Consider the following 72,089-nt stretch of genomic DNA (forward strand, 5'->3'; position numbering starts at 1 on the left):
GCATAGTAACAAGAGTGATTTACATTTAAAATAAAATATGACCCAGTTATACAAAGACTAAAATGAGCACTGCGTAGGAATGTAGAAAGAAAACAACAACAGCTCTCCCTGTCACTCTTCAGCATCAAAAAGGTAAAAATATTGTTATAAAAGCTGGTAAATAATTTTTTAAAGGTGAAATTGACAAAAAGGTCATTTGGATATTTAAGTATTTTGGGGTTCCTCGTGATCTGTAAGAATAACCTGGCACTTAGGGCCAGAAACCTATCTACATACAGAGGAGTCTGGAAAAGGAATAACAGCAACAACTTTGAGAGGGAATTCTTAAACAGAAAACAATGCAACCACACTACAGGCAGAACTCCCTGCTCAAATGAACATCTCTTCCCTGTCAAGATAATATTGTCAGCCCTGAGGTGCAAGATTTCTCTAGCTAGCCATCTCTCCACTTTTTGTAATAAATTGCAAACAAGCAAATTCTGCTTTTAACACAAATCGACTCCCATTCTTCTTGAATACAAGCGTGAAAAAGAAGAAAAATACTTCATACCTCCTCCTAACAGTGGACCAACCCTCATTCTTTATCACAGTGCCTATCACAACTTTTGCTAACAGCCTTCTGTTGAAATAAAGGCAACATCTCCCCAACGAGGCTGGGAAGGAGAGAAAAGAGCCTGTCTAGAATAAGAGGATGAGGGTGATGAGATGGAAAACAGAGATGTTGATCTGGACTCAGTACAGGATCAGAGATGGGAGGGAAGTATGACTCTAAGTCACCCATCTGCTCTCCTATTTCTGGAACAGCATGAAACTGTACCCAGTCTGCCCAGACACAACTCCTACACGCCTGGGTGAGGAAAGTGTGCAGCATATAGATGACTCCATTGGATTTATTCCATTTCCACCAGGAGAATTTCTGACTGCCTTGTTAGGGCAGGCCTTCGTTCCCTGAGCAGCACATGTTCCCCAAGCACGCTTTTTGCTGCTGCCCTTGCATTCTCACTGTGGCCCTGAGAAATATGGCAGCACTGGCAAAAGCAACAGTTACAAATATCTGTACGCCTTTCATACTCACTTCACCCATTTAAACAGACACGGGATGGCCAGGTTCTCCTGAGTGATGGATAGAAACTGTAGATGCCTGAGTACAGCTGCCAATGTAGAATATTTTCATCATGAACAATTCAGATAAGCTAGAGGTAAAGACTTTAAAGTCAGTTACACTACACATTGCAGTTTGTAAATGTTTTCTTGCAAAATGCCTTGCAACTCTTCAGGCCCTATTAGGTCTGAACGTATTCATTAGGTCATGCAAGTCATTCATTTAATTGCATTTCTGTATGTGTTTGCATTTTTAATTGTAGTACCACCACAGACATTCAGATCATCCCACATCTGAATTTATTCCAGTTACCAAAAGATAATTGGGATGATTTGCATATATATAACAAAACTAAAAGCTTTTGTTTCAAAAATATGTTAGAGTTGCTAAGGAATACTGGTATATCTATCTACTACATCATTATTTACCAATTCAAATACATAAAACCACAGAAATTAAGGCATTATAAATCTTAGACTGTTTACAGTCAAACAAAAATATTCTTTTCAACAAATGTTTTGGAACTGATGGCAATGGCAATATTTTTGCTATCTAGATTTCAATTAATGGAATTAAAATACACTCCTAAATGGGATTTGTCACTCAGAGAGCTTTTATGGTTTAGGGTTTTGTTCTTATCTTTCTTATTAACACATTGGTTTCTTAGTTATGCTGTCATGTATTCACTTTAGCAGAACTGGTTCCAAGGAAAGCTTTGTAAGTTGAAGTAGTGAGACTGAAACACTGGAACTTAAGGTTGGAAAAAAACTATGAAGCTATTTGCCCATATGATTAATAAAACATACAAAGGCTGCTCTGAAAGTAATGCCTCCTATTTGTTATGTTAGCCTGTGACATCAGAGGCAGATGTTGGTGGCATTATAGTAGAAGCTGAATCTTATTCCTGATACTCCATACGTTTTGTGGCCGTGTGACAGATGGCAGCAGAGAGGCAGTCTGACAAAATGATATCTGACACGGAAGTGTATGAAGCAAAGATGTGGAACTGAATTCCTCCATGCTGAAAAAGGGATCCATTGACATTCATCAATGCTTGCTGAATGTTTATGGAGATAAAGAGTAGATGTGAGCACAGTGAGGCGGTGGGTGGTGATTTTAAGCAGCAGCAAGAGTGACACCAGATCATCTCTGTTGGTGCAGATTTTTCTCAGTGTGGCATGCTGTCTTTTGTTCACTGCTGGTGAAAATGCATAGCAAATGGTGGTGACTATGCTGAAAAATACTGTTTTGTAGCTGAGAATTTGCTCTATCAAAAAGTGTTATTGTGCTCTTTGTATCTACTGCAGTTTTCTTGGAAATAAATAAGAGACATAAACGTAAGCAACCTATATACTTTAGTATTCCAAAACAGAAAAATGTTCTGCCACTAAATTCTTGCATGAAGCTAGCGTAAAAGTTCATATTTTTAATATGTGTGTGAAAATGTCCTATAATTATTTTTCATATCTTGGGAAAAAATGAACTGTTTTTGTTTTTTTTTTTTTCATATTTTCACAGTTTTTGTTGCCTTTGGCTGCTTTTCAACTGTCTTCTCTTTATTTTTTTTTTTTTACTTTTCCTAATCCTTTTTCCCCTTTATTTTGCCACTGACCAATAAGTGGAGGTAGTGACAGCGAGACCAGAAAAACTGGATTTGTAATTCTAGTGTTCTTTAAATAACAGCTAAACCTTGCATATAAATTCTATTAAATCCTTCCCTGATAAGGAAACTCGAGCACAGAGGCCTCTGTGTACTTCCAGATCCTTCTCCTAGGTACAGTAAAGATGTGATTGCTCTTCTCCACAGGAACTTCAAAGCTTCAGCAGTGTGAATGCAATTAACAGACACCACTTAGCTGCAGAAATTGCATGTGAGAGTGAATGCTGCTACCAAGAAGGCAAATACAGCCTCAAGGCAAAGAGACAAGAAAACTCAGGTGGATTTTTTCCCAGTCCATTGGCCTGCTACAACTAAATGGCTAAGGATGGAACAAGTTATTTCACCATGTTACATTTCCTCTTGCAAATCACCAGCATACAGCATGCTGCAGACTAAAAGAGTAGGTCTCCACTGGCACTGTGCAGACAGGTGTGCATCTGCTTCAGTGCAACTTCATTGGTAGGGCCTCCACCTTCTTCGTACTACCACCGAGCTCAAACCCTACAAGCATTTATTAATCCTTTCGTGATCACATTCATGTGAAAGATATTTACTGTGTCCCACAGGACAGTTCAATTTCCCAATGTGTTTTTTACAATACAGAGGCTCCCTCTTTTGCAACACAAGTACAGTACGTGCGTGGAATAGCACTAAAATGCACTATCTGTCACTCTGTTAATTGTGCATCTTTCTTCTACCCCTCACTCATTCCCTACACCACCAATTATAGTAATGCCCCAGTCATTCAGGAAAAGGATGTATGCACATGAAGAAAGAATTCCGAATGCAGTTTCTTTTGGTCTTGTTAGAAACTGCATTTCATGAGTTATGTGGCCTTCATGTTTCCATTTGGTTAGAAGTTTGCTAAAGGCAAGTCTACTGCCGCCAGTAACTTTCTATTATCCATGAAGGCATTTGTCCATATTCTCATCACCCTTTTTTCCTTCTGGAACGTACATCACCATCAGCAGAGAACCTTTCATACGGTGCATATTTCAAACAGGTCTTATTTCTGTGAATCAATTGCTGTACCTGGCTTTTGCAGAACTTCTAAGAAATTTTCCATGCTAGTCTGTGGAGAATTTTATGCTATCCTCAGAGCACTGACTGCTATGTTAAGCAGTTCAGGCATGAAAATCAGGAAGAAAGGAGAATACAAATTGAGGAATTAATTATTTGTTACACTAAATACAGCCCTTGGAACCCACTAAAATAGCTTCCTTGTATGAATTCCTATGTAACAATTCTTACAGTTGCCACTGGGACAAAAGGGAACAAAAGGGGTGGATTTTATGATCACAAATGGGAAGAAAGCAGATCCATGGCACAGTATCTGCTCTAGAAACCCTTGATCTGAAGTCTGGGATGTTATAAGTTGGCACCAAAATAGAAACACTCAAGTGATAGAGGAACGGACAAACCACAGGCCACCAGATAGGAAAAAATACGATACTCTAATGTGAGGCCCCACAGGCAGGAGAGAAGATCTGGACAATGTTACCAAAGAGAGGGAAAGAGAGAGAGAAGTAGAGGAAAGAACTACAAATATATATGCACAATACAAACAAGAGCAGAGATAAAAGAATTTATCACATTAGCGTTACATTCTCATTTTATTTCTGTTCTAAAGATATACAAGTTAATTGAATTTCTTCTCTGATACTGAAAACTTACTTATGTGCCCATCTATTTGCTTATATATATACTGCAGTGCTTTATCACTCAAATCCAGATCCAGCAGCAAAGAATGCTATTGACTGGAAGATACTTCTGTTCAAACAGTGCATGGTTGTAAATACAAATACATACTGATCTCTTAGGCTACTGATTAACTTGCACTTGTTTTGACTCCTTTCTTAACCTCATTCTATCAAATGCACTCTAATCAATTTTTTGAAAGCCTGGTCCTGTCGTTAGGGGGATGTGGTCTTCCATTAGGCTCTAGTAAAACTTAAAGTTGCTGATAGCATATTATTATTAATTTCTTCGGGGTAAAATGTTCATGGCCACCATGCAACACAACGTGTTAACTTCATACTTCATTTGGTGTTGAATTGGATGTCTCCCAAAAAACAGTTTATCTAGATAGTTGTATGGCACTCAGCACCACAGTATCTGGTGTCTTCCTGAATTTGAACCTTATTAACATATCTGCTTATCCACGCAGTCTCTTATGTCTGCAATAGAGTAATACCACTCAAAATAGCTCCTTCCCTCATTAAAAACTGCAGCCCTCCAAACCCGGCTGCTAAGATGTCATTGCTGAAACACTTGATGATGCCAGCCTAAGTGGAGAAGGGCAAAATCTTTGTGATGCTCTACAGCACTTGTAAGCAAGCCAGTGACTCAACAAAGACAAGATAGTCATGGTAGCAATCAGGGGCTACTCAACTTTACCATAAACAGAAATTTGACCTTCATTACACTGTGATGATTAAACGGGCTTACAAGAATGTTTGCCAGGAAGTCAAAATAATGCTGAATGAAAGACAGGTGGTGAAGCATCAGGTAGTTTTGATGATGAGCCCTATCTGCACCGTTTTCTCTGTTCAGCTAAAAGTTGTTCACAGACTGATGTATGACAGGACAATACATTCTAAGAGCATAGATTATAAAAATGTTGACCAAAGACTGTGATTGTTCAACCCAGCATTGGAACCAGCCGTGTCAACATTTGTTCAGCATCAGCATGGATGTTGGCAGTATGGGGTTTGATCACATTCCTTGAAAATCCTGTCTTCACTTAAGATGACTTTCCAATTACAGACAAAATCAGTGATAGCATTAAAGACAGCAGAGAAGCTAATCTTACTTTATGTGATAGACAAAACTTGACAAGAAGGTCTTCCTGTAATCATGGCTTCCACACAGCCAGTTTTGTATTTTGTAACATGGAAACTTCAGCAAAGACACCACAGATCTCTCCAGAAAACACAGAATGATTTAAGCAAAATGTTCAGGAAATGAGAAAAATCTTTTGCTTTCAATAAAGTTTTTACTTATTCATCAGAACATTTTGATAATACCAGTTAACCTGAGATTTGGAATTTCGTGAAAATACTTGGCTATATAACATGATGTTAAAACAATCCATAGCGGAATCTATGGTTGTTCACATGAGAGAGTGAAACCATGAATCCATGGTTGTTCACATGAAAGATGCCTGAAATAATTGTGGCTGACTTCTGCAACAGCAAGTACTGGTGAGCAAATTGCAATATACGGTTTCTACTACCCCATATTTTTTATTATTATTATTATTTCTTTTGAATCACAGAATCACAGAATTGTAGGGGTTGGAAGGGACCTCCAGAGATCATCGAGCAGATGATTGAAGCAGAGGACAAAACATCCTACAAGACTGGGATACATGTCTGAGTTGCATGAACACTGTCCATCCCTTCCAGACAGGATGTCAGGCCAAAGGTTGTCAGATGGAATATACTTTTCTGTATTGATGGCAGTTGCCCTGGTAGTCTGTTTCTAACAAGATCACCTCTCCTCTGCAGATCGTTTTGCTGCTTTATTCTTAAGGAATTTCGAGACTGGCTGGAGGATAATGATAGGCCAATCGGCTCTTCAATAGGATTCCAACCAGCCTAAAGGAAAGCAAAGTACGCAGTACGTACCTTTGGAAGAGCATGTTTCAGAAAAGATTCTTTTTAGATAGGGAGTATTATCAATGGCAGCAGTGATGGAAATACAGGAATGTGACAAGGAAGTTGTCCGTTAGCAATCTTACACCTGTCTGGAGTCAGCCTAGAAGAAAATTTTCCAAAGGACAAAGCAGGTTAAGGCTACTGTGTTAGCCATGCCTCTGTGCAGACACTGTTTTGAGAGAAGAAACACGGCAAAGTGACCAACAACAAAGTCTTGTTCTGTGTCAGCCACTCGTCAGCCACAATACACATGATGAAATCCACCTATGGCAGCCTTGCTATGTAGTAGAAGGGGCAGGTTGCAGTGCCAACCACCTAATTCACAGGATGGTACATGATAAAAAGTGCATGTGGACACCTGCTTATCCACCCACTTGATCCATTATTCCCCTATGGTACTCTCACTCTTAGCTTCTCTGTTAATGAACTTCTGGTAGAACCTGAAGCTTCACTGAATGTGTTCAGTTTACACATAACCACAAACATCTCTTAAGGGAGAAGAAGTGACTTTGATCTCTGAAAAGGTCAGTACACTTTACAGCTTTAAACATGACATGCAACCTCGGAATGAATCTTTGAACAGACATTTTATCCACGGTACCCACAGCTGTCCTCTATTATTGTTAATAAAAGCTTATTAGTAATGTTACACAATCATATCCTTGTAAACAAGTCAAAGGGAACAAAACCAGAGTGTTTGGCTTGTTTTTGTTTTGTTTGTTTTTGCCTCAAAAATAAAGATTTTCCAATTACATTAACTTTTGAGATTCTGTACTGTAGCATGTGTTTTAAAATCATGGAAGTTTTTCAGTAGCACTCAGCACATGTGTAATGAAGAGGACTAGAATAACTTGGAGTTTCACTATGTGCTACTGACGCAGACATGCAGGGAACAAACTCTGTAATGGATAAAGAACTTTAATTTCACAAACCTGGACCCATCTTCCAAGAAGCATTCCTTAGCAACCACACAGTAAGCCACACAACAAACAGATCTCTACTGATCAACCATTTGATTCTTTTCTGTTAAGTATGTCACATTTTTCAAATAAAATTCTGATGGCACACTGAGAAAGACTGATGTCAATAATCTCCTGACAAAAAAAGCTTACTTTGCAAATAGAGATTGCTTCATAACATGTATGCAGGCAGAACTCAGTGAATATATGGTGTCAAAAATAGCAATTGTACGTCTTTAGCTGTGGAAAAAGCTACTTGTTTAATTTGATGGTATTAAATTTGTGGAAAAAACTTCTTCCATGGTAACCACAGTGCTGTATCAGTAGGTTACAGATGTTGGAGAGGTGAAACAGGAGTGGGAGCAAAGTTTTGCAGTAGATGGCAATTAGAGTAAAATGAAAACTAACAAATTAAATACTAGAGCAGCAGGCTTGTTTGATGGAGATACATCTATCACAAAAGTACATTGGGCTTTGCTCAGGAAAATGGTGCTTGACTACATGAGAAGGTATAGTAAGCACAGTGGTAAAATCACCTGTTTTAGGCACTTTACAAGAGATGACTGGAAACACAGAAAACCTCATCTGTGACCTTTCCTAGTTCACATGCAATCTAGCCATACAATCAACCTCAGCATGTCAAAAACTGGGCTCTCCACAAATGAGCAGTTTCCCATATAAGAGCAGAAGAGAACAAATAGGAATTTTGAGCAAGACACTTATAATATATTTATATGTCTGCTAAAAATCTCAGAAAAAAAAAAAAAAGGGAGTGGAGAGATGGGAGGATACACTTTTTTCTCAAGTATATCTCTCATGATTAACCTCACTAGTGAGATCCCTACAATAGAAGCAGGATTTATTTGCTTCAAACTGCTGATGTTATAGCAAAGATATGCACTATTTGGTGCAAATAGCTGTGAACTTCCTCTATTTGCATGAAGAGAAGTGCTACAACACAATTCTTGCAACTGCTTGCCAGACCATCCAGATTACTCAAGACTAGATGGTAAGAATACGATCTACTGACCTGTAAGGACAAGAAAACTTTAGGAGAAGTAAGGAGTTCTTAAAAAACAAAAAGGCAAATGAAAAAAGTAGAAGGATGAGGATGTTTTTCAGAAGACAGAAAAACATGAATGCAAAAGATTGGATAACAGAATTAATCTCTTCAAATATCCCTTTGGCCTCTCAAATTCTGCCTTTGTTCATCAGCTGTGTTCTCTCACACTCCTGCTTCTTCAAAAACTCATCATGGTCTGCACTACGCATATGGAAACTCTTGTGCACGAAGCTATTTTTTCTGTTCTTCTTTTCCAAACCCTTTTCAAGATCTCCATCCTCCTGAGTGATGATTCCTCCTAAAATAACCACTAGTACTCTTATGAATGTCCTTTGTTATACAGGATACAGCATATAGCTGTATTTTCAGCTTTTAAGACTGAAAAGAAGTGCACTGGGGACATCCCAAGAAAACCCCCAAACTTCTTCCTTGTGCTTCAGTGTGATATCATAGAATCATAGAATGGCCTGGGTTGAAAAGAACCACAATGATCATCCAGTTCCAACCCCTTGCTGTTTGCAGGGTCGCCAACCAGCAGACCAGGCTGCCCAGAGCCACATCCAGCCTGGCCTTGAATGCCTGCAGGGATGGGGCATCCACAACCTCCTTGGGCAACCTGTTCCAGTTTCACCCTCTGTGTCCCTCTACTGAACCAATCCTTGATTTTAACCCACAAGCTCTCAGCCTGATCATGACTGTTTCTCAGACACAGCTCTTAGAAATCTATCACTTCTGAACGTAGAGGGCAATTCCCCAATCTCTCCTACCCTGTTTATCCCTTCTGAAAAGCCTGTAGACTTCAATCACAGTATTCCAAAGGTGGGATTCATCCCACCATGTTTCCATGATAGCAATTAGGTCATACTTTCCCAATTGCATCATGGTTTCTAACTCCCATTTATTTCCCATGCTGCGTGCGTTGGTATAGAGGCCCTTCAGCTTGGCTGTTGGTCTTGTTGCCTTCTTGGAGGAGCCCTCCCTAATACCACCAGAACAAGTATGGGTTTTTCCCCTACCACCTCCCAAGGTGACAGCATTTCCATGTCCTTTTCTGTCACCCAGTACACACCCTTCCCCCGTCATATCTAGTTTAAAACCCTGCTAACTAGCCCAGCCAGCTTGCTCCCTAGAATATTTGTGGCCCTTCTGGTCAGTTGCCACCCATCTGCTGTCAGCATTTCCCTTATCAGACTTATCAGACTTCTCCCTTACACCAGACTACTTACATTAAGTTTCAACATTCCTTACAAATTCAGTGTTCGCAGCTAGATCTCAGTTTTGCACCAATTCCCATATCCAGTAACTATTCTGGGAAGCCCTGGTCAGCTTGGTATAACTGACTGTTATCATAGGAAAGATCCCAAGAAATGTTGTGGTGTATTCTGAGCTGTGGCACAGATACTAATTGGTGTCCAAGACAAATCAACATTTTTATTTGATGTGACTGGATATATCATAGAATCACAGAATCAGCAAGGTTGGAAAAGACCAGGATCATCCAGTCCAACCGTCCACCCATCACCAGTAGTTCTCATTAAACCATGTCCCTCAACAAATATCTAAACGTTTCTTGAACACCTCCAGGGTTGATGGTTCCACCACCTCCCTGGGCAGCCCATTCCAGCACCTGACCACACTTTCAGAGAATAAATTTTTCCTAATGTACAACCTGAATCTCCCCTGGCGCAACTATCGGCCACTTGCTCTAGTCCTATCACTAGTTACAAGAGAGAAGAGGCCAACCCCCACCTCTCCAAAACTGCCTTTCAGGTAGTTGTAGAGAGCAATAAGATCTCCCCTGAGCCTCCTCTTCTCCAGACTAAATTTTAAATCAGTGAATGCCTTAAAGGAAAGGAAAGGATTTTTACTTTCCATCAGCGAGGACCGTGTTTTCTCAATTTCAGAATAGAGATTCAGAGAATTAAAATCTATTTTTAATTAATGATTTATTCGATGAGAATATTCCCTCTTTCTGCAGGTACAGTGATCAAGAACAGGTTCATTTTATCCAGTCCACTTAACAGAGATATTTGAAACTTCAAGAGAACAGGTTAAGTGCAGAAAGATCTTTTCCACTAGTTAAATGTACAATGTGTGTTGGATTAGTTACTCATCCTTAGCTCTGAGTGAAAAGAATGTAAAAGAAACCACTTCCATTATAACTTCTCTCATATGTAAATTCAACTACTTGTTCAAATATTTGTCAGAACCATGACCTTGCCAAAAAGAGGAAGGAGACAAACTTAAAGGCTGGCCAAAGAAAATTAATAGAAATTTTCAAACGAGAACGCACCATCTCCTACATTCAATTTCACACCGTTCCATCTGTTAACTAATAATGAATTGTGAGTTGAAAATCCTCACATTAAGTTAGAGATGGGCTCAAATCAAAGCTCTGAAAGGGAGCAACCTAAAAATCTCTAATGGTTTGAATTCAAATCTATCTGGCAGCATGAATTCAACTTTGATTTAATGGCGAAGTAACAAGTATTTGTCTGGGAGAACATGAACAAACTGCTTCCCGAACATAAAACAGAATCCCTTTGAGATTTTGGACCACACAGTCTTGCTTTTCCTTAATGGACTCCAGTAATTCAAGAAATTACATTTTATCTCACAAGTAAAATAGAAAGAAGAGTGCTTCCAACACATTGAGTTATGCTCAGATTTCTTTATTTATTTGCAGTATACAATTTTATCGACACTGTATCCATAAATCTTAGGCAGATTAATCCAATCAGATAGAACACTTCCAAGCTGTTTTCAACTTCAAATTAATTTTAGGGGGCCTCATCTCATTTGTCTTTTTACCATATCTGAGTTCTTTAAAAACTATTCTAGCTACAGGTTAATAGCTTTTCATCCTCATGAATCGTTCTTTCTATTCTCTTAACAAAACTGGACTTCCCTAGTAATAATAGATACACTGAATTCCTTTTAAGTTACTTATGCTTTGTCTAGTAAATGTCACCTCATAACATCAGTTTGTAGTTTCACACAGTTCTGTGAACAAGCAGGCAAGTGTCAAAGCAGTCTGAGTCAAAAGGGACTTGAAAGTCTCATGAAATGCAGACTCACATAGCTGTAATCAAAATTCTATGTCTTTTGTGCTTTCAAATAGAAGATTGGATGCTAATACCAGTTTATTAGACAGAAGTTCTTCTCATGAAATCAGCATAGCTTCAGCTCAGTGGGTGAAATAGACTGCCTGTGTATGATGATAAAAAATCCACTGATAATATAGTAAATAAATAAAAATAAATCACAACAAATTGTTAACATTTATCTCAATAGAAGTGTTTATTCAGTTTTGCATTTTGCCTTGTGATGATGTTCAAGTTTGTTTTTATAAAGCATCCATATTTTCCACCTTAGTTAGCTTTGGATTGTGTTTTTTTTCTCCCCCTCCCCCCGTTATTACTGCATTTAACATTTTTGATTTTTCTATTTCCTGCGCACAGTTTAGCTGATTTACAGTTTTGTTTTTATTGTTTGTTTGTATAATTTGGTTGAGGTGCAGATAGCTGTCTTTTTTTATTGGTTCATTAAATTGGTCGTTCCCATGGAAACTTTTTAGTGCATTTTTTCCTGAGGTTTGAAGGATGCTTTGGGGCTTTTCTGTGGTGGTTTGGTAATCTTCATCAACATGTCTTTATGTCTTTCCCCACAGTCCAAGTGTCTTACTTTCTTAACTCTTTGCTACTTACATGGATCTGATGACCTCTCGTACTGCAATTTTCATACTGGCATTCAAATGAAAGTAAGGGAACATAGGATGTAAAATGCATACAGTAAAAAAAGATATATGATTTAAATATTGCCTGTGCATAGTTCTAAGGAAATTTTACCCTTTCCAATTTAGACAGTCTGTCAGAACGAGCTCCTATCTCATGCTATCTCATGCAACAGTCCTAGTATGTGTTGGGCCTAATTCTGCTCTGAACATCCAGCCCAGAAAGACAACTTAAAATACAACCTTCCTGCACCCAAATGATTTCATTTACTTCAAATCTTCTTAATAACCATAGCCCTAGATCACTTCTGCAAAGCTTCCTAGACATGAACAGATCAAATTTCCTCACCAGCATTGCACTCTGCTCATGGCATGGCCAGGGATGTTTTGAGGCTGTTCTGCCTTTGTGTGAAAGCTAGGTACCTTTGCAGGCAGCCCCAGAAAGCACAGAGCTGCTCTGTGTCCCTGCTATTGTGGGTTCTGCTGAGTGAGAGCAGGGCACCAGCCCCACTGAGCAATAAAGCCATCTAAGGGCCACGTTACAAACTCTGCCACAGAGCTCCCACCTGACACATGATGACTATAACACTACCTGTGTTCTGAGGCTGAGGGCTAGAAGCCAGTTTGCTAGTTCTGTTACAAACACAGGCTGCCTAGCAGTGCAACAGCTGCATATACACCTCATACCAAGTGTGTCATGCAAGGAGAAAAACATAACTGATGGACCCTGAAAAGTGTAACACATCCATATCCAGTACAGCTCAGTGCCAAAAGATATAATTGTTCAGTACATTTGTCTAAATACAAAATATGAAGCTGCACTGAACCAAAGATGGAAACTCACCTTTATTTTGCAGGCTACTGGAATCATGTGCATGTTCACATTTATTAAGAAATTTCAGACTATTTTTGTCTTCTTCATTTCCTGTGCAGTTCAACTTGCTACATGCCAAGTAATATTTCCTCAACCTCCACAGTTCCTTTCATAATGCAGTCTTCACCAAAGCAGTCTTTGGTATAGAATAGCTATCAAAAAGGAAGGAAAAGCTGTGAAACACTTTCTGTTGGAGCTAGGTTTCTCCTTGATAATTCTATAAGATTTGATTGCAGTATTTGTTGAAATAATAATGCCTAGAGATTGTGCTGACTGAAACTTTAACATTTTATAAGGGCAAATAGGTGGATGGTTGGACTGGATGATCTCATAGGTCTTTTCCAACCTTAGTGATTCTGTGATTCTGTGATTCTGTGATTCTGTGATATGTCACCATAACTCTTCAGAGAATAAATAAATACGAAATAAATGTACCAAAGAAGTAGATACACAATAAAATTTTTGTTTTCAGAATGTGCAAAAGTGGAGGTGCTGGACAAAGGGTCTGTTTGATCAGGTAGGAGAAGGTGAGAGCTTTTTGCACTCAGAGTGATGAGATGCTTTGAATCCCTGGTGAAGTATGAAAACTTGTGGCTAAAATGACAGCTAAGTAAACAATAACAGGAGCAATGCCAAGCATATTATCATTTTTCAAAATGTCAGAGAAGTAGCTTTGAGACCTGATCCAAGCTAATTGCAGATTCAGTCAGACCTCAGTCAGTTAACACTTCATTCACATTTGAAGGTAGCATTTACAACCCAAAGAACTACAGGTGGTTTTAAGAGATTTCAAATTAGAGAAGCCTTACAGCACTCTGCAGCACAGTTCTGGAATAAAGAGGAGAGTAGCATGCAGCGACAGCTCTGCCAAGGAGTAAACCCATCTAATCCTGGGTTTTTGTGCATGTGGCTTGGTAGATTGAGCTGAGATTGCTTTAGATTAGTCCTGTTCTTTTTGCTTAATCTTTTATTTGGCAAAGATGGATTATGATAGCACAATTACCCTTGTAAAACCTCAAACTTGCAGCCTGTGCTAATTTCAGACACTGTATTTGGATGGTTTTGGAGAAATACTATAGAATTTAATGGAGAATGATACCCTCTCCTAAAAAATTCTCTAGTTTTTCTCAATCATCCCATAAAAGCAATTCTGTGTTAGTCTACAAAGCTTTTTAAAATGTAAGCACTGTAATTATGGCCAGTAAATTATATAGACGTTTTGGATGAGAGAATCCCATTACATTTCCATAGTAAAGAATTTGATTTCATTCTTACTACCATTCTGTGAGATGTTTCCACAGGGAAAACTTGAGCTAAAGCAGAATCTCTACTATCTTCCTCTTGGCCTCCAGCTACTACAGAGTGTAACAATTATAAACTGATAAATCACTTGAATGGTTATGACATCTCCCATTGACTAGGAGGGCGGTGGTACATACACACATGCTGCTGCCAACATTAAATAATGTCAGCTGAATTAAGTAAATGATGATTTAGCCTCAGCTAAACTTTTAGGGGCAAACTTTTTTTCTCTCAAATAGAGATGATGGTTGTACTTCCTATGGTCAGATCTTGTTACATTTTAAAAGTCAGGTTCTGTTGATTTCACTAGGCATTTTGCCCATGCTGAAAGAACAGGATACTGGAGCTGAGTCCTGCCATATAGATTTAGGAGGAGGAAAGGCTCTGATGAGTTTGAAAATTCTTCCATTCACACTAATCTGTGGACAAGAACAAATTTCATATGGAACGGATACACAGATGAGATTGATTCCAGAAATGTTTGCATTCTACAAGGTTGTAAATAATTCACAGCTTTTAGATCTATTATTCTTTTTGTTCTCTTCCCCCCTCCTGCTGCTCCTCCTCCTCTTCCCCCCCCTCCCCCAAAAAAAGACACAAATTGATAGTGCTCCAATAAGCGATAGGCACAGTGAGTGGCATAACAGTATTTGTTTAACTAGCAGCCTTTGACCTGAAGAGCAGTTCTCACTACTGCAAACAATGCCAACACAGTTGCAGTTATATTTGTAGAGGCCTGCTAAAATATATGGAGTTTGATCTCTTTTTTTTTTCATCTTTGAAAAGGGGAAAATACGCAAAGTGATGTGGGGTGGGAATGCAGGGGTTGTCAGGATGAACACAAGTAGTTGCTCAGACTAACTGTGCAAACTCTTGATCGATTCCTGATGAAGATGGTGTCACTTCCATTCACTAACATGATCTACAGCTATATGCAACCACTAAAACACAAACAAGCCAAGTCCTGCTGCCCTCTCCACCCCCCATTATTAAGGGTCTTTGACATACCGGCCTTGTTTTAATTTTGTATTTGACCCTTTCTGACTCTCACTGCTAAGAGCACAAATTAAACTAAATATAGGAATCCTGTTCTATTAATTACAGCTGTAAAATGACACTGTAGGAAAAGAAAAAAAAAAAAAAAAGGGGAAAGATGGAACTGAATAAAGCAGAGGGAAGGAAGAAGAAAGCGTAGCTCATGCTTCACCCATGAAGAGAGCTAAATTAAGCAAAGAATTTCATTTTTGGAATGCATTTCTTAATAATGCCATTATCATGCAGGTCTGCTCAAGAATTATAACTTCATAATGAAAAGAATGCAGAATGGATTTTGAAGCATCTGATTTTCCATGCTGGTGAGAAGAAGCAAGCCTGTTTTTCTCAGTGTGTTCACAGAGGGGCTAAATTCAGAGCAGTCTTCATCTCTCCATCTCTTCCTTTCCTGTACTACTTGTAGACTATTGGTCATCAGTCATTACCTAATGATATTATCACTAGGTAAACACATCAGAAAGAGTCTGTCACTGTAAGTTTGAGAATATTAGCATATCATTTTATTCAGTTACCAAAATATAAACCTCTGCTTGAGAATGCAGTCCTGTAGCCAAATATTTTTCATCTGAACAAAAAAATATGTGCTCATTTGAAGGCAAAAAGGCCACTTTATCTCAAAAATTTTATCTTTAATGATAAGCTAGTGCTTAGAGAATGCTCTTTTTAGTTTGCCACACACTCTGAAACTATTATTCTGTCCCAAAGTTACCTTCACTTACATTCAAATGTTAGAACTGGGGGGAGACAGTGGGTGCTGCGATGCCTGAAGAGGCTGGGGAGAGAACAGTATTTCAATTCGAAGTGATTTCCAGACAGTCTAAAACTTACTGCTAGTAACAATCATATCTTTATTCTTTATCATCTGGTGTGTTACTCTTCACAGAATTCTGAAAGCAATTCTTTAGCTGAAAGAGTAAAACGCACTAATTTTCAAGGGCATTTATCACTATTATATTCATCTTCATCTTCAAGAGGGAATAATTCACTGCACTTTCATTTAAACATGACAGATTAACCCCTCTCTTCTCCCCACATCAGTGCTTAACTTCCTTTCCCATTCCCGTACATATTTCTCTCACACACAGTTTCTTGCTCTCATAGGAAAGGAACTAGAACACATACCACACAGAAACAGAATAAACAAAAGACAAGTCCACAAGACAAAGCCACTAGGACACTGGTTAAAATATTTTCCCATGAATCTAAAAAAGATAACAGGCACTTGCTTATATGTCTCCTTTCATCCCTGAAAGCTTTAAAGTTAATTCATGGTTTCATAACTACAATAAAATAACCATGCGGAGATTAAAATCAGGGCCTCTTTTTATTTGGATATCAACAATATGAATCCCACCCAGGTCTTTCTAAAAGCAGCCTTGGCTGACACTCCAAAATGCTTCCTCAAGTCCATCTTCAGCCAAATAAGAAGTGGTCTGGAAAGGATTCATCCTTTTAGTGTACACAGAAGATCCTCGTCTTGGATCTATAAACTGAGTCTTTAAATTCCATTGTAATTACTTCGCAGTCATAAATAGAACAAACACTATTTGTGGCATCCCAGCTGGCTTTTTACACAAGGTGCACACATCTTCAAACTTAGCTTATGAGACCTGAGTGGAGACAAAATGGCCAGAATATGGTAACATATTCTCCAAAATTCTCAAAAGGCAAAGAAAAAATGAAAACCACCCCACCCCCCTCCAAAAAAAATTAATAAAATAAAAAATCACAACATGTCATAAGTAAAAAAAAAAAAAAAAAAAAAAGGATTCTTCTGTCTTCTGTATTGAGGAATATTTGCTCAGAAGCTGGATTCTCTCCTTCATTGGTTTTGTTTCCAGGAAGACAGGGTTGGTGCAAGAGAGAAAAGCTCTGCTACAGTAAAGTGCTTTAAATCATTTAACTCTTACAACTTGATGACTTAATAACAATCTTTCACAAATAACTGAACTCTTCACTCTGAATTTAGTAATCAAAGACAAAACACTATCTTCCCCATGAGACTCATTTTTGGAGAGACAGTCATGGAAATTTAAGACTACTGCTAGAGTGAATGCTTGTTAAAGATTTTTACTAAGTCATTCACAGTCCCTCTGATATCTATAAATTCTTAGCTTCCACATATGCATATGAAATGGCCACAAGTCCCTCTGTTCTAAGCTGGGATGCAATTCTTTCCACATAGACTGTCTGCCAGGGTGTTCTCCTGACCCACTGCATTAACTAGCTCTGCCAGAAAGTTATACCTGACCATCAGCGAGGCAGCCAGCACTGCGGGTTTCCGTTTATAAGCTCAGTATAAAATGAACATTCAGTAGTTTTTTTAATGTGTCCAATTCTTGTCATGATCTTTAAATCTTAGAAAAATATATCCCAGAAGTTTCGTATACTCCACAGAAAAACATTATTGATTAGATATAGTCCACATCATCCAGATTAGCATCTGATTCCCAACAGTGTCTCAACAACAACAACAACAAAATTATATCAATTATATCAATTATATCAACCTTGTTGGCTTTATCCATTTTGCAATTAAGGCCACATGCAAAGTGAGTTTTAGATGAACCAATTTTCTAGGAGAGAAGACTGCATTTGAGTTGTTTATTAGAATCTATTCTGAACACAGGGAGAGAAAAAAAAAAAAAAAGAAAATGCAGAAATTGCCTAAGAAGAATTTACAGGTATACAAGATAGCAATATGAAAACATTAATTGTAGGAAACAACTGCAAGGCCAGACTGAAAGAATAGGAGCTTTATCTGGACAAAATGCAACAGGAAAGACATAATATAATTTTTAGGCTGAAAAAATAAAAAGACTACTGCAAAGGGCAGGCTAGCAATCTGCTTCTCATATCCATAGTGACAATAAATGATGGACTTAATGGCAGAAAAGAAGGTTTTTTTTAGCATTAACAAGAAACACCCTAGAGTAAAGGCAGTGAAGCTCTGTAATGGACTGCCTGGGGTCCTTAAAGAATTACTGAAAGTTTTGGAACAGGTTAGACAAACATCTGTGAGGATTAGCTCATGCTGCCTGGGGGCAGGGAGATGGACTAGGTGATCTCTTGTTCTCCCTTTTAACCCCTAAATTCTATAATTATTAGCGAAAAAAGACACAAACCCACAGTAAGAACAAGAGCATTTGTGTTGGTCCACAAGCAAATTGAGGACAATGATAAAAAAAAGCAGTGGTCTTCCACTGGATGAAGACAGAATTTTTCTAATAATCTAAAAAATAAGGGCAAAAGTTTCAACGTGCGTTTCCAATTTGAAGAGTGAGAGCTGCTTTTATTGTGATTTCGGGTTACTTGGGTCTGAAGTAAATTCATAAGCTCCTCGGGGAGAAAAAGGTAATAAGAATAATCTTCTGAACTTCCTTTTCTTGAGAATGTAGGCTGTAAACTAAAAAAAAAGATAAAGAAGCATTCCCACAAGGTGTGGAAGCCTTATAATGAATGGACACACTGCATGTGGTGCAGCTTGGGTCATTTAGCATAGACCTTTACTGTATAATGTAGCATTTACAGAACTGCGAGATGCCATGAGTCATGCTAGATCTACAATTACAGGTAGCACCATTGCATTGTCACGGGCTGAGAAGAAAGTATTTTCATTACAGAATTTTCATCATGCTAGCTAAAGTGGGAGGGAGAATCAAAGATGGTGTTTGTGAGTGACATCATGCTGCACTGGGTGTACGTACCAGCCTTAATCAGTAGTGGTTCAGGATTCCCTATTGTCTATGGTCTTCAGAGGTATGAAAAAATAGTGATGGAAAAGGGCTTACGTTAGATTTTCTATTTTAAGATAAATATTTCTCAACCTTGTAATACATCTTCAGCTTCAGCTCATCATTAAATGGTGACACAGTTAGGGATGTCTTGAGAAAGTTCTGAGCAAGATCCAGACATAAGTTCCTTTAAAATTATATTTTTTTATGGAGTGGAATAGCTCCACCCAAGGAAAAACAAGGGTACAGTGGTGTGAGAATTCACCTGACACCTCAGTGATAAAAGATTTGAACCTCTCATCTTCTCCACACATTTCTCTCCTCTTGCACTAACTATTTCTCCCGGGTCAAAACCTGAGATGCCCTTCCAGCTCTGCATCCGTTGAAATATATGCTCCTGTTAACAGCAGCTTTGACAAATCACCATCTGTCATTCACCTTTTCATGCAAATATTTTTAGTCACATTTCTCGGAGTCTCTTCCTTTACAAAATAAAAATAACACTTGTAAGGAGATGCACTTTGTGGTCTTTCAGCAGGCCAGACTAGCTCAGCAGCTCTGTTGCTCCTCTTCCTCAGTGCCCAGTCAAAGTACCCTGACAGCATTCAAAGGCATTCCAGGGTAGGCACTAATAAAAAGCAGCAAAGCCTATGCTGGCTCCTCATCCTCCAGAAGAAGACTGGTTACAAAGAGAAAGGGAGACAGAGGACTCGTGCCAACTCAAAGGAACGGTAGGGGCTCAAGAGAAACACAGAGATGTGGCTTGTAGTTTTTTGTTTTGTCTCCTCTTCCTCTTTCGGTCTCCCTGCTCAGCCTCCAGGTTTATTTCTTGTAAAACATCATGAAGAGAGCTCAGCTAAACACTTCAGGCCAATTAAGAGTCCATTCAGATTAACACAGAATCTACCCTAAGGAATCCCCAAGGCTTTCTTTTTCTCCTTATTTCCCTCTCGGCTTGCACCACCCCTTCCTGGGGGAAACATTTGCAGTGGTTAATTCAGGATGAGCACTTGAGAGACTCTTGCCATTCCACAATTAGCAGAGGAAAACCATATTGCACACAAGACTTATTTCATATCTGTGTAATGAAACTCTTACTGTTTACAAAACATTACCTTTGCATTAGTAACACCACTTAGAACACTTTTGAACAAGGATATCTTGCAAGAATAACTAAAAGGCTGCTAACTATGTGAAATACACAGTACCAGTTAGGCTTCAGCACTGTATCAGATGTGCAGGAGGAATTAAGGTCTTTCAGCACTACAGAATAGCCTCATGATATCACAGAATCACAGAATCACAGAATGGCCAGGGTTGGAAGGGACCTCAAGGATCATGAATCTCCAACCCCCCTGCCACACGCAGGGCCACCAACCTCCACATTTAATGCTAGACCAGGCTGCCCAGGGCCCCATCCAACCTGGCCCTGAACACCTCCAGGGATGGACGGGGCATCCACAGCCTCTCTGGGCAGCTGTTCCAGCACCTCACCACTCTCTCTGTGAAGAACTTCCCCCTGACATCCAACCTAAGTCTTCCCTCCCTCAACTTAAAACCATTTCCCCTTGTCCTGCTGTTATCTACCCTTTCAAAGAGTTGATTCCCCTCCTGTTTGTAGGCTCCCTTTAGGTACTGAAAGGCTGCAGTGAGGTCACCCCGCAGCCTTCTTTTCTCCAGGCTGAACAAGCCCAGCTCCCTCAGCCTGTCTTTGTAGGAGAAGTGCTCCAGTCCCCTGATCATCCTTGTGGCCCTCCTCTGGACCCTCTCCAACAGCTCCCTGTCTTTCTAGTACTGGGGGCCCCAGACCTGGACACAGTACTCCATATGGAGCCTCACAAGAGCAGAGTAGAGAGGGACAATCACCTCCTGTTCCTGCTGGCCACCACTCTTCTGATATCATTTGCTTTCTGAGCTGCTCATGTTAAGCTTTTCATCTATCAGGACCCCCAGGTCCTTCTATATGCAGGTAGCCCTCCTAAAATATCATCACTTTAACTGTCCACCAACCTCCTGGAGCTGTGATGTGAACAAGACCGGAGAAGTGGCTCATCCTTAGGTTCATGCCTGTGCTAAGATCTCATGAATTGAAAACACAGCTGGTTACAACATGCAACTTTCACCAACTGACAAGGCTGGCATCCCTGAATGCCACAGGGAAATTTAATGAGGTTTCAATATGTCACGCTAATAGACGTAAATCAGAGCTACTATGACTGTCAATGACGTTATCCAACTAACTTCTCAGCCTGGACATATAAGTGGCTTCTGAAGAACATTATTTATCTAAGCATTAAATTGAACAGGGTTTAAATAGCATAGTTAAAGATAATATGAATCTGCTCATGTTAAATATGCTGAAAGGCCTCAGACACTAGAATAAATACAGTCTGATCCCTGGGGAAGGATTAGTGTGATAAAGATGACTACAGTTCCACTGTTTAATTTTGTTATGTAGATGCTCCCTGTAGACACCTCAGAGAGATTTTTCTAAAATAGAAAATGAGGTTCTCTTTCTGAAAGCATGCAAATCCAAAGCTTAAGAAAACAAAATGTTATTCAACCTTATGTAAACAGAAGGATAAAATTGCCAAATGTAAAATGGTATTGAATAGCATTCACACCCATCCGATTTAATAAGGTTTTGAACTCCTGATGCCAACTCTAATGCCTGAGTTGGAAATACTCAAATTATTCACTGATTTAATAAATCATGAGCTATTACTTCTGTAAGATACTTAAGTATAGGTAAAAGACTGCAGCTTTTTGAATTATGTGCATAAAACAGAAAAACACAAAGATGTCTTTACACCATTAAGTGATGTCATATGCCGTGAAGACTGATTCAAAAGCTGTCAGAATACAAGAATTAATGATAAATTTAGATTTCAGAATTTCCCTCAAATCATATCAGAGTATTTTCTTAGTAATTCTGAGAAAATGAGGCTTCTTATGACAAATACTTAGTAATTCCAACTAATGACTGAATAAACTAAATACTTGCTGGAACTTACTGTGAGAAAAATCACCAGATGGTGGTTAACTGACAAGTTTTCTAAAGAACATTAATATAAACATATCCCAAGATTAGTAGTCTTTATCGATTTTTCCATACATTGCAAATATGGCTCTACCTACACTGAAGTCAGTAGAAAGATAAACTTATAAATCAGCAAAATGGTGATGGGTTATGTATGCAATACAGAACAGTCTGGGATAGGATTTATGCTGCTGAAATTAAGTTAATCCTAAATAAAATCCTTCACTTATGCAATTGGGGAAGTAAGAGATTTAAATTTATAGAAAAAAAAATTACCAAAATATTTACAAGCGTTAAAAAAAACCCTGTGCCTAGATTATTAATTCTCCATGCCTGATCCTGCATTTCCCATCAAGATTCACTGAGGGATGTGCAAATTTTTCTTTAATTATAATAAACACTCTACACTGATGATACTGAAACATCCAAAACCAAACTCATTCACCCAAGAAATTGAGGAAAAAAAATTGAAAGTGGACAAACACCAGGCAGTAAAAATTTAGTTCAGCTGTCTGTTTCTAGAAACTCACTCAATGAACTTGTGAGGTTTTGAGAAAATTTTAACTTCAGACAGCCCCTGTCATAATATTGTAGCTGTATTATGCTAAGTTTTATATATACTGTGCTGTACAAAAAAAAAAAAAAAAAAAAAAAAAAAGAATGGTTTACATCTCATTAAGTTAGGATTATTTTTTTTCTCTAAGTCATAAAACTGATTGGAGACAAGCGCAAACAAGCCCAAATATTGAGATATGTGTATAGAATACACTCACTGCTTAAACAGTATTGAGAATATCCTTCCTACTCTGCTCACCTAAAAAACCAGTAAAACTTAATTAACGAGACCTATGTCATCATACCTTGCTGTACTTCAAGAAATTTTAACAAAATGTGGATAGGTATGAGTGACATCAAATGAATTACTACTGTATTTACGTATAAAATATGCGTATCAGTCGAAGTCAGACATCATCTTACTTATCGTCTTCATTATTAATTGTCAGACCTGACAGTTTCTTCTTATCTTATATTGACCTTATGTGGCATTTAATCTCTACTATACATTCGGCATTTAATCTGTAGTACATAATTCTACACAGCCTATATAAGAAAACGAAAACATTCCCCTGCATTTTTTTCTGGAGAACAATATGTTTTTCTAAGTGAAAACTGGCGGGGGGGGGGGATTACCAGAAATTCTATCCTATTTTTTTCTGTATGAGGGAATGGGAAAATTTTTGGTATTGTCATGAGGTCACCGGAAATAGAACAGTGGTGAATATGAATAAGTCTTTATTAGGTGACTGCTGCTTTGTGGTCATTGTTTGGGAATGGTTCTGGATTATCAACTTATTTTTTTTGGCTCTAACTTAAAGATACCTTCTTCAGTTGGTGGAAAAATAATGCTCCTTCTTTAGTTCTAAGAACAGCAGCCTAAGGCTGGAATGCTCTAAAGAAACCCAAGCTTTTGTAAAATGATGTCATATGCCAACTGTGCCAGGCAAATGTGTAGTAATAGCTAAAGCATTCTATAATTAAAACAAGTCCCTTCTTAAAAGAGACTGAAAGTGATCAAAGCTCTTTTGTCTGCTCAGACACTTGATAGATGTGAAAGGAGTTTTGCTTACAGTGAAGATGGTGCTGTGGTTTCTGTCTCCATCTTAAGTAGCAGTGGAGTGCATCCTGAACGACGCCTTTTACTAATAGAAGTAAAACAGAAAAATGAATGCAACAAAAGGGGCCTTAAACACAAAATTAGCAGGTATTACTTTGCCCTTGTAAGATAGATTGTAGCCTTAAATGTCTTAAACTATTATTTAACAGTGGCAAGGCAATAAAGCACAAAGATATTTCAGTGATACTGACAACAAAAAAATTGTCCACTCAGGCTAGGGGGAACTTTTGGTACCAGTAGTCACTTGATTACAGCATGTGGTCCATGACTGCTCAGATAAGTTGTCGTGTTTCGAGAACATTTCATATTTACCAAGAAACATTATATATGAGGAAATACTTTGGAAATAAGCTATTTCAGCTGAAAGACATTCCTCAGCTTGCCACTGACCTTGTATCTAAACTGCCATAGAAGGTGACATGGCTATCCAAGTGAATCATTTCTAAGGAAGAATCATTTCTCATCTTAGTATACCTTTATATGTCATAGTTGTTCTTCGTTCTTGGACTCTCAGAAGTAGAAATATTATAGAAGACAGACAGTTCCAGCAATAGTTCCAGTCATGTTGGCAAAAGAGACATATCTGGAAATTCAAAATTCAAGCCTCCTCTCCCAGCATTTCCTTCACACTCCCAAGCAACAAAAATCAGACACAGCACTCATCACATTTAAAAAAATAAAAAATAAAAAATTTCAGTTATCTGCCCAAATTGTCAGGGCAAAGTCACATCATACTAGTGGCTGTATGACACTGAAAAGGTAGACTATACAAAACAGACAAAAGAATGTGATCCAGCGTAATGGAGCTGTTAAAGCTAAAATCCACATTGAGCATTTGCCACTTCGATTTGAAGCTTCATCACAGAAAAGACATGAACAGAAACTTACAATGTCTGTACATTTTTTGAGCAAGTGAGGAGCTGGTGAGCCCACATTCAGTATTCACAAGCACATAATTCCTTGCAGAATTTGGGACAATCTTTCAAAGCTGGTTTTAGACACCAGTAAGTTAAAGATTTCCACCTAGTTCTTGGGCAGATTACAAGTTTTGTTGCAACAGCCAAAATTCTTGCCATCTTTCTCATCAAGTACCCTATGAAAATACAGTAGTAAGCCCATATAAGCAGTTTTTCTAATATGCAGCTTTACCTATTGCAAATTAACTTCCTAAGTAAAGTGATTTTCACAGAATCGCACAGAATCACAGAATGGCCAGGGTTGGAAGGGACCTCAAGGATCATGAATCTCCAATCCCCCTTCCACATGTAGGCCCACCAACCTCCACATTTAATGCTAGACCAGGCTGCCCAGGGCCCCATCCAGCCTGGCCTTGAACACCTCCAGGGATGGGGCATCCACAACCTCTCTGGGCAGCTGTTCCAGCACCTCACCACTCTCTCTGTAAACACTACACACACAAAAAAAAAAGTTATTTCAGGTACAAAGCTTCTAGCTCCAATGCTCTTAACATGAGAACAGCATAAAGCATGAGGAATTAATGTAACGCATTCATGTTCCTCTCTGTCTGATCCAAATAAGATTTTATTTCTATAGTCAAGCTAACTGGAGTATTCCACCACCATTTTAAAAGACACGTTCTCCCTAGCGGTAAAAAAACAGTTGATTCACAAATTTCTTTGATTAAAAAAAAAAAATATACAGTTTTCACTATCAACCTACTTACAGTCCATCTGCGTACTGTAAATTATTATTCAAGGGAAAAACCACAGTGAAGATCTTCAGAATTCTTTTTCTTTGACCTATCCACACTAGAAACTACACTAGAAATCTTTTCCCATTATAAATGAAACAGAATCAAATAAGACATCATTTCTCCCTTCAAAGCATTCTGATAGCGTTTTAGTACAATATAAAATTGACCATACTGTCAAATATCTTCTCTCCTAGTGCACAGACTACTTTGAAAAATGAAACCTAGCCAAAATGTGCTGGTGTGTGTGCACATATATAGGAAAATACCAAATCATGCTATGCAGACAAGCCTTCTCCAAAAAAAAAAAAAAAAAAAAAAAAGGGACATTCATAGACATATGATATTTTTCAGATGTTTTGTGACAATTCTAGGAGGCATTTGACCTGCTTCTAAAATGTTTCATCACTAAAGGCAAGCACAATGATACACCGCTTCCTGGATCTTTTCCAGAAAGTCTTCATAAAAGATCTTCTACGCCTCTTTTAAAGAAGAGTTAATGATCATTCCTTGGAACTATTAAAAAAAAAGCCCCACTTCTATTCATGAAATATTAAATACCCCCCACTGATGGATTAGTGAATGGTTAGATATTGCAGTTTTTAGTGTAATGTCCTTTGATTGAGTTTGTGTTTCCATCATCTCTTCTTTGATTCATCATGTGGACATGATAAGACAGGCAGCTGCACAGCTGTTTTCCTGTTAGGTAGTGTAATATACTTGGAGGTTTTAAGTGGGAATGATGTTGAGGGCCTGGTAGCAGTAGCAAACTAGCTGGTGTGAGAGGGAGCAAAAGTCTTCACTTATGCTATCTATAATGATAGAATTCACATAATATAGTGATGATTTATCAGGAAAAAAAAAATCTAATTTCAGCAAGATCACTGTTGAAATCAATACTTAGTGTGCTGTGTAAGGCTATAGTTGTCTGTAGCTTGGAACGTGGTAAAATTACCTACACAAAGGAAATATAAAATTGAAATGCTTTCTAAAGAAAAGAAAGAAATAGTTGCATTTCAATATAGATGTCAGGAAAATGCTAATTAAAAAAAAAAAACAAAAAAAAAAACTGTTGGATTCTAGTTTTGGGTGGCATAGGAAGAAACAAAGGGGCAGAGCAGCTCTTCCAAAAGTCAGTGGGGAAGTCACCAAAGGCTGAAAGACCCCCAGACAGCTGTGAGACAGGGCAGAGCTAAAGCTTGTAAGCCTCTCAAATACAGAACTTCTAGATGTCAGTACCATAGAGGTCATTTGAACATCCCAAGCATTGTCCTGCTTTCAAGACATAACAGCCTTGCCTCTCTTGTCTGAAGTTGTTATGAAATAATTGGGAATGAATTAAAAGACATTTATTCATTAGAATGAGCTCCAAGAAATAGTGATATCTAAGGAAAACCAGCAATCTGCAAAAATGGAGAATGAAAGTCTATCTGTTGGACTCCAAGTTCACATTTTTTTTCTTTTTTTTTTTTTTAATGTCACCTCGTTTCCCTAATCAAAAATACTGTGATGATACAATGGAAAATTGATACAATAACAAGCAAGCATCCAAACAATATCTTCAGGAAATGACTTCAGTAGTGATGAATGAAATTCAGAAATCCAGAAATAAATACTAGCCTCATTACACAACATGGTGTGTCCCCAACAGTACTGCATTTGGTATCGAAACAGAAACAATCATAGCATTATCAAGTACTAATAAAATTCAGCATAAGATGCTCTAGGCTAAATTCTTACTGTGTACTAACTTCATTTAGCATGCAGTTTCAGTTTGCTATGAGTTAGAATATAGATAAATCAGTACTTCAACAAAGCTGCACCAATTATTTCTGTATTATAGTTATTGAAATCTCATCTTTTCCTGAAAACAAAACATGTTGTGTCTTTTTCTTACAGGAATAAGTTATAGAGGTAAAAACACTTATTCTGGTACAAATGTCTGTTTTAAAATGGCAATGACACAACTTCTTCAGAAACAAGAGGTTCATTTTTGAGTAACGTGTTGGAGTAACATTTTCTAGTAAAAATAATCAGAGAATAAGTTGAAGAGGTTTTAAAGCTACAGCTTGATCTCTAGTCAATAAAAACATTTTGAATTCTGTAGAAATAGCAGATTCCATGTTATTGTGAACTTAATGGTATTTATGGTTCCAAGTACTTCTTCCTTGCCTTTTATGTGTCTACTAACTTGGACGTCTTTGCTTAAGGGTGAGTATGGAAATGTATGTAGTGATGTATTCATATTACTGAAGTTTTCACAAAAAAGACAACATGTTCTTATAATTCATTTTTTCGTGTTCTACAGTAAGGAGAAGGGCATCACATTAAGGACACAAATGACAAGTTATTGCTATGTCTGCTGTTGGGAAACAAAAGCTACATACAACATTAAGAGTTCCATGATGAACGTCTATTCTTTATATCCTTAAGGTATTTAAAAAAAAAAATGTATTTCTTAGGTACTCCTATTGTAGAGTGCAGAATCAAACACAAAGAAATGACTTGTTCTTACAATGGAAAAGGAAGGACAATCTCCCTATGGGAGCTGTTGTAAACACACAAGCTAGTATTTTAATTTCCCAGGGGCTATATCAGTTGCCTATGTGTTTCTATTAACTGAAGAGACATTTTCATGTTGACTGCTCAACAGAATGTTAACTACCACATTTTAACCCAGTGTGCCAGGGATAGTCTTGTTCTCCAGAGCTGGCTTGGTGCCTAGCTCAATGGGATGTTAATCCATGACTGGTTCCTAGAAACTGTAATAAACAAGTTATAAATAGTAATAAATAACAATGGATGATCCGAAACACCAGCTCACATCAGTGCCCTGTGTACTAGCATTTCTACTTTTTTTTCCACAAGTAGAGGTGAAATTGAGCCAGTAACTGTGGGAAATTTTAGGAAAATATGTTAAACATAGACAAGATAATAGTGCCCATTGCCTTTTTTTTTTTTTTTTTTTTAATAGCATTGTGGGGTTCCACTTTTATTTTCTATCAGTGACTTCCAGATTGTTCACTCCGTTCACAAATGAAAACTAAAAGGATTTTGAAAGAGAATGGTTAGGAAAAGTCATGGAAAACTTGAAAAACACCAGAGGATTTCTTCAAAATGCAAGTAGTATCAAGTCTCAACATACAAAATTGGAGTAATCCTGACAATAAATAGTCAATAAATTTATTAAAATAATCCAAAACATTATGACAATTCCCATTGTCTTTTAAAACAATAAGCATCCATCCAAGAAGAAAGCCAAAATTGTTTGTTATATAGCTTTGGGACTTTTTGTACTGTCACTTAAACTGATGGAATGTCTACAACCAAATTATTTAAAAAGAGTATGCACAGAATTACTTCAGGAATTTCAAACAATAATTTATGCTACTTACACTTTTGTGTTTACTGAAGCCCAGATGGTGTACTGTCAAAGATACTCTTAGGACAAGTTTTATGCTAAGCTTTGCAGTAATGCTGATTCAAAGCTGTAAAATACTCAACTCATCCTGAATCAAATGCAATGCTTGAATTGTGGCATAGGTAAAAAAAAAAAAGTTCTCAATTGTAAACTGGTTGTGTTTCTTTTACACAGATCACACCAAAAGTAAGGCTGCCATGGAAACTGTAACAGATACAACGAGCACAATAACAGTAATCAATAGAGCACATTCTCAGCTACAAATTTTTCAACAGTCACCACCATTAGCTTTGCATTTTTGCCAGTAATGGATAAGAGCCTGCATGCTGCACTCATAAAAATCTGCATGAGTGGAGGTGATATACTGTGTCACCACTGCTGAAATGCACCACCCACCACCTCACTGTTCTCACATCCACTGTTTGCTCTCCATAAGCATTCAGCAAGAGTTGATGACTGTCAGTGGGTGCAATTCTTTTCTGCACGGAGGAATTCAGTGACACTCCTTTGCTTCATAGGCACTTCTGTGTCAGATGCCATTCTGTCAGGCTGCCCCTCTGCTGCCATCTGTCACATCTGTCACATGGCAACAAAATGTAATTGCAGGAAGGTTCATTGTCTACTACCATACCATTAATATCCACCTCTGATGTTGTAAGCCAACAACAAATAGGAGGCATTACTTTTGGAGCAACCCTCATAAAATAACTTCTGCTGTCAACTGAGAATCGTTGAAGAGAAAAAAAAGGTAATAAAACCATGCAAAAATTATTTTGCCTGCATCAGGTACAGAATTGATGAGTTGGAACAATGAACACAGAGTATGGAATTTGGAACACAAAATGCAGAATGTACAACGTGGTATTACTCATAGCCTGGCAAGGAGAGCTTGCAGAAACTAAATACAGTTGGCATTCTTTATCATTCAAAGTGACACAACATTCTCTCAGAGTTCTGAATTCTGGAGACGTGCCTGAATCAATAGAGTATTTTCATTTCTGATCCATAACCAGAACCACCTACAGGTGTTCAAGTGTTGCAGTGGGAACCAATTACACCATAGCCTGGTGACAATTTGTCCAAGAGGTTCACAAATACAGCTGGTATCCTATTTACCCATTCAAAATGCTTTAATGCATACAATAAACAAATTGTTGTTTATTAGGATCTGGTACTAATCATTATGTCATTGGGACATACAGTGCCATGGCATCAAAACATTAATTATTGTAAGGAACTTTTAATTTCAGATTACTTCAGTGTAACCAGAACTATTATTCAGACAAGTATAATGTGGAAAAAGAGCTGACACATTCTTTTCTTCCCCCTCTGGGGCCAGTTTCTTCTTTCCTTGCACTTTGTAGAGAGTTTTACAGCTTTGGAACAGATACCTGCAACACTACCAGAACTGAATAGCAAAACTACAATGGGAAATACAAGGCAACTAGATATCTTAACATAGGTTATCTGGTGCATAACCCATCCTTGCATTTGTAAATGTTAATATGTGCCCTTTCATGCCTCTACTTATTTGGAAAATAGTGTAGCTAGTAATGTTTTTCTCACCAGCTTGTAAAGCTAAATTAAAGCCCAGAAGCTAATAGAATATCCTAAAAGGTTATGCCATAAATGCAAGAGTTATTTTTATATCCACCTTCATTCAGAATGGGTTTACTTCATGCTCTACCATGTTAGGATAGATAAGAAAGAGGGAAACATTGCCTTAACATCTTTGAACCATGAAATGTTTCATGAAAAAACAACCTTTAGATGATGCAGAGGTTGTTAGGCTTTGTAAATCAATCAATCTCACAATTATTTATTTAACCTTTTACCCTTATATTTGCAATGAGGAATCAGTATAGAGGTCATATGTACTGCTTTTCCACATCCTACAGTCTGCTAGCAGCAACTGATATCCCAAAAGGCATAAGAAAGAGTGAAGAATAAATATAGGAATTTTTCTTTTGTTTTTAAAAAGTTCTTACAGAGCACTGAGTATGGCATTTAAACAAGTTCAGGGGAAAGCTCTAACTTGGAAAATACTGGTGAAGTTTGCACCGCTGAAACTTCATAGTAGACCTTATGTTCAATGTAATGTCAAGGTAATAATTGGGATTAAACATTTAAAAGAAAAGAAAAAAATTACATGAAATTAGTAGAAGGACTAGCATACAGTGTGAGCATACAGTGTGAAAGAATACAGCGGATAATGAGATGGAGATTATTACTGCAAGCAGAGGAAAAGAAAGTCCTTATCAGATTCTGAACCTGGTTTCTCTATGGTTCGACACACCTGTTTTCATTCTTGGAGAAGAAACTTGACCACGTAGAAATGAATTCATCTTACAAAGGTATTTAACTTCCTGCTTTCTGTAAAACCTGACAGAGACCCTTCAAGATTTAGACACTTTCTGTTTGGAAGGGGAAGGAAGAATGTCACCGACTCTGCCAAATAAACCAAATTTTATTTATCCAGGAAGTAGATACTTTTTCACAGGAAGGCAACAAAATAATATCAGAGACAATAGGAGTACGTAGTCGACTACAGACAAAGACTGTTGAAGTGTTTTACTGTTCTGGGGCCAGAAATGGGACAAGACGACCTTGCAAGTGGTAGTATATAATAAACTTAAGTGACACAGAACAAACACAAAAATTAAGTCTCACCTTCTCAAAGATGCAGAACATTAAAAAACAACCAACTCTGGACCACTGTTGCAGCTGGAGACAAGAAGGCCTCTGTTAGAGATTGGACTAATATGCTGACTGGGAAAAAGAAAGGTCTTACATTTATTGTTTGACTAATTGCTCCAAAAAATTGAGATTAAACAAAAGAAATAGATATACATCTCCCAAGGAAAATATATGGAAAAATTATAGTCAAGGACAACACCAGTTTTGGACATCTCAGTTTGTGACCAAGACTCCAGATTGTATGAGTAAACCTTGATCCCAAGTCCATAGGTAGATGTCAAGGAACACAAAGAATATATGCATCAAAAACTTCCTTAAACTAGTGAGAGTACAGATAACATGGAGTAAATGCAATTCATTCATTATATATTTAGATGAAGGTAAGACAATTAAAAAATAACAATTATAAACATGAAAGATGTACTGCCAGTAGGCAAGCTAGTAGAAGCTCTTTCTTAGTATATTTGAGCACAATATAGTATTTCTTGTAGACAAGGTAATTACTGGAAAACAAGAAGACAAGAATGACTGGATTTAGGAAAAACTATCTAATTTTCATGGGAACATGTCAACACCTTATCTTGAATGTAAATTATAGTTTGGCAGTTCTGTAGTGGGCATAGCAAATTAATAATGAAAAGATTCAGAGGAGGTGGAATGTGGGGAATATAGAAAGTAGTGAGACAAAAAAACTTACAGGAAAAAAACCAAACGAACAACCATAGCACCTTAGTTTGGTCTGGAATGTAATGGTATGCATTACTACAGCACCAGTCCTCACTTATATCTCACTCCAAACTTCTCAGAACCTAATTCTTTCAGTTTTTCTGCTTTGCACATTGCAGAAGAAAATGATAGATGAGACCAGTGGTCCATGTTCACTGATACCCTGTTTTCAGCAGAGGGTAGACCTAACTAATTAAGAAACAGATGCAGCAAAAACTTCTTGGTAGGTGGCCATAGGATGAGCAGTGCCAGCCTGGAGAAGTTTCCTCCTGAACACAGTCAAGGCTGGTTTATCCTCTCAGTATAAGAAGTAATTTAGTGATACAGCGACCACTTTTAGTGCTCTTTTCCCACTTCTTATTGTAACTCTGAATACTCTTGTATAAGTATATATAATGTCTGATGGTTTCTTGATCCTTATCTTTTAATTGTACAAAATGTGAAAAAAATGTTTTGTTCTTTCTGATGCTCAGATACTTTTGCATTCCAAGCCACAATGTCCAGAAATCCCCCCAGATCATTTTAATATAATTTTCACTATAATACAGACATTCCAGCTGCATTCAGAGGATCAAGCTATGGCACCAGAAACAGTTCACTTGTTTCAGCAAAGTATGGGCTAACATACTCTGTGAGAAGTTCCTACTCAGACACTTTCCCTGTTTGTTTCAGACTGAGGAACTTAAGAGTAAAAAGTCACTGCAGTTGATATGTTAATGTGTTCCAGTGCTGATTTCAAGCTACAACAGCTACTACAACATATAGATTCGTGGCATTTGCAGATTTTGCCCTAAAAATCATTGCTTAACCCCTTTCACATTGTGTACAAATAAATGCTGGAAAAGCAGCTTTTTGAAAGTCCAAGTGGAGTCTGTTAACAAGGAGGCTTTGTTATTTCTAAGTCTTCCTGCTGATCTACTTCTCTCCTGCTCTTAAATATGAAGCATTGTAGGTATCTTTAGGACCAAAATACTTCAAAACGTCATTCTGCTAATTCCTTGGATGAAAGCCACAAAGATCAGTGCTTGTCATTCACCAAGCCTTAGATGAGATCATTAGTAAAGTCTCCTAGGCTCCAGGAGTGTGAGCCAGGCAGAAGAAGGTCTAACAGTATCCTTGGCTGCATAAGGCAGAACATTGTCAGCAGTCCAAGGGAGGTGATCCTTTCCCTCTGCTTAGTGCTGGGGAGGACACATCTGGAGTTCTGGATCCAATTCTTGGCTGCCCAGTACATGAGAAATGTGGGCATAATGGAAAGTTTACCAAAGGGCCATCAAGATGGTAAAGGGATTGGAGCACCTCTCCAGTGAGGAGAGATTGAGACAGCTGGGATTGTTCAGCCTGGAAGAGACGCAGTGGGATCTCATCAATGTCTATAAATACCTGAAGAACGAGAGCAAAGATGATGCAGTCAGGATGTTTCCAGTGGTGCCATGGGCACAAACTAGAATATAGGAGGTTCCCTCTGAAAGACAAGCAGCACTTCTGTGCTGTGTGGGTGGCAGATCCCTGGCACAGGATGCCCAGAGAAGCTATGGTCTCTCCTTGGAGATCTTCAAAGGCCGCCTGGACATGGGCCTGCGAACCAGCTGTGGTTGCCCCTGCTTGAGCAGGGTTTGCAGGAGATGACCTCCAGAGGGCCCTGACAACCTCAGCCATCCTGTGGGTCTGTGAAAACCTCAGAGCGTAGGAGTCGGTACTTCACATAACCCTGCATACAGATCTGCCACCACTGCCACAAAAAAAAAAAAAACAACAACAGAATCCTTTGATAAATTTAATAAAGAAATATGCAACATTTATTTTACCACAACAAGCACCACCTACATGTAAATTAACAATTCTCCAAAACCCAACTGCACCAACAGGTTCATTTTCCCGCCTGATAAAATGTGTTTAGCTTTCTCTCACAGTAATTGTCACAATCGTTAAAAATCCCCAGTCCATTTACAATGTGCAAACACCTATAAAATCCCCATTTAGCCGTGTCAGTTTTGACAAAAATCAATTATAATACTTTGCATTTTATGCTAGGAGCTTAGAGAACTGGAGACAGCTGTATTCCTCCATTTTGCAACAGTTTGTACAACAGCACACAGTTATGTGGCTGTTAATTTAGGAAAGCACGCTGAATTGATGACTTGAGGGACTGCCAGATCATGGAACATCTACGAGAGAAACCGAGATGCTTCTGCTGTTGGAAACCATATTAAAAGCTAAGGAAGAGAAGGGCAGAGCTTGTGAGATAGGACTAGGCAAGCACTTTCAAATGCTGTGTGGAAAAGCAATGCTGTTAGCTTGACAGACCCTGAACGGCAAGGGGACAAAAAGAGCAGAACACAAGTAGAAAATCAGAGTGAAATTACTTTCAACTACCAGGTTGAGGTGTGCTCAGCTGGTGGCAGGGCCTGCTCTGCTGCTGGGTGAAACTGCTTCCAGAGGCCCCACTGTGGAGCACAGCCAGGCCCCACAGCCACACGCAGGTGCCATGGGCAGAGTAGAGCTTGGAATTAGAGCCTAAGTGTTGAGACAACATGAACCTCAGGTAGTGTGTCCAGAGCAGTGAGCTTGGGCAAGCAAACAGCAAGCAACCTCATCACCCAAGACTTAATAGTCACTAACATCACACAGGTAAAAGGAAATTGATGTACATACAGGAAACCCGTGAGCATACTGATAGGGGCAAATGGAGATAAAACAACAACAAAAAGAAAACATACGCAAGACACTCACGCTTCTCACTAAAACTTAAAATCATACTTTTCACGTGTTTTGCAATTAAAATTCAGTAAGTAAATGAAAATAGTTTCTTTCAACATGCCACAGGTCTAATTTCTGCTGATGCAGAATATAAAGTGGCAGAACTTAGATCAGTTTTAATGAACAGAACCTCAAGAGACTGACTGTTTATGAAGCAAGCAGTGAAAGGTATAACAATATTTAATAAGTTCAGTTTAAAAATTATTATTATCGCTACCACCACCAATAGATTCTGTTGATGATTTCTCAGTGTTCTTATGAGTACAACAGAAATTAAAGAGGAAAACAATAATAAAAAAAAGTTTCATTGTTAAACTGAGGACAATAATTCAAATAGATCAAAATTTTGAAGACTGATATAAGCAGCCTAGGGATGGTAAGTTAACCTCATAAAATTACCACAAAGAACATCCACAGAATTCAACTTTATTTTCTTTTAAAGAGATTTTTTTTAAAAGAAAAAAAGAAAAAAAAAGTTAATTAAATTATGGCTATGAATTTATGACATCTATATATAGTTGCCAGTTAACAGGATTTGCATCTCCCTGAATAAATGCCAAGAAATTAAGTGATTCAGTAAACCCACTTATACACAGATTTCCTAAAGTGCCATGCAAAAAGCCTTTATTGAAAAAGATTTAAATTGCTCATATCTTAAAATAACTTCAGCGCGTGATGTAAAATATACTGTAGTCAGTCTCATTTTTTGGAATTTCAGAAGGTAATTAGGCCCTCATGCTTGGAACAAGAGCTCTGCTATTATGATTAGCAGTGAACTATAAAATTTTCTCTTCACAAATTTATACTTTGTCAAAAATTATCCAGGAAATTACCTTTAGAGAATAACTGCAAATAGGAGAACGTTTTTAGTAGTCTGATTTGGCCACCTATATAAGAAGACAGTTCTCTACATGTGTGCAGATGACAACTGAACAAGCAACATTAGGGTGCTCTTTGATCTGCACAAAGACGAAACTGCACAAAGATGTGAGCAAAACTTGCTCAAAACATATAAAATTGCCAAGACAGAGTTTCAGCATGAAACTTACAGATTCAGACTAAACTACTCAAAGAGCTTTGTCCAGAAATAGCTTCATTGTGATTTATTCTGGGCATTTCATGTGAATTACCCCTCCTCATCCATCAATACCACGCACAAAGGTGGTAGGATAACCTTTCTCAATCCAATAGCTTGTTGCAGGGGGAAAGTGGCTTTAGCCAGTCACCTGCATTGAGACACAGGCACTTTTTCTTTGCTGAAGGACACAGGAACCCACACGGCAACAATCCAGAAAATCTAATGATTACATAATGGGAATTTCAAGTTCAGCTATTCATTCTTCTGCACATAATAGAAATATGTATGCATAAGTACCAAACCAGGCACAGTAACTCACGTGATGTCAGTTCCTGCACAAAGTGTCCCAATCACCAATATTAAGTGACTTAAAAAAAAAAACAACCTCAAATTATTTGAATAATTTACAGATTTTACAACAGTTAAAACAAGACCAAAGAATAATAAGTATACAAAATAGAATAGAAGCTCTGGGTTGGGGTCTAGACTGCCTCCATTCCCAGGATTTAGGAGTAGGTTTGAATCCCATCAGAGAAGGGTTTGCCTTTGTCCAGGACTCCTATAATCACAAATAAATGGCCCCACGAGTGAGCTGTTGCATAAAAAGTAGGCTATGGTTCAGCCCCACTTTTCAACTGTCTTATCAAAGCTCAGCAGTAAGAAAATATTTCATTCTACTAACAGTACAGGGTTTGTTACACTAATTAAATATCTTCTTAGTTTTCTGACTCATTTAGACAAATACATCCCACACACCCAAACTCAAACCCTTGCAACTTCTTTTTTCAACTATTTTGATTAAGTACTTTAGCAAGTAAGGTTTAACAATGAAACTATTTGCAGAATCTTATTGCTCAATTTTCTCATGCTTTAATGATGGAATACAATGATGGAAAAAGTGGTTGCGAAGTAAATAGCAAAAGGGTAATACTGAAACCTGGTTCATTTCACCAGCTGAACAAAGCTAGACTGGAAAATGTAAAGACTGTTAATAGCCTCCATTCTTATTTCTCTCTGTGTATTGCCTTAGCCCTTGAGATTCATCTCATATCACATTCAGCTCTGCTGATAGAATTAAAGAAAGTTTGCCAGGGAAATTCTCAGCTTACTTTTTTTTTTTGTGCAAGAAAGTGGCATACAGCAGATAAAACATTTCAGTCTGTCCCCTCTTCCTCTACTTAATTCTGTTCCGTTCCAATGAACACACATATATAACATCCCTTATAAGTGCCAGGTCAAAGCAGAGGCAGGAAAAGCTGAAAGTTATTAAATACTGTAACCAAGGGAAGTTGGACTTACTAAAACTACTCGAGAGCAGTGGACTTTGAGCGCTATGCTGGAAGGCTGGAAGGCATGAGTTGTTTTAGTTTTTATTTTTAACGTTTATATTGGAGCCTGCAGCATTAGGGTCAAGGCAGATGTGCAACACAACCCTTCGCTAAGATTATATTCACTACACAGATCTTACACGGAAACAACTGTGCAGCTGCCAGCAAACCTCTAGTTCTCTGTCTTTTTCTTAGTGAATTTGTTTTACCACAGCCTCAGCACATCCTGTACATTTATTTGGTAGGCTTTGTTCATTGCTTACCTTCCTCATGACCATCTAGACAAATGTAGATATTGTTTCCATAGCTACCATCCGTACATTGCTTTAAGTCTCCTCTGACCCAGGCATAAATTCCTAAAAAAGCTTCTTTTCAACAGCTTTGCCCTGTCTGGCATGGCGAATTTTCATTAGACATTCCAAGTTTAGATGGCCTGGCTTTTAACATACATTTATGGAGCTTCACAGGCCTGATGTAAGAGCTTACATCAAGTCATCCAACACTAGAGGAGCAAATAGAGCAGGAAAAGAGACAACCATGTGTTTATACAAATATATACTGTGCAAGCTAATCAAGCTTAGAGGACAGCAAAGACTTCAGAACACGAATGGTTACACACCAGAACCTGGTAAAAAGAGTGCAGCCAAGTTATGAGAAATACAAATTCCTGTCAAGAATAAAGGATTTCTGGGCAGTGGATGGAGTATTCACTTCTTTTCCAAAGTAAAATGCAAATCCTGTGTTAAATGATGTGGTGGACCAGAAAAATCATTGCCCGAAACAAATAGGTACAGAAAGGTCACACCTTCAGACATTTCAAGCACAGGAAGCCAATCTTTGTTTGGGAACAGGGTAGCATTTGTGACACCTAAACTAACTGTTTCATTGCACCCTAGACAGTAATTCAAAGCTACTAAACTATGACCACAAACCACATAGGATTACAACACATCTAAGAGATTGTGTCATAACAAGAGTCTATTTTTGAATAAAGTACATGGGGTATTGAAAGAAACATAAGGGTCCTTTGTATTTTGTAAGTATACCCCCTTCAGTGGTTTACCAGTTATATCTAGAGATAGATTCACAAGAGGTAGAGGTATTCACACAAAAATGTAGCAACACAGCACATATCATACAGTCAAAACTCATTTTTATCTATTGCTGCAAACAAGTTCTGAACAAATAAGCTCCAAGTTCTCTCTTAGTAAAACTTTTCATTCATGTAATTCTTATGTCAATCTCCAAATTATCACGGTATGAAGAAAAATTGTTTAAGTCTCTCATTTTCAAACATTTGCTTTTTTTTTTTTTTCTTTAACACTAGAAAGGAAAGTGCATCAAGGCAGACCTCTGCAAATGCAAGTTGATTCCACAATCCCATTTAGAGAGTCATCAGAATTTACCTCTGAGCGAAATTTGGCCTGAGTCTCTCTGTAGCCATCGAAAGGCAATTCCACCTCATGAGAAGAATATTCTTACCATCAGATAGGGTTTTTTCAGCCTAGATTTAGTTAGTTGATGCTCTTTTCTTTCTGGCCCAACAGTGCCTTTTAGCTTAAGCTCTCTCTCGTTAGCTAACCCCCTCTCTAACCCTCACATTCATCTCTGTTATGCATTTGTATAGATATATTATACATTTCCCTCCAGCCTTCAGTTATAAGGCCAAGCATCAAGCTCTCCAGTTTCTCTCCTAAGGCTGCTTTTTGATCCCCACATCCATTCTAATTAAAACAGTGGCGTTCTTGACTACAGCAACCCAATAATATTGTAAATTAAGATCAAGCTATTAATAAACAGGAGCTTAAACGTAGGCTCCTAAAGCTCCATTTGGAGATCCAGGAGGTTCAGTAATGAAAAATACATAAATAGGTCTCAAATTCAATTGAAATTCCTGTGTGGGTTATACTGAGCATTAAAAGGAAACAGGCTTAATATTGCACTCCAATTTTACACCATCTTTACCATAAAAAATAAAATCTGTAAGTAATCTTTTTATTTTATTATTATTATATTACTTTTATTATTGAAAACAACTTTATTTTTCATGGATGTGATGCTATCATAACTGACATTGACAAATTTTCTACAAACTAGGAGAAGAGACAGGAAATCTGGGGAGAGAGGAGTATAATTGCTGTAGTTTATGAACTTTCTGTGCCCATGTTTCCAGGGTATAAATTAAGCCATTGTACCAAGGAAAACAAAAGAAAACAAGCCCCCTCAACTTCAGATGAAAAACCTTCCATTGAAATCTCTAGTTTAGCTCTGCACTGCAGCTCTTATTCACACCATACCTGAACATCAGCTCTTTTCATGTGACCCTCTTGCACACATCAAGCTTTGCAAAGCAGAGGATATCACAGGAACCCTTCACTAGACTCACACATAGCTTGTGTTACACGTGCAGTGAAATCCTGAGGCACAGAATAGTGCAGTCCAAGAGAAAAGTTGAGGAAAAGATATGAGTGTGGAGGCTCATCTCCTGAGACCACAGTTAGAGTAGCATGGTAAGTTTGACAAAGAGAAACCAGATACATGTACCTTCGTTCTCTTCTGCTTCTGAAGGGAGAACACTCATGCCATGCTATGAGTGGGAAAAGGCCAATGTCAAGATGAGTGGAAGACAACCACGCAATTAGTCTGCTGAAGAAAATGGAAGCAATGCAAGTGGGGCAATTTCAAGAAAGATTTTTAAATGCGAGTGACCTTCGAGGAGTTCTTTCAGAATCATCGTGCTCTTCTCACTACAGCTCATGGAAGTTTAAGGTGAAGAGGGAACCTAACACAGAGCCCTATCTGTTGTGGTCCTGCAGAGTGCTGACTGACTCTCAGTGTTTGCTGTAATACCTTCACTGATTTTTCTTTGAGAACTTGCATTTACAAACATCGACATGGAAAACGAAGAGGAAAGGAAGGTGAAAGAGAGAAAATGAAAGGGCAAGGAAACTAACTGACAACAATGAAATTAGTTAAAAAAATAAAACAAAATGAGGTGGTGTCTGCCAGGAGTTGAAACTAAAACCAAAAAGAAACAGAGGGCTTTATTTTGAGGGCTTTATTACTCTTACATATTTTGCTAAAAAGGAAGTTCATTATTAGACTAGTTTTATTATGATTGCAGTAAATATATTATTGTGGAATTTTAATTTCAGAAAAGCTTAATTTTTTTTTTTTTTAATGAACTCATCTGTTTTCATTTCAAATGACATCTTTGTTTAGAAAATTGCCAGCATTCAATTAAAAAGTTTTTAAAGGTTTGAGAGAACAAAACATTTTGCTTCTTTCTTCCACTCCACTCCTCCCCTGTTTAGCAAAAAAACTCCACCAAGTTAATTTGAATCAAAACACTTCTTAAGTTTGACTAAAAAAACTGAGAAGCCAGCATTGCACCAAATACAAGGTAGAAATCAAATGAAGGATCTACTAGACTTACTAGGCTGGAGAAGATAAGACTTTTTATTTCTTCTTACTGTGCTACTTCTGTTCTTTGGTAAAGGAATAGCACAAAATGCATTTTCACAACAGCTTAAATGCAAAGCTACCAAGATTTTTTTTTTCAGTATAGAAGTCTCTAGAAGCAGTTGCTTTCATGGCTGAATATTTTCATGTCATACACATGCCCTTTCCTCCTTCTTTCTCTTTTAGGGCAAGGAAAATAAGGAACTGTCTGCATACACACTGCTGATTTTCTCACACCTCTAACTTTTTACCCACAGTAGTTGCTCTGCACAAAAAGTACCATCTCACACTGCTTTCTAGCTGCCCGAAAGGTAGTGCATTATTTATATTTGTCATCATGAATTATCCTATCGAGTAGTATGAGAGCATGAGAGATCATGAACTCAAAACTGTAAATGCTTTGCCACTATCCCGCTTGTTTTGTGTCATTCACTGATCATAAACTTCTCAAAGGGTTTTGCATTGAGAATAGAATAAAATGGGAAGCAAATTACAATAGTCAACACATCTTATAACATTATATTACCTTACTGCTTTTCTACTTAACGACTAATTTTGTCCACATGCACACCTACGTGCCTGAGATGTGAAATTCAGCAGAAGACTTATATTGACTGTACTTCTCCATCATCTTTAAGGCACAACTGACAACTGCCAGTTAATGATTTCTTATTATCATGTCCACCTACTTAATTTATAAAACACAGATTTATTTCGTACTAACATAAAGCAAGTGTAGGAGACCTTAGCTTACAAGTCTGAGAAATATGAAAACAGCCTTGATTTTCTCCTTTATTTCTAAGTGTGAAGCTGAATTCAGAGCTGAATTTAGTTGTTACTTACTGATGGAAACAAAATTTTCTTTCCCTCTCTCACTCTGCAATAGGAAATTATCCTTTTGAGTACTAGATATCGATTGCTTACTTATTAAATCCAAAGGTAAACACACGAATCACTGACAACTTCACTATCTCATTATGTGAACTTTGGGGGATTTAGCTTTTACATGTATGCATGAATATAAATTTGCATGATACAACCCTAGAACGAGGCCATATTAGATATTCTGACAATGATTCACCTTATCTTAGCCAAAAGGACATAATGATTTCTTTCTTCATCCTATAACGGTCCCTTTTCATATTATACATGAAAATATATTTCACAATATTTAGTAGCAAGGCAAGTGTGGAGAGAGGAGATCCCTTGGGTTACTCTCCAAGTTGAAAAGAGAATGTGAGATCAGCTCAGTTTCTCTGGGGCTCTGTCTAATACGTGTTTTCTGAAGCAGTTGTGAGGGACACAGATAGGAGGAACTTGATGGCTTTTTGCTTACTGCTTTTGGATAGCTCTTGCAACTTCTTCTCCTGCCTGCTTTATCATGGTGAGAAAATTACTCTGGAAGTGCTACAAGCAGAGGTTTTCTCTCCATCTCCTTAACACAAGGAAATACACATAAAAACTTGATGCTTAATTTTGACTAGATAATAAATATTAATTAGTTGGCCAAGGAGCTGTGATCTCACTAAAAATTACAGCAACAATTGGTCTCAGTGAATTACCTCTCAGCCAAAACTGCACTTTATCACTGAATGTCCTTTGGGACAGAAAAAAAAATATTTGAAATGTAAAATTATCGTGGCCTTTCAATGGCATAAATTAAGGAAAAACACATTTTTTTATACATCTGAGAGCTTTGTAAATGAAGACGGCTTGACCATTGAATTTAAAGGGGCCTGGATATCATCCTGAAAGTCCTATATCTAAGTTCAAATATCTGCTTCTGCATCACACCTTCCCTTGACTAGCTCCCTCAACATCATAGTAAAACAAACAAAACTCACAGTAGATTAAGAAACACAAGAAACTGCAGTAGGCAAAATTTTGCCCTTTAAATGGGCAAACAGGCCCATGAAAGAGAAAGCCTGCTGATGTAGAAAGGTGTAACAGTATTCTGAAGATGTTGAAAAAGATTCAAATAATTATGTTTACTATTTTATTATTAAATTATTATTAAATATGATTTACTTTACATTTACATTAAATATTATTTACTTACATTATTAAATATGTTTTATTTTTCATATTGCATTAACTTCTAGAAATGTCAGCCTTTGTTAGGATCTCTTTGTGCAGGTTCTGCATATTCACATTGCAAGAAAAGATGATGGGCCAGGAGTTTGTAAAAAACAAAACATAACCAAAAAAGAATTCAAAGAAAATAGGAGAAAAGTGGAGGTAAGACAATGCTGTGTCCATTGTTGAAATAGATATTTGAGACACAGAATGATGCACTAATTTATATGAAGTTACCAACTTATACTGTGGCAGAGATAAAACAAAATTTTAATAAGCAATGCATTCAAATGTAGTGAATTCTAAAAGCACTTTTTCAATACTTCCCTCTCTTTAAATCATCTCACACATCTAAAGGTATGCTTTAAATATTTTAAATGACATTGATAACGATGAACGATGAATAGGAGTAAAGCATTCATTCCAACAGGTTTTTTTCAGTTCATGTATTTCTTTACTTTCAGTATTACCTTCATGTCTTTATTTAAAACAAAACAGTAACAACAACAAAAAAATCACAGTTTGTTTTCTCTATCATTCTTGTAGGTTGTAAATTACCATTAGGTGTTAAAATTTTCTATTATTAGTGTTTACATATAGGAATAAAAAAGGTGTTGAGGGTGAATAAGGGGTAAGAATTACAATCAAATATACAGCATAGCAATGAATTGATAAATCTACTTCATTTAAATTCAAATGCTTTGGCAGAGTTTGCAGAAAAAAAGGGCATATTGCCACCACCCATAACAAGAGCTAGCCACATTAAACTGTGGTGCACGATGAGCTCTGCACAGCTGGGCAGTTACATGCAAGTGGTTATATAGCCTGCAGTGTCTCACTGAAAATTATCTCTTCCTGTGCACTTGTCTGCTGTGCTGGATTGAAAAGTCAGCAAGGACCAATTATTTCAAAAAAGATGTTCAGAATGAGTCCGTGCATAATAGCAAATATGCCAGTATTCAATCAGAATACACAGAGGCTTTTTTAGTTTACTGGATATATTTCTTTCTGAGATTTCAATTTTTTGTTTCAACTCTTGCTCCTAACTTGATGTGCTACCGCTAACAGTATAATTCAATTTATCAGTCAAGTTCAGTATCAATATCTTCCAATTTAAAAAATGTTTTTGCTACTTCATCACGGAATGGCAATAAACTAGCAACCTTTAAGGAATCTCCCAGCATAGGAATTTCAGCTAAGCTTATTACATCAAAATATTTTTTTTCATCAAAAGAGTTGCTTGTGGAATTTAAGTCCTTACAACAAATGATCCTTGTCAAATTCAGCCAGTGTTTGCCCATTTTGCAATAGAAACACTTCTAAAATAAAGCATCTGCTCAGAAGCAGTAACAGAAAGTCTTAAGAAAACATAGGAAATAAGTACACATAAGTAGAAACTAGAAATCATTCAGATAGATGTACAAAGAAAAAGTGCAACAAATAAAAAGGATTTATGAGATGTTTATTACTACTACATAAAAATAATTATTCTTTAAATTCATCAATAAAAACCCTTTGAGAAAATTTTGTTTTATTTTCTCTTTGATCAGGCCTACGTGTCTGAGAAGTCAAAGTCTCTAGGAGCTAGATTCATGACCTGGAGCAAAGGTTACACGTTTCAAAAACAATGAGCTTCATACTTAGCATGTCCTCTGCCCTAGACAAGAAAGGATTCTGCAGAAAATAATAATTAGACCTCACAGCATCTCTGTGAAATAAATATTACTGTTTCTGGTTTCCAGGCAGTAATCAGACGGTCTTCATGGTCACACCAAATGCTCATTGACATTCAGAGAATAGACCTTACATACTTTATCTGCAAAACTGTCCTTCCACCGCCTAAAACATTTCTATAGCTTACGAAATTGTTTAGAATTTAGTTAAACATTCACATGTGACATCATACCAGGATTTTCTCCTTGTCACAGTACTCAGTTCAGGAGAAACTTGTTCTGAGTTTTATTGTGAAATACCACGCAAATAATTTACTTTCTTTGTGTCTTATTTCCCACTACATCCAAAGACAACTGAAAAGGAGGGAAAATTGATTTTAACTGCAAAACTTTCAGTGATTCATTTGTAGGTTAGTCCCACGAACGTGTATTTGTGCAGCTGAGCAGACAGAGCACTTTGTGGAGGTGGTGGAAATGAATCTCAAGAAGGGCAGGATTCCCAAGCACCACTTATCCCATCATCTCTGTGACCACATCTAGCTTAACATTCTAGTTTTAGGGTCTACTTTATCCCAGAAGCTTGACATGTGACAGAAGATTTTCAGCTCACTGTGTGCTAAGCTAAGTTTCCACTCACTAATAGGAAGTTAAGCTACTGGCCATGTCTTAATGTCTCTAATAATTTATATTGCATAAACATTAGAACTTGAAGCCAGTTCAAACTCTCACTACAATTAGAAACATATTTCCACTTGTCATGACTTTTTGTTTGTTTGTCTACATCAGATACAAATTGGTTATCTATTATAGAGGCATCAGTGAAAGGTAATGTTTCAAAGGAACATGCACTTCTTTAGATTAAATGTTAAACTGATGTTGGTTTACCATATATTCAAATTCTGTTTGCAAAGCAAACAAACAAACAACAACAAGCAAACAGCAGATTCACTTTAAAAAAGGTCATAACTGTGTAAGAGAACCATGAAGTAAATAACCATGTCCCACTGATGGTTTTAAGGCATTAAAGTGAACTGTAGCAACGTGGACGGAAAATTCTATCATACATTAACATCGTGTAGCACTTCCTGACTGCAATAAATCATAAAATATTCTATCCCATAGAATTTGTTGCTGCCATTAAAAATGCTATAAACTATGCTTTAAGAATAAAATGCATGATTTCAGCTTTAGTGGTCTGCAACACTGATGCTCATTCTAAACCATTTATCTAGGAAAAAAACATTCCCTGGAGAAAGGAAATGGCACTCAAGACAGGACATTTGAAATGTTTGGAGTAATCTCAGAGTAAAGAGCCCAGCCCAAATTTTCCAACCCAGAGTAAACTGAGAGCCCTAAAATATAATCACAGCAAGAAGCAAAAACCGTACAAACCCCTCTTTGAGCAGGCCATGCTCAAGCCAGTGTAAATGATACACCCTGCCTTCACTAACATACTCTGACTCTCTGCAAGGCTTACAAGCCTCCTAAACCGAGAACTGAGTAACCTTTGGGCTGATTTCTGCTCTTTTCTCTGCCTGTCTGTGTAGACCTGATGCCGTTCCTGACTCAGTTGTACACACATGTTCTTTGATTTTCAAATCACAACAACTGGAAAGGGACCCAGTTAACTTGTGACACACAGCATTTCACTGCAGATTAAACACTCACTGTTCCCTCTCCTATCAATGTAGGAGGAGGAACTGTATACATTCTTGCAGAGAGGTGCTAACATGCATGACATGGAAAAGTCCCAACCCTGTCCCCATTCTCCCTCACCTATGTAGATGCTCACACACACAAGAGACAAACAAACAAACAAATAAATATATCAAAGTAATATCTGCACAAGGAGACTGATTTGCACAAGATTTTCTGTGAAATTCTTTTGATGAAGCTTAAATATTCTTTATAGGACTAGGAGCAGTTTTATTTATTTGTTGTATTCTCACAGCTTACAGAGTATTAATAGAAAGGTGTAGTAGGACTGCTATTGCTAGGAATGGGGAGAAAACAAGCAGGAGAACGTATGCCAGGTTAAATCAAAAGTCTCACTAGCTCAGTGCCCTTTCTCCAAAGCATCTTTACATTCATGTGAATATAGGATTATTTTTTCTCCTCTCTGTACATCACTATTTCCATCACACCAAAGTTAATCTGCCATTTTAACTGACCAGTCACTTCGTCTTGCCTGATCTGTCTGCAATTCTGCCAACAGCTTTGCACTGAAAACTGGATATTTTTAGCACTGTTAGCAGACTATCACCTCCCTGCTTGCCCCCTTTTTCAGATTAGTTCATGTTACCCTGTCAATCTGTCCATGCAAGGAAACTTTCATCAAAAATTGCCAGAGCATGAGGAGCAAACTACCCAACTCATTGCATAGACCTAAACTAACCTGTGGCAGTAGCAACTGAGTATCAAAAAGTTCAAAATAAAACACCAAAGCCTTTATCCAGCAGTCTGGACATCAAATTATATTGCTAAGGTACTCAGTGAGCCATACTTCCCCCTTTATAAGCAGTAAGTCAAACAAATGGGTTTAAATAAAGGAAAGTGTACTGGAAGAGAAGAAAAACATTTTGGAAATGGATTAGGAAAACCTAAACAATCCCATAGGCAATACTGTCTTTTCCCCAGAGCCTGCCAGCAACAGCCTCTGTCCCAAAATTGCTGAAATAGCTCCTTGTCCAGCTGCAGCTCTCACTGTTTCACATCCAAGACTTCAACGAATGGACAGATTCATCTGCTGCCCCTAACAGCACATCCTCTTTTCCCAGGTGCAATGCCCTATCATGCATTTACAGAGAGTTCTTTGCTCCTAATGCTCTTGCAGGGTAATCTGTCAGAGACGCCTTCCACAGCTGTGAATTTTTGCCATGCTCTCTGTCAAACAGTCCCAAGAGTCCCTCCCCTTTAGCACCCACTAGCCAGGCTGACCATTAGCTTGCTGCCAGTAACAGTGCTGGCCCCTGGTCATCCCTACTATCTGGACACATTAATTGCTCCACCTAATTGCTGCCTGCCTCTGACTCTTACTGTGCTTCTTGGCTCTCTTGGTCCACAAGTTTGCAGGCTGCAAGTTGACACTTCCCCACCCACAGTGTTGTCAGCCCTTTCTGTGAGGCTGTAATGACATACACCTTCTGTATACTGATCTGGCAACAGCAGAGATTTCCTAAACACAGCCTTTCTCTCTCTTCCAGAAATCTCTCCCAACTAACTTTCCTTGCCAAAGAATCCTCTGCCCCAGGCTGGGTGCCATCATGAATGGCTTGACTGATCCCAATCCATTAGGGACAGGTGGGCTGCCCACACGTTGTGCCAGAAGAGCAAAATTATGTATGTGACAAATAAAACTTGACTGACACTGTAGAAACACTTCAAAAGAGAACATGCATATGAATGATGTCTCTTCAGAGCTGGTCAACTCTCGCTGACTCTCCAGAAGATTCTCACAGGGAACTCCTCCTGCAAGGATCTATAGGAGCCCACCAGCCCATAGCATATAGTGCTGTAAGGGAGACCTCAGGTATGTCTCTCCTGTTCTCAGGCTTCATGCTTGTAGCTATAAGAAGGTTTTCTGACATAGAAAAGACACTCATATCTAACAGTGAATTCCTGAGAAAGATCCCTTTTCTTTTCTTCATTAGAGAAATAATCTCACAGGACCCAAGACAATTTAGGTAATTATCATTAAATGCATGTAGCATTCATCTTTATTAGAAATGACCCAAATCCTTGTTTGATATATGAAGGTGCTGTAATGCAGCAGTTTCATTCATTGGCTATAGAAAGTACCAGCCTAGAAATAAAAGAAATCAGCATCATTGGTGGGAATTACAAAAGACAGTTCTAAAGACAGCGATGTTGCCTAAAGACATTAAAAAAATGTATACACTGGCACAGAGACAGGCCCAAGAGTACATATTAGTGGAGGGAAATATGTTGCAAAGAGCACTGACTGTATGTATGAACACAGCCTGATACAGCTTTCGTCCGTGGAATCACAAGATGGAGATCTGCAATAAAGTGATTCCCTTTGGTCTGCAAGAACATCTTGTCATGGCCCACAGAATCACAGAATCAATCATTTAAGATGGAAAGGACCCTTAAAGGTCATCTAGTCCAACTCCTCTGCAGTGAACAGCATTCATCTGCAATGAATAGCGATGTTGATGTCGCTGTGTGGAACAGCTGAAAACTTTCTAAATGACTATTCACTTCATCTGTAGATCTTTTAACCTGAATTAACTACATAGGCCATAATATGTAAATAGTACAAGACAATATTAGAAATAAATTAAGATCACAGTATAGATAGCATAGCAGGACTAGATATAGCACTCTGCTTTCACCAACCTTAATTAGTCTAACTAACTTGGGCATTGTTGGAAAGGACACTGTAAAGACCAGCACTGAAACTGAGTTACCACTAAGTGGAGGAGGCATATCAGTGACAGCTGACAAGACCAAATCACACTACATTTATGAGCTGATCTTGCAGCTTTAACACAAAGCTGTGAAAATTACCAGTGGCTTGTACTATCCCAAGTCATACCTCCTCTCTGCTCCGCTGTAGCAGATAATTTGGTGGGGAAGCTGTATGTGAATGCTCAGAGGTTGGATATTCTCAAAAGAAGGCCCTGACCTGCAGAATCCACTCCATCTGGGAATCAGGCAGACACAGCTTCTAAACATGACAGAAGTTACTTGTCCTTGGGCAGGCCCTCTTGCTCCTAATAAATGAATGATTCTTTAGCTAGGTTGTCCCAAAAGCCCAGTGGGGATTTTATCCTTCTTACTAAAACAGCTGCCACATGAGAAAGGAAGAAAATATTTATCCTTTTTAATTAAGAAAGATAACTATTTCCATTATGTTATGTGGACCTCCCACATAACACAGTGATGGGTGCACTTTTAATAATCTTGGTTAGATAATAGCCAAAAACCAGCAGCAATGTATACTAAAAGATCAAAACATAAAGAGTAAACTATCTTCTTTTGCAACATTAGCCTTTGAATATGAGAAAGAACAAATCTTAGCAATTAGTGACTCAGTATTTAAAATTAAAAGGAAAGAAAAGGAACCATTGCCCAATTTGTTGGCAAACAGCAAAGACTAAGTGAACACCATTTGCTACTGTTTACCGCAATAGGTGGAGTTACTGTGTTGTCTGATTATTTCCTCTTTTTTTCCAGCTTAATTCTGTAAAATCTTTATAATTTCTTTGTTTAATTCTTATTCGAGTTAGTCAGTTGAACAAAGGTTGGAGATTGTTGCAGTTTGTCGGATGGTTCCAATTAAAGCACATACTATGGAGGTTTCAAAATCACAGGCAAATGTCAATTGGAAAATTCTTTTTTCCTCCCTGAAATTTAGAATTTAATATTATTTCAAGATCTGGAAAATCTCTTTTCTGGTTTTCCATTAGAAAAATAGTCCAAAGGGCAATGAATGGAATCAGAAATAAGAAGGGTAAAGAAAAAGAGAATTATATTTGCCGGGATCACTAGAAGTCTGTTTTAAAGCTAAGTTGCAACAGGAAGGAAGCTTTGATTTCAAACAGCACTTTAAAGTGAAGGATCCTTTCCAAATGCTATTACCAAGCAGATCCTATTGTGATGGTAATGACATGTTGCGTGGGAAGTAGTGGTTTTATTTGGACGCAAAGGGAAAGAACACTGCCATGATTGATGTACCATATGAGGGTCAAACCACATAATCACAAACTCTCACACTGCCCAATTCAGTGCAATTGGGCTACTTAAGAATCTAAGATTTCTAGAGATTATCATTATTGTTATTATTTATGTTTCACAAATTAAGTGTATTACCTATTAAGAGGTTGTCACTAATATTTGATTTGTTTTTCACTGGTGTACAACAAGCTTACCTAAATTCTCATTTCAGCTACCATTCTCAGAGGTACTTTGGGTAAATAAGACCACCCACAAGCTATTTGGTAGTTCAAAACGTTCTCAAAACGTTGGACAAAAATAACTGTAAAGCACCTGATGGTGAAACTTAAATTCATCAGCCATTAATACTCACATTTCAGCATTTGTATGTTGACGTTTAACCAGTGCTTTAAGCTCATGTATAAAAAATACCAACATCTGCTTGGAAAAACACTTTGCAGGAATAGCGTGAAGAAAAAAAAAAAAGCGCACAAACAAAACTGCTTTCCCATTGTTGTTTTTTTTTTCCCTTTTTTCCTCAAATAAGGACTATAAATGAAGTCATGTCCTCGCTAATACATGTTTCAGAAGTAGTTCCTGCATTAATGAATTCAGGATAACTGGTGATGATTTCAGTGAATCAAGTCCTTCAGTTCTACTTCAAACAGTCTGCATCTACTTGGCAAAAAATAAACCAATTGCTTATATAAAGTTAATGGCAACTGAATATGCAATAAGAATGCTTTTCTGAATAGACAGGTCTAGAATTATCATGAAATCATTAAATTGTAAAACTGGGAGCATTGTGCATAAGAGAGTCCCCTGGGGAGGTTAGCAATATCTTACATACCGTTCACTTAAAGAGACTCCACGGCTTAAGAAGCCTCCAGGACTAACAGCCTCTGCTATTTAAGTCTGCATCTCTTTTCAACTTCAAACAAACAGCATCAAGAAGTAGTTGAAACTCTATCATGAATACATACAGAACCCAGGGACAGCACAAAGGTTTAAAATACCAGAAAAGCTTCCACCTTTTTCATTTGTTAAAGAGATCGTAAAAAATTTGCATGGCTATAATTGTAGTTTTGAATTTAATAATGCAAAACCATCTGATTTCTTGATCATTTACCATTTTACTTGGATTTGACAGGCTGAAAAATGACCAGATATTTTTCTATTGGTTTGTTTCACTTCTCCCGTGCCACTTCCTATTTGAAATGAAACATGCGGTAATAATCAATGGCAGGCTTATTACTGTTAACATGTTGAATGTTATTTTTTCCTAATGTAATTCCATTCACATTTGGTAGAAAAATTCTCCCACAGCTAGATCATATGGTGCCTAAAATCCATTCAACTTTTACAGCTAGTGTTTTCCACAATCAATATATAATATATGCATTGGACTCATGAAGAGATCTTCTTTACCTTGAAAGAACTCACGTGGGTCCGTAAAAGTGAGCAAACCAGATTTTAAATCCTGTATATGAAACTAATTACCCTTTACATTTCATTTTATGAGACTAAATTGACAACAACTTCTGTAGTTTGCCAACACCACTGATTGAATGAATCCAGACCAAACTCATGCCAGACTCTTTACTACACAGCACAAAATCAGGCCTTAGCCCTCCTCAAATAATACCACACAAGGGTATTTTTTCAGTAGGAATAATGGTTCGTTGGTCTCCACACTTGGTTCTCTGCCATTGTGGAATTGAATTAAATCAGTCCCAGGTCACAAATAATTGAGTTAGACAGTGTCTGCTCTCATAGGTTGTTAAAGGACAGCAGGCCAAAGAAGGAAACTTTGGCTCTACTCACTCCCAGCAGCCTTCACTCATGGGAAGCCTAGTTTTGGCCAAGCCAGGACAAGATGGATCAGAGCAACTGGAATTTGGTGCTGTCTTGGAAGATGTCTGAATTCAGCACTTTCAGCTCCTCTGTTATTAATCATGATTAACAGAGCTTTCCAGTGAGCATCGGAACAGTTCCTACCCTACAGGGGCTGTAATTTCAATACCTATCCTAAAAAATCAGTTACAGTTTATTTCATCTGTACTCTATGGCTTTGAATGTACTGCAGAAAGAGCTTGGAGTCCAGTTGCGTGTACAGTATCAAGTTGGAATAACATTTTCACCCACGTTTTCAAAGCACTGGAAGGTCTCACACTAATAATACCCTGTTCTTTTCTCTGAAAATTAATTCCCAGGGTTATTTAATTTAGATCAATGAAAACTTTCTTTCTGAATCAAACAGAATTTCTGTCTTAAACCGCTAAAGCCAAGAAATCCAGATTTAATGCTGAATTGATTTTCTTAATCGTAACCTTATGTTCTTGATAATATTGTTGAAATTTCCAGTAAAAAGAGACGTTACATCCCAGCTCTACTACAAATGATGAAATTTGAAGAAACAGATGTTAAATTCAGGTAAGCACCAAACATTTGAATGAGAAGAGGAACATGATTTAAATTTTAAAAATCTTCTAAACCTCAAATGAGGAAAGAAGAAACAGTTTTCTCTGACACCTCTGAAGTGGTATCATTTGGAATAAAGCTAGCAATCTTTGAGCTGGTTTTCACTTTCAGATCTATAAATCTGAATCCTGGCATGGAGAGCAGTTACTAGAAAGTTAAGAACTGAATTTAGTCCTGGTACTTTTGATTAGTGTTTTATAACAGAACAAGCTCATATATGGAGTTACTTACAGAGTATGTACTTATGAAAAGATTCTTCTCAAATTTCTGCTATTTCTGGCCTTCCGTTAAAGTGCCAGGAAAACAGACTGCATAAGATGACTTTCATTACTTCTGGTTCAGAAGAAAGTTGGAAAAAGTTAAAAGAAAACAGATTTGATTCTAATTTGTAAGCAAGGTTCAGACAGCCTTATGACAATTAAAAAGTTGTATTGGAGTGTTTCAGAAAAGAAGGAAGTGGCATTTCTAAATGAAAGTGAGTTGTCAGGCTAAGCAAACAAGAAAAATATAACAGCTAAATCCCCACCTTTAAGGTACTAGTTGTATTTCTTTTGACATTAGACTTGACAATACCTGTATAAGTGGTTATTCATACCACAGTTTTACTGCTCACTTCCTCATTTGCCTTTCTTCTCCTTACCTTTACACTGCTTACACAGATCTTCTATACAGCTAGTTAATTCACTGGGTCATGGATCTGTTCCAGCCAATGTCCCTATGTGAACCCATGCCCTTATGTGACCTGAGCAGAATTACAAGAGAGAGCAGAAGAAATTTCACACTTGATCAGACCTTTCATTTCAGAGCAGAAAGGTGGAACAGAGTGAAGGAAATTCTCTGTTTCAAGGCAGGCTGAGAGACCTGGGGTTGTTTAGGCTGGAGAAGACTGAGAGGGGATCTTATCAACACTTATAAATATCTAAAGAATGGATGCAAAGAGGAGTGTACACAAGGCTCTTTCCAGTGGTGTCCAGCAACAGGGCAAGGGGCAACAAGTACAAACTGGAATAAATCAGAACATGAGAAAAAGCTTCTTTTTTTAGGGGTGACAGAGCACTGGAACAAGCTGCCCTTAGAGGTTGCAGAGTCTCCTTCTCTGGAGATATTCAAAACCCATCTAGACACTCCTGTGCAACCTTCTGTAAGGAATCTGCTTTAACAGGGGGATTGGACTTAACAATCTCCAAAGTTCTCTTCCAACCCCTATGAATCTGTCATTTTGTGATTCTGTTGATTTGCCTGGCATGGCCAAAATCAGATCCAGCCCTCAGATTGACCACTAGCATATCCTCCAGCTAAGTGATTATGTAATGGGTCAGCAGGAGAGTAGACAGGGAGTAGATTGGATCCCATCAGAACTGGAGAGAGGTCCAAGAAAGTTTATTGATATTCAAGGATCACCTCTTCCAAGCTCAGCAATGGTTCATCTTATTGAAAAAGAAATCTACCAAAAACATCATTTGGCCTGCATGGATGAACACGGAGCTCCTGGAAAAAGCTCAGACATAAAAGCGAGTACACAAAAGATGAATGTAGGAGAAGGTAACACAGGAGGAGTAGAGACAGTGTCCAAGCATATAGAGATAAGGTTAGTAAAGACAAAGGCTACTTGCAGTTGAATCTAGTAGGAGACATCAAAAGCAAAACAAAGAGCTTCTGTAAGTACAGGAATAGCAAAAAGAGGACTAGGGCCTGCTGCTGAACAGGGAAGGGGCCCTGGTTGCATAGGTCTTGGAAAATGTTGAGTTACTGACTTATTTCTTTGCCTAAAGAAGTATGGGCTGGATGAGGAGACAGATTAACCCAAAGATCTGTTGAGTAGCACAAATTGTAGCTGGAGGTCAGCCATTAGCGGTGTGCTCTAGATGAAAGAACCAAGCTTCTTTCAGTAGTGCCCAGTGTTAAAGGCAGTAGGGACAAACTGGACCACAGGAGGTTCCTTTTAATATGAGGAAATGCTTTTCTATTGTGCATGCAACTAACCTTTGACATAGGTTGCCCAGAGAAGCTATGGAGTCTCCCCCCTTGATGATCTTCAAAAGCTGACTGAACATAGTCTATCCAGCCTGCTCTGGGTGTGCCTGCTTGGGCAGTGTTGGACCAGATGGCCTCCAGAGGTCCCTTCCAGTCTCAATCATGTGTGAACAGATTATGTCAAGTGAAGGTCTGCTATGGGTAAAGTAGCCTCTGGGAAGCCTTTTGCCATAGAGAATCATGTCCAAAATGTGCTGTAAAGGTTTGGCAATCATTTTGGATATGATCTACTTCATTTCACATATTTTGCAGCTAGGTAGCTACTTAGAATTGAAATATTAGTTTGATATCAAAATAAAACAAAAGAAAAAAGTTAAAGTACTAGAAACACGGCTCACCTAAATCCTCAATTTGGGTGGAGAATAACAGAGTGTCTCTGAAATGGTAGACTAATATGAATAAAACTTGATCTGAACCTAAATTTTTGCTGGCTATACTACTCCAAGCCCTAAAATACGCAAAAACTGGAAGTTGGCCAGGTAACCTAGGACCAATGTATCTCAAGAAGGTTGAGGAAGTGGGAGCTATCATCAAATCTGCCTATAAACACTGCTTGGTAAGAAAGGATTATCATCATAAATGTAAAACAGACATATCAGAAAATAAATACACCAAGCACAGATATTCCAATAATCCCACTACTTCACTTTCCTACAACTGTTACCTACTATATAATTCAGATTTTAAAATTAAGCACAAATGCTTGGGTCAGCAAATATTTCCTTCAATAAATTCCAGAAAAAATGTTAGGAATCTTCTTTTCTCTATGTAATCTTTATTTCCTTGCTCAGCTGATCTTTGCACAGTACAAAATAGAACTCTGTCTTCCTTGCCAGCCATTTCTACACTCCCCAGAACAATTCAAGTGATATTCTGCAGTAGCTTTGTTCCACTGTAACAACAATATCACAACATATTACTTGTTATTGCCAAGTTACATACAGATAGACTGTCATAATGGCATTATCTGCTCACCAGTTTACTTTTCCTCGTATTTACATACTCTAGACCAAAAAAAAAAAAAAAAAAAACCACAACAACAACAACAACAAAACAAAAAAAAAACCCAAACCAACCAACCAAAAAAAACACCAACCAAAAAAAAAAAAACAAAACAAACCAGCCCAAACTACAACTATTTGCATTGCCTGTGTTACAGTGACAAATCTCAGTGGTCTATCTTTGTGTTTGTATCTAGAAACAGTGGCACAAGCTGAACATCAAAACCAAAACATCGCAATGTCTGTAGCAAACTCTATGCCCAGTAAAACGATATCCAATACCTTCCTACTCCCTTCATTATTATTTTTTTTTTGCTTTTACAGCAGTTGCAAATGCTAATGACAACAGTGGTAAGAAGGGGAGGATGTTAATTGTTGGACTCTGCAAGAAAGATATCTTCTTTCCACATTTTGTTGTATGATATGGGTTTCCAAAGGAGAAAAAGTGACATGCATAAGAAAAAGCAGTGAGATGGCAGAGCCATGAAGACTATGCACTCATCATTGCCATAGAGTCCATGAAGGAAGTGAGAGCTGAGGAGAAAGGTCACTGAGCTAGGGATAAACTGAATATGAAAGAAGAAGAAAGGAAAGAAAGAAGAAAGGAAAAGTTTTCATTATAGCTTAAGAGAAGACAACAACTTTTTTCCATCATAGTTCAAAAGAAATCAACGATCATAAATCCTAAGTCAAGTCTTTTTTTTTTTTATATACAAGCAAAAGCAAACAGAGGCATACAATACATTGAGTCATTGATCACAATCCTAATAAGAAAAGAGGTAACCTGAACTGTAAGTTAAACCCTCTGTACAATTTGGGGTACTTAAGGGAGTAGCAAACCCTGCATAAAGTAAGCAAGGACTGTGAGCAAGCACTCCTTATGCACTCCACTAAGATAATACTTTCCATAATAAAGTATTTACTAAAGATGTAAATAAAGATGTAGTACCTAAATTTGGGAGATAGAACAGAGAAAGGGATAGCAGGGATGGTATCTCAATTCTGTGCTGTGGCATCGGTCCATCAACACAGTGCTCAGGAAATGAAGCTTTCTTCACTCACCAGAAGACAGCAGGCAGTTCAGCAGAGAGGACAGTGGACTGTGTAGAGTCTCAATGTGACAGACAGGACATTGGAACACATAGGGAGGAGAGAAAAGACCACAAAGGAAAAAAAATGTGACTTCAAAAACTGAACAACACAGAGGGAACAGCAGAAGGATCCAGAAGTCAGCTAGAAAAAGCCAGATGGGGTGAAGAGATACAAATGCGAGACAAAGGGTTACTGCAAAGAGGGTGTTCATGCATCCCAGGAAGTTTGGATTACTGTAGTTGCCTCCAGCTGAGTTGGGGAACTGACTAAATATGTTTGTGCTCTGCCAACCCCTGCACCTCGCTGCCAGAATGGGCTATTTTTCTTTTCCTCTAGAAATGTAGGAATTCAATTATGGCTCCTTTCAATCTGAATAGTGCTATCTTCCAGCTCCACAAAATTGTCTGATGGGCAAAAGACAAGGGGTAGAACAATACAACTGAAGTTCCAGGAGAAAGAACACAGCTGGAAAGGGCTTACAACAAACCCCAAAATTGAACTTCCTTTTTTGGAAATGGTTACTGTTAAATCACAGTAAATTCTTTGCTCTGTCGCTGTAGAAAGACCAATGAGTAGCAACTGAGTTCAGCTGGTGACAGCTCCCTCAACTCCCTCTTATAAGCATGAGAGTAAAAGGCAAGGCCTTATCAATATACTGAATATAGACAGCAGGGCTCTCCCTTTGGCTGTTGTCCAGTCTGTATCAGCAAGTCTGTGAAAGCAGAGGGAAAAGACACGACCTCCTTACAGAGCAGAAACAAAAATATATTTTGATGGGAACAAAAGGCCATGAACTGTATGTCACCAACTCTGGTGGTAGTTGATACGGACATTCATGGATATGGACCTCAGGTGAACATAAGTATATTTCTTGCCTCAGACTACAGTTGAATAGAAGTGAAAGCTGCAAGAAATCAGGGACAGTTGTGCTCAAATTTCCCTTTCTCTGTGAAATAACTGCGCACAAATCCTTACATGTTCATACCTTATCTGTCCAATTTCCTTTCAGCAACTTTCAGAAAAGAACCTTCCTGATCCTTAAGATCATCTAGGGTAAACCTCATCCTTTTTATCAGTGATGATTCAGAAAAGTAGGAGAAAGCCCAAAAAGTCTATCTTTGGGTTGTTCCTGAAACAAGAACTACGTATCTATTAACACAAGCTCCAAGCCCTCAAAGGCCAGAAATAATTTTGAAGTCATCCTATAAGGCATGCTACAAGATGAAAGAATTTTTTCAAGAACGACTGGGAAGAAACAGTTGTTTTCCTAGTATTGAGATAGGGCACATAGGATATGGAATCACAATAATCAAAATGCACCTCTCTGATTTCTGAAAGAACAATAAACTAGTATCCAGAATCAGTAAGATATTTTTGCTTCCAGAACTGCATTATGATTTGCTGCACTTTAAAAACCATGTCCCATATTGAGAGAGGGACCAAGCTGGCAGCATAAACTTGCTGAGACATATGAAGAGAAGGCAGAATGAGCTGGCAACACTAATCATTTTTCAGGAGCAGGCATAAGCCACAATGTGAATGAGGGCATACCCCAAGGTAGGAGGAGTTGTTTCTCAATGCTAGTGGAGCTGGAGTAAACCACAGTATCAAACAGCAGGGAGGATGACTACTTGCCAATGACATAGCAGGCAGGGGGGATGCAGAGGAAACAGTTCTGAGTTTCTTCTGGTAAATCCATGCTTGTCTTTCACATAAAGGTCAAGAAAACCCAGTCTCTATACTGTCAGAGAACTATGAAGCTAACCTAAAGGAATGCTGGAAAGGAGGTGAGTGATTATTTTTAACTTTGGTTTCATAGAGAAACTCCCTGGGGCCTTACTCATCATGACAGTGATTGCTGCAATGCTGTAATTAAAATGGAGTTCCTTCTTCTGTTTAAAAAAAGGATCCTTGTTGTTTGCTTGGAAGTTAGAGAATACACAGCACAATTCATTTTGTGATCAAAGAATATCAGTGAAAACATGGCTTTAAGAAAACTGATGACTTAACCTTACATCATTTAACACCAAAATAATACAGACATTTGACACTTCAGTGTACATCAGTGTAAATATCACCAGATGAGAGGATTAATCATGGCATCAGCAGCATGATACGGGGCATGTGATAACTGATACTGTGAGATATGGATTCAGCTTACTGCTTTCATTTTGCTATTAAAAAGAAGCAGCCTTCCTCCTTTTTTTCAGGGGAAAAAAAAGGTGCCCCACACGATCTTACTTAATAATAAAAGATGTTTTCTCCAGCTACAAAAATACATTTATTAATTTAATTGAGACCTCTATCCAAAAGCTTAGCTTCTCTTAGGCTTTTCTAGATTTCTCATAGCTATTATTTTATTCCTATTACCATCTTACATACAAAGAAAATTTAAAACAAATTAACAAAACAAGACAACAAAAAAAAGATACACCCACCTTGCTTATCTATTTTTTTTTAAATTTCTTAATATTTTTCTAGAGCATGCTTCAAACAGTGACACAAATAATGAAAAGCTTTTTATGAACTGCAGAGCTTCTCTGACCAGTCTATTCATTTCCATACAAACTAATTTCTTGAAGCCCTTATCATCACGAAGATATTCCCACACCACTGCAGGGACTTGGGGGCCCCACCTTATACAATCCACAGCTTGAAATAACATGACACAGCAGGAATATAGTTATAATAAGCTTATGATGAGAATCATCACCTGCTGCCGGACAGTTCCAAATTACACCCTGATTTTGGATGGTTAAAGTGTAGTTTGGCTATTCCCTGCTGTCTGTGACACAGCCCCAGTATACATCCACAACACTGAGAGGTCAAAAGGGGAAGCAGTAGTCAATGTGTTTGTGTCAGAAGGGAGTTCTCCCATCCCATTACAGGTCTGGCCATTTGCAACTGCTTTCCTGCCCTTTCTTCCTCCAGGTGCAACAGAAGGCCCAGATCTGTTCTGAGACTTCAGGCTAGTGGGTGAGATTTCTAAATGAGCACTGTACATTCTTCAGATCAGGAACAACCTGCTCCCATACTTCTGAGCTTTATCCAAGCTCCCTTTATCTAAGTTCCCTCCATAGGAACAACTTCTTTCAGTGTCTTAGTCTGATTTCATCATCGGGGGAGTTATTTAATTTTTGTGTAGGTTGATTTTTGACATATACTGAACATTTTGTTCATTTTAGTGATCATAAAATCATAGAATTGCTCAGGTTGGAAAAGACCTTCAAGATCATCAAGTGCAACCACAAACAAACCATACTACCCTAACTCTAACAACCCTCTGCTAAATCACGTCCCTGAGCACCACATCCAAATGGTTTTTAAACACATCCAGGGATGGTGACTCAACCACCTCCCTGGGGAGCCGATTCCAGTGCTTAACTTCTGTAAAGAAGTGTTTCCTGATATCCAACCTAAACTTACCCTGGTGCAACTTGAGGCCATTTCCCCTCATCCTGTCACCAGTGAGAAGAAACCAGCCCCGCTCTCACTGTAAGCACCTTTCAGATACTGGAAGAGAGCAATAAGGTCTCCCCTCAGCCTCCTCTTCCCCAGACTAAACAGCCCCAGTTCCTTCAGTCTCTCCCCATAGGCCATATTCTCCAAGCCCTTCACAAGCCTTGCTGCCCTTCTCTGGACCTGCTCCAGCACCTCCATGTCCTTTCTGTACTGAGGTGCCCAAAACTGAGCACAGCACTCGAGGTGAGGCCTCACCAGTGCCGAGTACAGGGGCAGGAAAATGTACTTGTAGCTCAAAAACATCAATAGTCAGAAAGTCTTAAGCCAATTAATAACCCAAGTTAAAAAACAAACAACAACAAAAACAACAAAAAAAAGCACAGAGCGCCTCACAATAGCCTGAACAGGTTGGACAAGATAGCACAGAAAGCAGAACAAATGGCCTTTGACAATCTATGTGCAAAGTCATTTCCGCTTGTTTCAGGGCAGGGGAAGAAAAACTCCGTGGAGAGGATGGAAGAAGGGCTGGACTCAAGTAGCATCCCTGCTGTCCTACCTGGATATCTGCTGGGTGCTCCACAGAAACCCAGTGACCTCCCCTAGTCAGTCTCCCTGTGGCTCCCAGGTTAGCACTCACACTTCTGGTGTTTTCCTGTGTGGTTCTGCAAACAGTGATTTTTCTGCTTTGGCACATGACCAGCATGTTGCATAACTGGGAAGAAATCTAGCGTGCATCTCTGCACTGTGAGGATCATTTTCAAGCAGTGTAGGCTGCCTTCCAGAACAGTAACGTCAATCAAGCAGCAAAAGGATGCTTCCTTTCCATAAGGAGGGAAGATGAAGGGAAGAAAGAGGGAACCAGAAGAAGAAAAAAAAAAGAAGGTGCTTTAATAAAGCTTTTATAATTATTATTATTATTATTATTTAAGGCTATAGACACAGAGCCAGAAATTTCACTGATATTTTAAACAAAACAACAATAAGGACAGCAAAAAGAATGTTACCATTGTGATTACCAGAACAGATATTAAGGACTTGGCACAAGAGTCATTCTTGCTAAAGCCTAGAGAGAAAGAAATATTTCCAGAAGTTTGAATGACCTCAGCTTGAGCTTAATGAAAGTGCTGTGACATCCTTCTGATGAACCTGCCCACCGATTTCTTGATTTGGTGATATGAAGCAGAACGTCCACAGCTCAGAAATCCCACAGGTTTAAGTACTTTAAAAGGATCCCGTCAAGGAAAGCTCAGGTCCAAAATCCTGCAGTGTACCAACAGTTTGGGTGGAACAAGTATCTCATGTTAACTGCTACCTAGAGCAGAGCAGTTACAGGTATATCTCTTCTACACAGAAAACCACCCACGATCATCTTTGACAATGCATCTTCAGTTTCTCTATTTCAGAGCATGGCAGAGTTCTTCAGATTTTCGGAGGTAGATGAGCCAAAGTCTGAACAGTACTCCATTGATCACAGCTAGATTCTTCTGTTTTGGAACATTGATTTTTACATTTCCCAGACTCAGATGATCAGGTGTCCAAGACTGTGGTTAGCTTGCTTGAATTGTACTCAACTCCTCTTTGTGGAGCAAGTCACTGTGGTTTGCTGACAGAGCCATTCACTGTTTTTAATCTGCTTTTGTAAAGGAAAGTTCAGCTCCATAGCTGATTGTCATGGATGTCAGTGGCACAGAAGGAAAAGTCTTCTGCTAAATATCCTTCCTGAATGCCAAGTAAACAGACAACCTGCAGCCTTGTCACTATAAGAAAGCTCGATTAAAAACAGAATTGGGTGTGAAAGGCCGCATCTTCACGCAGTGCTCTCATCTAGCCTCTCCTCTCCCCCTTGATGTATACATATATTTTTTTACTGGATTCAGTACTTAGCTAACAAAGGCAGCAAAGAGGCTGGAGGCAGCTGCCTTCTGCATAATCCACATGCTGGCTCACTGCTGTTGCTCTGCCAAGAGACACAGCACCTCATGTCTGGTACTCACCCACAACAGTTACAAGAAGGGTCAGGTTGATAATGCCAGTTTTATTCTAGAGTGCATTGTTCTTGGGATAAAAAATGTGACATTATGTCTCAAAAGAAGTAACCCTGCTGCACAGAGGCAGAGCTTACTGAATAGGCAGTGCTTTACAGTATTTTTCAGCTTTATTTCCAAACTGATTTTGAATTGTGGAGTTACTACAGGAAAATACAGGCTCCTGCGTCGATGACCCAACTTTCAATTTTCAGCAAAAACCTAGCTCCTTGACAGGGACTTATGAAGTAACATCAGGGACATGAACCTGAAATTCTTGACCCAGACACTTGAACAAGTCCGTGAAGTCCTCAAAAATCACTTCCATTTATGAAATCATCAAGTAATGATAACAGCCCCCAAACTAGAAGAGCCCTTGCACCTTCCCCCATCATGGTAATGGTTAGCTTAGGGTGCTGATGTAGGGTAAACATGGCATAAGTCACCATAAGGAGCAATTCCTCCTTTCATGACTTGGATTTACTATTCATTCTTCTGTTTGACAGTGGAAGAATATGTAGCTGAAGCCACACAAATGCCCACCTACTTATCTCATTTAACTTTTAATTCACAAATCTACGGAAAAAAAGCTAGTGAAGCATGCCTTCTTTCTGACATCTTAATCATATGCTCTGTCTGTTCCTTTCTTGTACTTCTCAGAGATGTGCTATGGACTTGGTTTAGTGGTGAATTTGGTAGTGTTGCATTATGGTTTGACTTTATGATCTTGAAAGTCTTTTCCTATATAGAGGGTCCTATGATTCTGTGATCATCTGCCTTCAGTTTTATATCATGATAGCATACCTCAGCAGCACAGAACTGATGTCCAAAATCTTTGCACGTACAAATTTGTGAGCCCTCCCCTAGGTCCGTGCAATGTTACACTGACTGTAACCAAGATTTTGCATCTGATTACAGTACAATTCAGTGGCTTTTATGAATTTTGAGATTTTAACTCCTTCGCTCCAACTATGAATCTTTTGTCACATTAGATATAAGAAACAATAAAGGAGTGGAGCGTTATTATTATTATGGTTTTAAACTTGCATAAAGAGATACGTTCAATCTGCTGTGGAAAACTGGCAGCCATTTACAAATAAACTATGTCTCAGCTTAATTTTGGTTATATGCCTTTACTTAGGGCATGTACATTTTAACTTTTGCCAGAGAAAGTTTTTGTTTGTTTGTTTGTTTTGTTTTGTTGTGGTTTTTGTTTGTTTGTTTGTTTGTTTGTTTTTAAAGCTAGGCTATTTCTCTGAGAAACTCAAGTTTTCATTTCCTTGAACCTCACTTCCTTGGAGCTCAAAAGTAATTATCCTTAAATAAATATATCCAGACAAGCTCTTAGAAATATATTAATTGCCTTAAGTAAATTTGGTACTCAGGTAATTGTAGGCAATTAGTGACTAAAACAAAAATAGACCAGTGTAGACAAACCATTGTTGCCCAGACAAGTGAAAAATGAAATCACTTGGCATGGTTTTGGCTGCTAAGAATTGTTACTGTTACAATTTATATTGCCTTTCACTCATCATTCATTTTGCTTACTTCAATGTAGAGGGCAAGTCAACCTCTTACCTACTACCTCAGTAGAGGCCCTGAGTAGAGGAGTAGGTAAGCTCCTTAAAAGAGTAAAAGAATTGATTTGGAATCTAGGACATTCCAACACTTAGATGCTGGAAACTTGACTTGCAATTTAATTTGGAAAAATATGCACCAAACAGAAGTGAAAGGAATGAGGACTTATCAAAGATCTTCAGGTAGAGTTCAAGTTGTAAACTGCTAGGTGAATCGTGACACAAAGAATAAAGCTTACTTGAACCTAGGACTTATTTCAAAGAGAAACTGAAGAGGCCTTCACCTACCACTACGGTTCTCATAACACAAACGATGGAAAGCCTAGAAGTACAGATTGTCATATCTGGTAGATCAGGGAATCAGTATGGCTTGCAGGGAAACTCACTCATTTTAGCTACTCGGGACAGTAAAAAATACTGGCTAACAAGTGTCAAACCTCCGTCAGAGTTTCTGTTAAGTGTGGTGAAATGTTCCAGCTAAACCCTTGAGCAAAACTACTGAAATGGTGCCAATGATGTCTGTGTTAGCAAGAAGTAGGTAGATCATTCAGAGCAAGCTGTGGCTGGTTTCAATGATTCATAGAATGAAAATATGAAAGAGAAACTTATATCCCAGCATGAATATATGTTCAACCTAAGAAAAGTTTTACTTGTGAAATATCAAGATGGCGTATTCACAATACGACCTCAATGTTATAATCGAGTTATTCAAGAGTCGCAGTACAAAATGCAAATACTCCCTGAAATGTTAACAATGACCCATTCAGCAACACTGGAAAAATCTTGCTACTGCGTCAGTGGAGCGTTACGTAAGATTTAGCAATCTGCACTTGGCCAGAAGAATTATTTTTAAAAACATTGAACTATGAGTTATGATAGAATATGAGTGGAAATTAAATAATATCTTACAGAGTCTAAAAGTGTGGATGGTGAAACACTCTAGGAAAGAGTTTAAAAGTCCACGCACTCTTTCGTGTAAACAGTGGTCTAAGAGTTTGAATATAGGGTCTTAGGAAAAGCAGGAAATTCTTTTTTCCTCAACCTTATTGTGAAGAATTTTTTTTTTTCCTAGGCCCTGATACAGCCCTTCACTAATAAAGCAATCTTTTACTTATGACTTTAATCAGAAAATTTGAGATATTTTTGCCATTATTAATCAGGTCCATCCTGAAATAGCAGGAAACAAGCTGAAACACCTTTGCAAATTTGGGGGGTTTGGAAATAGATGTCCCTTCCAACCTCAACCATTCTGTGTAATGTGCCCTTACACCAGAGACAGGCTCTGAAGTCTCCTTTTAAATCCTCTTTTTCACACGAAGTCACACATTAGTCAGTCACACATTACAAGGAACTATAGTTTGAAGAGTACTCTATAAGAGTAAGTGCATTTTTTATCTAATGTACCCAGCAACATCCTATTCCAAAAGCAAAATAGTTTCAGAGAGAAAACAACTTCTTCATTTTTCTTCTTCTATATAACTACTTTATCTGAGGCAGTTCAGCTCAGGTTCAGCATTTGAACATTGCACAGGAGATGACATGATTTCCAGAAGGTCACACAGCCCATCGACTACCAGGGGAGATGGACCTACTGGCTCTTCTTTTCTTCTTTAACCCCAAATGACCCCCTGGTCTGGGATAATCATGGTAGGACTGTGAGTCATGCTCCAATCTCCCACCACAGAGCAAATCACAACACGGTCCTGCTTTACAAGAAATCTTGTTCAGAGATGGTGTTAGGGCTGAAAGGGGCAATTCTGCCCTTAGCAGAAGCATGAGGGCATGGACTGACTGATGAGCAGCGGATGTGCTGCTGTCAGTGCCCCCAAAATACTGGGTTTGCAAGAAGAGCAAAAGTACCAAGCTGAATACTAATGCAAATCAGTGTCCTATCATCCTCAGTAGCTTTGCTTACACCAGTAAATAAGAACATTAAATACAATACATTAGCAGGATAAGGTCTGATTCTGATAAGGTAGATTCTGATGTTTGTGATAGTGTATATTAAAAAATTCTAGAACTGAATATAGCTAATGAAGATCATCATATGCAAACATGCATTTGGAAGCATCCAGAGTTAAGGTCGACTATGTATTTTAAATCTAAACCTTTGTGATGAAGCTTTCAGTTAAAGCACATATTCAGTGTGTTTTTCCTCCACATTTGACTTCTTATGTCGTGTGCCACAGTTTACAACAGCTTTATGAAGTCCACAGATGATAGCCATCCATGAGAGTGTTAATTGCAAGTGACATTGCACCCACATGCCCTTCTGCATTTTTATTTTTAAAGTTTTAATCACCTTTATCACAACCATAGGAAACCCAACACCTGTCACAAATCTACTAAAAACATGTACAGTCAGGCATTTTGAGTTCTAAATGTTACAGATTGAATAAAGTGGGAAAGTGGGTTTTGTTTGTTTATTGCTCACGCATTCCTTAATGATTATACTTAATGCTTAGAATTTTGGAATTATATTAATTCTCGTGAAAAGCTTCTCCTTAATGATAAATTGTTGTACTTGTGCCACATGAAGGAAATATACACTTAATTTAAAAAGAAAAAAAAATTATCTTAGGTGCTGTTTCAAATTGAGACATTCCAAAGTGAGAGTCTTGTTCAGTGTATGTTGTGCATCTTTCCTAAGTAGGTGAACTTCATACATGCCCAAGGTGCAAGAGACTGAACATGCTTGAGCTCAGGAAAAACTTAAAAGTCTCCATTGAAACCAAGACCCAAACTCCTTTGAAAGAGATAAAAATAATCCTGGTCTGCTTTGAGATGGAGTACAATAGCTGCTGTTGAGAAGCTCCAGGTAGACAACACAGCTTCAGGTAGTCATAAGCCTAGAAATATCCAGGGATTTAAACAGCATCTGCATTTGCTGAAAGGCACTAGCAAGCTGACATCTAGCACCACAATGCCAAAATGCATATGGTAACACTAAGAAAAAACCACCTCAGTAGCTATTTGCTGTAGAAAATACATCTAAATACATCTTCCAGCAGACCCTGTAGTAAAACAACTTTCAGCTGCACTGTTTGATTGCCACTGTATAACAATATTGTGCTACTTAATGAGCTACTTAATGAGCTACCTGTAGGTTGCCTTTCTTCAATTCTTTGAGAAGGACAATTCTGTTACAATAAATACTTTTTTTTTTTTTTTTTTTTTTTTTAATAGGGAGCTAAAGAATTTAAGGAATTCCAAGAATGATGGTATTTCTAGAGCTTTCACAAACGGTGAAGTCCTTTCATATTTCCTAAACAACAGTAAAATCATGCTAGCGTAAGATTTCATGCTGATTTAAAACTGAATAAATAGAAGAGCAAACGATACGTACACCCACACATTTTAAACAGGACTCACTTTCTTTTTTGTTCCTTTATCCTAATGAGCTTATCTTAATTTGTAAGATGTAATTAAAACCTTTGCGCTACATGTCGGCATCCTTCATAATTTTAAATGTTTTCAGGTTTTGGAACTCAGATGACAAGAACAATCTAGCTTCAAGCTAATTGCTTTAAGTGAAAACTTTTGTGATTTTAAGTTCTCTCCCCAACAAGCAAAAGCTCAGTATTTTCTCTAAATAACTGTTTTAAAATTATTTCATTAGAAGCTTATGCTTGATTAGAAGCATGGTTGATACTGCTGTTCTCAAATCCCAGACTTCTAGAATTCTAGAAAAGCTTTTTACACTAAAAACAAAACAAAACAAAGCAAAAAACATCTTTTTTCTAAAACTGACTTTCCTTTAGAAATTCACTGTTCCGTGTTAAACCACTGTTGACAGTAAGCTTTCAGCTAAATTGTAACTGAACGTACCAAGAGACATGGAGAACATTGCTGAAGCAGGCAGGGTTCTGATCTTGCTCGGCTGTGTGGCTGCCAGGGATTATGTGTGTGTGGGGGGAGAGAAATCAGCAAATTAAATCAGCTGATGTCCCTATTGGAACATCAGGAGACACGAATAACAACACGAACCCCTCCATTTTGCTACCACACTCAATGAAATTGTTTAAAACCCAGAATGAGATTGACACCTTACTCATCAGGCTCCCTTCACAGGTGAGCTTCAGGTCTGCAGATGACAAATAAGCCTGAGTTCACACTGCTTTTGCCTCCCTGAAGTTCTGAGCAGGAAAAAGACGATGTACTGGAAGTGAGCCCTCCTGCCCACAGCTGGGTTTGCTTGCTACACCGCTTGCATTTGTGCAACTCCTTGAGCATAGGACCTGTGCATGTGCTGGTGCTGGGACCCTTTGGCCTACCAAGTGCAATAGGAAAAGAATCCAGTTCTGCTGGGGGGGCTGGTATTTTTTTTCCTTATTTGCCAACCCTGACAGCTCAATGCAAAAAAATCCAGCGTAGTTGTATATGGGACTATTTGAAGTAAAATTAACAGAGAGCAATAAACGCGGTATTTTCCCACATTATTTTTCTCCTAGGAAACTCCACCGGCCTGAAGAAAACGTTCTCCTTTGGTAGCACTCAAAGAATCATCTTGCTGACCTCCCATATCAAAAGGCCCTGTGCATAATGCTATAATCCCTGCGAGTAGATCAGTTATCAGCTGGTAAAGAACTTTTTTGCAGGCCCACGTAAAATCACAGGAACTGGCACAGTTGTTGGTTGACTCCATCTGGTCTGAACACAGGGAAGATCCTGTTTGCAGGCAGCACCTGCAAACCTCTCTTCACACTCACAGTATAATCTGCTGATCTTAATGTTTGCACAGTGCAACCTCCTATGTAAGTCCATTCTCCTTTGCTTCTGTCCTTGACAAGTTGCAAATGTTTGAATTGTTTAATACATTCTTTTGTGGGCTGAATTATATCTCATTTTTTATTTCAGTACAAAGAGTTTGGCTATCTCAAAGAGTGCAATTTTGGGGGAGGAGCAGAAAAAAAAGGTCATATTTGACAAGATAGAAGTTTAGTAAGCCTTCTTTATATAGTCCCACTAAAAACTGTAGCCCTATGGAATATCAGGTAAGCCAATTCTTTGTAGCTTGTTAGGGATAGCTACAACTTCTGTTTAACTCATTTTCTGGATGCCTGACTTGAATGCTGATTTTTGAATTATGTAACTTCTGGTCACATATGATTGCAACTATCCCACATCACATAGATCAAGCTAATTCACAGTGCTTGGAAAAGAAATCAGGACCTGGATGTCTCAGGTTTCCCTGAAATGAATGGGTACATTTAGCTTAATCTCTCTGCACATCAGTTTCCAGGATGTAAACCTGAGATAACACTTCCTTCTTTTCACTTCTGGGAGAGAAAAGAGGCCCTGAAACACCCAGAAAACACATTGATAAGATTAAACAACAATAACAAACAAAACAAACACACTTTTGAGGAAATTAACAATTCAATATTGGAAGTAGAGTATGAATGCAGTAAAGGAGCCTTGATTCACATTGAATGATAAAAATGGATTGGCAACTCCAAGAATGTTATCCATTCTCTTACTTGCAAGTATTCTGAAGAAATAGAGAACCATGTGATTGTGTGATGAAATAAGTCTTTAGCAAAGTAGATTCATAAGGGACTGACCTAAGTTCATGCAAACACCCTCCTGTAATGGTACTTCCAGCATCTGAGTTCTTGACCACAAAAACTGATTGGTTACCTCTGGAAGCAAAGGAAAGTTTTCTATACAAACTTTACATTGTTGAAATTGGAAGAATCCAACCTTGGATCATTTTGCTAAGTGCTGTGATAACCAAAATCTCTGTGCTGATACAACAGCGTATTGCTAAGCGTTGTTACAAGCAAAATGATATTAAGATCACAAACTAAAATACAGATTTCTCCACATTTCTTTATCTCTTGTGATTTTTTTTTAACATTAAGTTTTAAGAAATGAGAAAAATTCTCACCACTATGGGGAAGAGCAGACAATCAACAGAATTTTTACTTCTCTAACACTACTGCTGTGCTTGCTATGAAACCACGCTTGGGCAGGCTGTCTTTCTGTTTCCTATGGACAAGCCTGAAAAAGTGTTTCTCCACTGCTTTTTGTATCCAGAGCAATCATGTAAAAGATAAACCAATATATCATCTGGAAGTCCTATTGTCTTCATCCCTGTGATCTTTGTCTTCACAATGCTTAATCTCTTACTAAAAACTGGGGGAAAAATAAGACTAGCATTTTTCTAACCTTCAAGCTGATGTGATTTATGGCTTTCACATGTAATAAAGCTATGATTTAATGAGCTATGCTTAGTTACAAACACACATTTTACACATGTACAGTGGCAAAACATTAAGAATGGTTGAAATCCCACTAGCCAAGAATTCTGCATCAGACTGTTTTCATATCATCCCATATCATCGTAAGAGCTACAAAATTCGGGAAAATAGTCATAGACAACTCTGTTTGGATATTCTGAAAATTAAAAAAAAAAAAAAGAAATAAAAAAGAAACAAGAAAAACCCTCATGCTTCTTGGTAACACAGAGCATGGTGTTCTTACTATTAGTTCTTACATTAGTGTTCTTACTATTAGCAGATAGCACAGTGGAGTGTGCAGGTGATGCTTATTCCTTGGAGTAGCAACTGTAGGAAAAAAAAAAAATCAGATTATGAGAGAAAAAAATAATAAAAGGAAAAGATGACAAAACAAAGAGCATTTCAGAATAATAGGACTCCCTAGTAAAACCCTGACTACAGATCTAAACAGACAGGAAGGCAAACATAGTCAAAATACAATCAGGAAATAAAAGTAAGAGGGGATTTGGAATTCTTGGTGAATGTTAGAGAAGGACTGGGCCAAAACACTTGATCCAAATATCTGTAAATTTTGAGAGCATTTGATAGCTTGAACTGGGTTTGAGTTTTATGATTTCATTATTATTATTATTATTATTATTATTATTATTATTATTATTTTAAAATTGACTTGTAGCTAAACTCCACTTCCAAACTCTTGGACGGTTTGAGAAGGTCTTTGGATTCACATCATGAATCTTCCATCTACATCAGCTAAAAAAGTCTGACACTAACGCAATTATTTAGAAAAAGCACTGCTAGCCAGGTCCCTATTTGCAGCAGCTCAACCCCCAGAGCTGTTCTAGGCCACTTTCATCTACCGTAAGTAGCGTGTCAGGCAGGAGCTGGGCAGTTCAAACACCTTTATGCACTGCACAGAGGGAGGTTTTATTGTAAGCCTCCATTTCCACCACTTCAGTGCCTCCTCCACAGCTCAGTAAGTAGATAATTTATGTACTCTGCCAGCAGAAACTCTCTCCAGCTTCCTAGCACAAGATCTTGAAGAAAACACACCTAGAAGCTGATATACAGCATCTCTGCTCCTGTAAGGTCCTGCTGGAAAATTCTTTCTTGGAAAACAGTTTGCTTGCAAAGAAGTTTAAAAAAAGAGACTAAGGGAGAGGAAAAAAAAAAAAAAGAGGAAAAACTGCAGCAGTTTGTGAGCACAAGCGCTAGTGAAACCTCATCTCCTACACATTTATTTCTTGCGGAGAAGTTTGAATAGCTGCTCCAGAAGATGTAAATGCCAATTAATTTCTCCCTCCTCCAGTTGTACTATGTTTGATGATCTCTGTGCCCTGCGAATTTTATGATGTGTACTATGGAAAGCTCATACTGTTGTCCTTTTCCTTTTGAGGATACTGGCACGGACCCAACAACTCAGCTCCTCTGTCAAAGCAAGCAGGGGGATCCAAAAGTTCTGCTTCAAGGAATGCACTAGGAGATACGTTCACAGAGAGTGCAAGAAAAATCAAAAAGCTGAGAAGCAATATACTGATTTTTCACCTCTCTTCAAAAGCAAAAGGAATCTAAAGGACCTCTGAGCACTGTCAGGAGCTGTATAATGTCCTCCACATAGAGCACCCCTATAGAAAGGTGAACCATGGGGACTGCCATGTAAGTTGGCTATCCAAAACGTTTACTAAAAGGACAGTAGCTTTTGATTAGGTCC

Source organism: Phasianus colchicus, chromosome 6, assembly GCF_987193195.1.
Source record: "Phasianus colchicus chromosome 6, bPhaCol1.hap1.1, whole genome shotgun sequence".
NCBI classification, from domain to species: domain Eukaryota; kingdom Metazoa; phylum Chordata; class Aves; order Galliformes; family Phasianidae; genus Phasianus; species Phasianus colchicus.